We start from the raw sequence: 60,948 nt of genomic DNA, 5'->3' as shown, positions 1-60,948 counted from the left end.
CCACTATCACCACTACCACTACCACTATCACCACTACCACTACCACTACCACTACCACTATCACCACTACCACTACCACTACCACTTCACTACCAGTCCATCTCACTATCCACTAGACTAGACCACCACTACCCCACAGCTCATCGTTCACATTTTTTTTTTTAATTACAAAGGTAATCAATAAACTCAGTAAACTCAGACATACTTTTTCTATGTGTGAATCTCTTCATTTCATGAACATTTTTAACCACAGATGCAGGGTTTCCTTGAAATTTTCGCATGCAAGATGCTGACATTAAAATATAGGGTCCTAACAACGAAACAGCTTGCCAAGTAGGCAGCAATGCTGGTTAGTGTCCAGACTATGATGACTTTTAATATTACCCATTAGGCTACTATTTTTTTTATTTATTTAACCGTTATTCATCCCGTCTCATGAAATGAAATCTCGTCTTCAAAATAGATCCAAAAGCAGCAACAATGTTTTAGACAAAACTCATACATAACAATTGCTTACCTTGCAAACAGTTTTAATGTCCCCACACTTTCAGAATCTCCACAGTCCTTCGGATCTCACGCAGGTGGCTCAAAAACGCGCAGGGAATTCCAACTATATTGTTAAGGAAATGCAATTTGGGTTCATTAAACGATTCTGTCATCTAATGTTGTTGCGCTACAACTGTATCCAACAACTGACCGCTATGCTCGGTTCTAAAGGAGACTCGCTTAGCTCCACCTGCCTTCGCGTCAACACGGTAGCAAAGCCTACAGTCACGGTGCCTTCTGGTGGAGGTTACTAAACGCGCGCTTTTCACACGCGGATAATCTGTTGCTCAACCACACTTGTTGACATTTGTATAGTTATTCTCCGCCCTTGGTAGTTTGATTGAGGCATTTATTTATGAGCCTATACACGTGAGATGGTTTAAATAATGTGGCTGTTTATTTATTTGGCTGTTTCCTAATCTTGGAGAGAACATTCATAAATCACTATTTAAAGATAACAAAGGGCGGTGATTAAATGTGATTAAACGGTGATTAAATGTCATCCATATGAATGGCATGTCTTTAGCAAGCATGTCAGGTCAATGTTATATTTAGTACACATCACATCCTTTCATTTGAGACGTAAATACTTGGACTGTATGGCCATTGCTCTATACTTTAAGTGGTAGCTGGAATCTACCACTTAAGTGTTGCGGTCAACAAGTGTGGAAAACTTTTCTCAAAGCTGGAAACCCTTAAATTATGAAAGGTTCATATCGGGATTTTGTGGCCAGAAGTGCTTGCTTTTTCATTGTCTGATAAACATTACATTGCATTGTTGCAACCTTCTTTTTCCCATCCTCAAGTGATGGGATTTAATCCTTAAATGGCATACCAGTTATGTCAGTCTCCCTGGCACCTACTGTGTTTGAGAAATGAAGGTAATGAATTGAATGAATTAAAGAGAACGTCCCTTTTCCCCAGACCATCAGGTCGTCCTGTAGTTCTCTCTCTCTTTCTCTAGAATGTTGGCACTGAAGCTAAATGCGGAGCATTGATTTACACTAATTACATTTAGCTCAGCGGAGTAATCTGCTTTCAGACAAGGGGCCTTATTGTGTACCACCCAGCAGGGGCCACTGTCAGCATGCTGCCTCCCTGACCAGAAAGAATCAAGCCCAAGTCAGGCGACTCTCCCTGGAGACACTCTTCTGACAGCCTCTCTCTCTTTCTCTCTCTTTCTCTCTCTCTTATTTTTTTCCCCTCATATATAGTTGTAGTGATAGGGGTTACTTGGGGGTTATCATAAGTACATTATGTACAATGCCTATGTCTGTTCTTTTGGTCTGTTGTGTTGTGTTTGAGTTGTTATGGTTACACCGATGACTGATATTGGTAGCGCATGACTGATAAAAGATCAGCTCATCTCACCTCCCCTCCTGTGAATGGAAGTCATGGGGCTGATCCATTCACGATTTGTTTTCTTGAGTGATGTTCATCGCCTCAAAGTTCAATGTTTTTTTTTAAATTGTCACATACTCTGCGAGCAGAGCACTGAGATGCTCGATTTACACAGGGCCTCAACAGTATTATACACAATACAATCATTTCTAAATGCTAAAATAAAATAGACCCTAACTAAATTGCACATTTGTATAATACAAATGATGTGTATAGAATAGATTATGACATTAACCCAATAAAAATAGGTGGTAGTGGGCAGTGCAAAATACATGTGCAATAATATATAATATATCTGTCAGTAGTTCAAATATCCCCTAGAAAGCAGCAGATAAGATGAATCCATTGTGAAAAGTCAATATATCAGCATGTTGGTGAGTTGTTTGTTAATGGGAGAGTCAGTGGTCAACAGGATAGCTGATCTTTCATCAATCTTATGGCCGTTGGGTAGAAGCTGTCACAGAACCTTTTGGTCCCATGCAGGCTGGGCGCTCTGGTAATGTCTACCTGACTGGAGCAGGGTGAACAGACTGTATCTGGGCTGGCTGGAGTCTTTGAGGATTTTGTTGTCCTTCTTCTGACCCCTTTTGGTGTATATGTCTTTGAGGGCAGGGAGTGCAGCTCCACTGATGGACCGAGCAGTCTTCACCACCCTATGTAGAGCCTTATACGGTCCTGAGTGGTGTAACTGCCATATCAGGCAGTGATACAGCCAGACATGATGCTCTCAGTGGTGCACCTGTAGATGTTGGTGAGGATAATAATAATGATAATAAATTTTATTTATGGGCACCTTTCAAGGCTCTCAATGACATAGTTAAAACCACATCAACACATTATAAATCAAAAAGTCTGATAAAAACAGCAAAGTCAGATATAACAACAAACAAAATATAGCAGATTAAACCAAATATGCCATTGTGAAAAGGTGTGTTTTAAGACTGGATTTGAAAGTGGAGAGAGTGTCAATATTACGTATGTTAGGTGGCAGAGCGTTCCAGAAGCGGGGAGCAGAACGGCTAAAGGCTCTAGATCCCATAGTAGTCAGGCGGGCAGAAGGTATGACAAGTTTGTTGGCAGAGGAGGATCTGAGACTATGGGAGGGAGTGTGAGTAAGAAGGAGTTCAGAGAGATATGAAGGTGCTAGATTATGGAGAGCCTTAAAGGTGAGAAGGAGAATCTTAAAATGAATCCGGAATTTAATGGGGAGCCAATGTAGTTGTTGGAGAACTGGAGTGATATGGTCAATGGAAGGAGTTCTGGTAATGATACGGGCAGCTGAGTTCTGGACTAGTTGGAGTTTATGGAGACATTTGTGTGGAAGGCCAAAGAAGATGGCATTGCAGTAGTCTATACAGGATGTGACCAGGGCATGGACAAGAATGTCAGTGCTGGTGGGTGTAAGTGATGGACGGAGACGATTAATATCTCTTATCTCTTAGGATCTTAGGTGCCATGCCAAATTTCCTTAGTCACCTGAGGAAGAAGAGACACTGGTGTGTGGGGTGCCTTCTTGATGACTGAGTCGATGTGTAGGGACCATTTCAGTTGATCAGTGATGTGTACGCCGAGGAACTTGAAGCTACTTACCCTCACCACCTCAACTCCCTCATTGTGAATAGCGGCTTGCCCCATTTGGGACTAAGAACGCAGCCCTGGGGAGCCGCGTGTTGAGAGTCAGTGCAGAGGAGGTGTTGTCGCCTATCGTCACCACCTGGGGTCTGCCCGTTAGGAAGTTCAGGATCCAGTTGCAGAGGGAAGAGTTTCTCCGGGGCTCTGAGTTTGGTGGCAAGCCAGGAGAGCACAATGGTGTTGAATGCTGAGCTGTAGTCTATGAACAGCATTCTGACATAGGTGTTATAGTGCAATGGCGATTACATCTGTGAACCTACTGTATTGCTCTGGTATGCAAACTGGTGTGAGTCTAGGGTCTGGTACATTAGAGTTGATGTGGGTTTTGACTAGCCTCTCAAAGCACTTCATGATGATGGACTGAGTGCTTCGGTACGGGGCAATAGGCCTTTAGGCAGGAATAGAATGAATGCATGAATGGTTTTGAACCATTGTGAACAAATCCATGGCTGAAATTACATATAGATTACTTTGAATGACTCATTGGTGCTTTGAAAACATCCAGCTCTCTAGTGTGTGGGAATGCAAGTGACAGACGAGCTTTTCGGGGATGTACGGTATATTTACAAACATCATGTGTCCCTGCAAGTAGCATGGCAAGTTCATTTCACAATGCTCACCTCTAGTTGTACGATAGATGTCCATTACATCCAACATCCAAGGGATGGCGGAATGGGAAGAGAGTAGGAAGAACTCTGGGAAGGCCAAAGTGCAATCTGGTACTGTAGCATTTCACATTTCACTTGACTATGATTCCAGTGAGCCACCTGAAAAAGTAATTCAAGTCCCTGACCCAAAAGGGAGGCAAATACCCTTTCTCTCCATTGTTCAATAGGGGAATTTAATCCACCTAGGGATTTACAGTGATTACTCAAAATACCCTTCAGCGAGTCGTCAAGGTTACGGTGACAGCTTTGGGTTGAATGATAAACATAGCAGGAAAGCCTCAGTCACACTTTAAGCAGGAAGGCTATAAAAGGTGTAGTTTTGTGCATGTAGTTTTGCGCTTTGCTGCCATTTCTAGCTGCACTGATGTTTTTAAACCATACATATGCTACGTTTTGTAATAGTGTCAATTGTGTGCATGTTCTTAAAACAGAATGTAAACAAACAGAATGTAAAATAGGTAATGGCCAGTGCTCAACCACAACACCAGATTTGGACCAAAACAGAGCTCTTCACTGAACATTCTTTGCTACCAATTCATCAGGGCCATTTCGCAGTATTTTGAAGCTGAAATCTATATAGCCTACTGGACCTTTAAAACCCTCCTGGATCTAAGCTCATTTCTCTCTTTTTCCACCTGCTTCTCTACATGACATTATAATCTGTATGAACTTAGAAATCTCATACAGTATATCCAATTATTCAGGAGACTTGGGACAACCACAATAAAATAGCCCAACATGCTAAAAGTCATTACATGGGAAGTAGGAGTAGAACAATGAAGGGCTTGAAGTGGTTGAAATACTTCATGAAGGTTATTATTATAGGAATTATTATATTTGTCATATTCATTTTGTAGTGATTATCTAACCATTAGTCATCAATCTTGCAACACCAGAATCTACACACTCACTAGACAACTCTGGTAGAGGGAGCAGAAGTGGACCTTGTGACGGGTTCAGTAGTGCTAGCTAGCTGTGTTCTAAAGCCCATTGACAGGTTTTGCAGTGGGCTTGCTGCATGTGTGCCGTGTGTTTACTGTATGTGTGTGTACCTTCACAGATTCACGGTGTGCCCGTCCTGAGACTGCTGTGGTGGCAGAATCCTAGATTTTTTTTTGCACATTTCCCTTATTGGTTTTTGTTTAATGTATGTAATGTCTTGGGTCTTATGATCTCTTCACTGTACAGCACGAAACATGCCTAAGGCCTGGTTGGCCCTTTTACTGGTGTCCACGCAAAATGTGCTTCAAGATGTCTTTAGTTTTAAAGATGAACAAATCCTAATCATTCACTATCATGCTGAAGCTGCTGCTTTTCCATAATCAAGTTAGGATAAGGCTTTGTTATTAACGTTTCCAGGGTTTTCTGAATTATACCAAGAATTAGAACCAATGTCGGGGTCAGAGCATCCTAACACACCTATAATTCTTAACATGGGTTATAGTCAGTGATTTTAAAGGTCTCTGAAGTTCCCATCATGCATCTCTCTTATAGTAGCCTTGAGCGATGTGCTGCTGTATCTGAAGTAATGAGTGAGGATGTCCAGCTGGGTCCCTGGCTGCCTTAAGAGACATACACGGGGTTCTACACCATTAGCGATCATAGCTAAAGTTCATCTGTAAAGTTCATTCTAGAGTGAATGATTTACCAGCCTGATCCCATGACATTAAGCTACAGGAAGCTACCTGACTTTGTGCTGTAGCATGGACTAATAATGATTACTATAGAAGGATGTTTACCAATAGTATGATGCTTGTGCATTTCATGTAGTTGCTCAGCACTCTTATTAATGGCCCTTAGTGTTAGTAGCTCTAGTTATGAAAGGATGTGTTGTATGTAATTAAGGGTTAGGGTTAGGATGCTTGTTATTTCATGCAGTTCAGTGCCATTATTAAAGCCAATAACTCGTATTTACCCTGGTCTTGTGTGTTGGTTATATGGCTAAAATGTTAATGGGAATAAGGTTGACCTTGGGGAGTTTCAGTAGCCTAGAGGCAAGAGGGAGGCAGATGCTTGTGAACTGACAGGTGAGTATTGGCAAGAGCTTGATCAGAATCTCTCCAAGTCAAATACGGTATACACCCAGGAGACTGGATTTGTGACTAGGTCTTGTCCCGTCCTAAGAGTGAGACCGTAGGTGCTCTGCTATCTACTTTTTTTTCAAGTGAGGGCAATTTTCATATTCTAGAGATTTCCTCCATGTACCCCACAATCATAAATATTCAGCAGTATTCAAGGTTAAGTCAAAGCTAGTTTAGAGAACGATTGCATGCTAAATTCCCATATGATTGCACATGATTTGAATTCCCTTGGGTTGAAATGTGACACTTATGAACAAAGCGTTAACTTTTCCAGCTTGTTAAGAGCGGTGTGTGCCAGAGGGGACTTGTACATATACTGTAGCTCAGTAGTGTGGACATCAATGATGACAGCCACGAGACATTCATGTGTGTGTTGGCTGCTTGGTTACTTGAGCGATGTGGTAGAGAGGGATTTACCCAACTGAGACCTATTGTTTACTGTTCACAGTGACTCTAAACAGCTAAGAGGGAGAACACCACCGTTGAGGCGGCAAGCTGATGCTGGGTGCACACAGGACCTGGTTTGTTTGAATTAAATATACTGGTAGAGTATAGTAAGTCCGGTCTCCTATGATCTTTCCTCTTGCACCTCCTGGAGTAGATGTCCTGCACAACTGGGAGCTCATGGCCTGTGAAAAACTGGGCCGTTTTACCACCCCCTGCAGAGTCTGGCGGTCGAGGGCGGGGCAGCTGCCATACATGCAGTGACACAGTGGACAGGATATACCAGGTTACCTTTTTTTTATACCTCTAGGATGTACCTATAGAAGTTAGTGAGGATCTATAGTGGGCCATGTTGAATTTCCTCAGGACAATTGAGGGCGATAGTCATTAAGGCAGGTTACCTTTTTGGGGCACTGGAACGATTGTGGTCACCTTAAAACAGGGGGGGAGTCATGGACATCTTCCAGCTGGTCAGTACATCGCTGCTCTGGTTAAAAGTAGTGCACTGCATGGTGAATAGTGAACAATTTGAGATGCGGCCACTGTGGCCTATGCAATTTTCCATTGCGCAATGGATTGGATTTAATGCCACTATGCCGCTGTGAAGTGCAACCGATTAAATCTGATCCAATTTTCCAGATTATAATAGAAAATCCAGAGAAAGCCTTTTGACTAAATTACATCCCCCAGGAAAGTTGCTTTAGCTGCAATCAAAGGTTCATGATTTTTCATTATGCTTGGCTATTGACATCAGCGCTTTTGACCAATGACTATGCTGCATGCTATCCAGCTTCTTATAGGGCCTACCAACATTAAAAAATGAAGAGAAAGAATGGCAATCATTATCTTGGTTTTGTCAGTCTACTGCCTATATAGTTTTTATGATAGGTCAAGACTGTAGATAAAATGATTAGAAGGGCCGGCCCTAGGACTTTTGTTGCCCTAAGCAAGTTTTCGATTGACGGATGTTTAGTCGACAGGGGGGTTAGATCAATAAATGCACACACGCAATAGAAATAAATAAAATAAGATATATATTAACATTTGAGAAGTTAAATAACAATAAATATCAACATTTTCAACTATAAAAGCAACAAACTTGCACACAACAAGGTCTATAAGTAAAGACAATGACAAATGAACACCAATAAAAAACAAAGATATTTTGACAAATAAATAGCAATGAACAATCAATATAAGAGTGCAAAATATTCAAAATAAATAAAGAGAACACTACAACATTGTTAACTATGTTAACAACAAAACAACAGGCTACTGTAGAAACCATAGCAATCCATCCTTTCACCACCACCCAACATCAGTCCTCAAAATGTGCGTTTCCTTGCTTTCTTGCGTTCTTGCTTGCTTTCATTTCTTCTTCTTTTTTTAAGTGTGGCCCTGTCTAGTGGTTGTGGCCCTAAGCGACCGCATAGACTGCTTACGCCTCTGGCCCTGCCTGTTGACAAATTGCACCATCTGTGGCACCATCGCACCATCTTGTGGGTTTGATTCCCACTGCAGTATATACTACAAATATATGTACTCACTGCAGTGTGACAAAAGTAAAACAACAAAATAGTAAGACTTAAGTAAGAGTTAACATGTACTTTATTTATATATCCCTCTGTCCCAGATGGAGAGTGGAAAACGCTAAATAGTTATGTGAATTCAGTGCGACTGTGGATACGCTTGGCACTAAGATGGCTGCATTTTAAAGGGACTTAACTGGCAAATTAGCATGCCATGTGCAATTGTACATTTTTCCTGATAACTGGAGTGTGAGGGGAGTCATTATTGACCAATGAAAACCAATCAGGTGGCCTATCAGAAGCCTTAATATACAGTAGCAAGCAATAACCAATCATTAGCAAGATGGATGCCTACGTGTTGAAGCTTAATGCTATCTTATTCAGCACTGACTGGAAAACTATAATCTCGTAAGTCACTGTCCATGACACTTCCACCCAAAATGCTCGGATGGTCTGGTGGACCAACGCATCAAACTTGGCCTTCGTTTGCCCAATACAAAGATAGGTAAAAGCTCTTGACGCATAGCCATTAAGTGTACCTGTCATCAATCATCTCCCACAGCACTTCCCCCCATTGCTTGCACACCACATGTTTCTTGATTTGGAGCCACGACTCAGTCAGGTGATTTGCTACAATCAAATAATGACAAATACTTTACTCAGTTACTCAATATATTATGCACTGTACACATTACAATAGCCTAGGGACAAGATTAGGAAAACTATAACAATGAAAATTGTGGATTTTGGGTTGATGGAATGCATCCAAACACATTTCTGTAACGCAGACTAGTATGCCATTTACAGTTTTTCTCTATCGCTTCAACACGTTCCATGTTTTCTGAAAGCATGGCTCATTTTCTCTTAACTTTAAACTCTTAAGTATAAAAACTCACACACAAAACCCTAAACTCCACAAATCACTTGCAAAAGCAAACACTGCATTCATAATAATGTTATGTCTTTTCAAAATAAAATGTTGTCGTCAAATGACACACACACACCATCAAATTAATAGAAACTTCTAAGAACCAATTAAACACTGGTTTGTGCTCAGTGTAAAACACTATGATCAGCGGAAAACATTACTATGATAAGATTATCAGTGGCCCTTTTGCATTTTCAGTGTTACACCACATACGCAGCCTGTTACAGTATAAACTGTTATGTTTTCATACTCAAATACAAAACACACAAATACAAGAATAGAATGTGTTTTTATTCAGAAATACTGTATACATCTCAGCAAACACAGTTGGATTCGTAAAATGTTCTTCATACAGAACAAACAATAGAAAAAATTAAATAAGCCTTCTGCATATACTGTAAAGAAAAATAAAATTAGGTTGCATCCTGCCTTTCGTTTCTGTCTGCCCATAGGACCTCATCCACATCACATTGTTCTCAGCAGCAGGGAAAGTATCACCTGGCATGACGAATCCAGCCCTGATATGCTTCAGCAGCTATATCACCATGCTTCCTCCATTGCATGTAGATGGGGTATACAGTCAGGGGGCCTGTGTTCATATACCTTCCAACGCCAAGCTGGAAAAAAACTCAATAGGGTTGGGAAACTGAGAATATGGTGGCAGATGAAGAACAGAAAAAGGTGGGTGGTCGAAGTACCAGTTGCTCTGGGCTATCCATCTGCTCGGCTGGGGTGAGGATATTGTGTATTGTGTCCAGGAAAGTGATGAGAAGGGCACTATTGTAGGGGCCAAGGGCAGAATGGTGATGGAGGATGCCATGGTGATTTATAGTTGTGCACATGGTGATGTTCCCCCCCCTCGCTGGCCAGGAACCTCAACAATGTCATGCTGGCTGATGTCGTTCCTTCCCCGTTGCCGTCCTTTTTGCTCTCCTAGGTCGTAGTCTTGGTTGTCCTCTTGCTCCTCCTCCTCCTCCTCCTCCTCTCACTCCTCTCGCTCTATCTCTCTCTGTAAAGTTGGCATCCATTGTTCTCCAACAGAGGAGAGCTCACCTTTGGCCCTTTTATTGCTAAAGCTATGATTGCTAATTGAAAAGCAATAGGTGCTTGCTCATATGACGAGTGTGATTGTTTGATTGGTGGTTTGAGTTCAGCATTCTGAATGTTAGTGTTTTCCATATGAAGACAAGAGATTTTATCAATGAAGATTGTGCCAAATGTAGAGAATTGTGAGTGTATTGCAAAACATGTGGTTTAGAACTACAAATGAGCCCCGCGGTGGCGTAGCGGTCTAAGCACTAGCCACTAGTGCAAGCTGCCCACCGGGGACTGGGATCGAATCCCGGTCTCGCCAGACCCGGATATGGCCGAGGCTCACAGGGAGCGGCATATTGAGCGGCCGCTCCCAAGGGGGGTATAGGACTATTTCCGGACAAGGATCCGTCGCGCAACACCGCCCCCTGGGTGCCGGAATAACGGTGTCGGGCTCGAGAAGCCAGACAGCTAGTCTGGCTATCTCCTCTGGGGCTGCCGGCCACGGGGTCGTGCGGCGGATCCTACGCAATAGGCAGGGGATAATTGGATGCTAGGTTGGGTTCAATTGGATACCAAATTGGGTGAAAAAGGGATAAAATCTGAAAAAAAAAAAAAAAAAAAAAAAACTACAAATGAGTGAAAAGCAGGAAATGGGTTTGTATTTGTGTAGAATTGATGTGAGATCAGGTACACGAGTTTCAGGTTTTGGTCAATGTGGATGAGGTTCCAATGTGTGAAAGCGATTGAGTGTGTGTGTGTGTGTGTGTGTGTGTGTGTGTGTGTGTGTGTGTGTGTGTATGTGTGCGTATGTGTGTGTGCGTGTGTGTGTGTGTGTGTGTGTGTGTGTGTGTGTTTGTACATGCATGCCTGTGTGTCTATGCTGCTGTTAATTACAATTCCTTTCAATTGCTCAGGAAGGGGGAGAGAGAAGTGGAAGGAGAGGGACAGGTAATGATTAATTTAAATACAACGTGGTTAAATATAGAATGTGGTTTAATGCTACCAGATCTGGACAGCTACCAGATCTGACAGAATGAGCCCAACTCTCAACATCATGCATTAATGTGTCCACACGCACGCACGCACGCGCACACACACACACACACACACACACACACACACACACACACACACACACACACACATGCAGGAGAAAGACACGCACAAGCACTCTCATCCTGCAGTGACCAACAGTAATGTCAAATTGATGGCTCCCAGCACGTAAGTCCTGTTATAGCAGGCAGTTTTCTACCTATTGTACCAGTAAGGTGACTATCACTGTCGATGTGCCCACGCAGTGCAAGGCAATTCTCCAGGGCTGCTGCGCTTCGGCTGACCCAGTGCTTTGACCTGTTGATGTGTCTGTGTATGGTGTATGGTCTGTGCACAATACTTAGCCTACTTAGTTATAACCATGCTGCCCACCTCTCCTTTTCATCATGCTTATCCTCGCTCCTCATAGGACTGAGACAACGACAGCTTTCAATAAGCGGATTTTGAAGGCTGACATTGGGAACTTGTCACGACAAAGAGCTCTAATGGATGATAGGCATGACATGTCCTCCCCCTTCCTCTGTCCCTCCCCACTCCCCCTCTTCTCTCTCTCTTCTAGCTGCGACAGCAACATAACAAGGATTTTGAATCTCAGGATGACATGTGTGGGTCAGACCTGTTAATGCACCAAACATAGGAGTACATTTTCATCTTATTGTAGCGTACACAATCTGTATATTTCTACATACATGTACATCATTTTCTCCAAAGATTATAGGCTGGGGAAGGGGGAATCTAAGCCGACCCCCCCCCCCGCCCAAATCCCCCCTCCCCCTATGTTATCCAAATGTTTATGCCAATCATCGCTTTTCATTATTTTAAAATGTTTTCCTTATCCTCTTACCTTACAGCCTGCCCCTATCATTATACATACATAAACACTCACTCATTCAAGCACACAGGGGTTAGACGTAATCAGCCTAATTACAGCAACATCAAGGGAAATCCTTAGCGACAGGCCTAAATGAGAGAGAGAGTAAGAGAGATGGGATGGGATGGCCTTTCTGCAGACAGAAGATAAGCCATCCCCAGTATCTACCTGTGTGAAAGCCTGAGTCTCAACAGTGTCAACATGACACAGCCGCAAGCTATAGAAAGCTCTGCAGATCTAACCTTTATGACCAATTATATTACATCAATTATCCCTCTGGTTGTTTGAGATCAGCATGGAAGCAGGATCTTGGCACAGATTGAAGATTGAACTGACGACGTATAGGAGGTCATACTTGAGGCAATTATGTTATGCAGTTCAGTATAGGTTGTTAACAAGACACATTATGTACATTTAAGAAAATTGCATCATTTGAGCATTTTGTCCAAAGACATACTGCAAAATCAAGAAAAGTACTTGTGAGGCTATGAAGGCTACTGTAGTGTCATGAACACTGTTGTATTACTGAGACCACACGTTGTTCAATTTCATTATTTATTTTGTTAGACTTGATCGATTAAATTCCACTTGATCAATCAAATTCTTAAGGACGATTATAATCATTAACAACCCTAACTGTAATATTTGGCTGCTGAATGTACTCCCACCATAATACAATTTAATATTCTTAATTATTTTCGCCATCATCCTATCATCATATTGCAATTCCTATATTAGTCCAAAAGATGGCAGCAATAGACCACAAATTAAACCTATTTTATCTAGCCAGAATGATTTCTCTGGAGATCATGCACCCGTTCGTTAACATTGACTTACAGTAATAAATGTTGACACTCTAATAGATAGATAAATATTAAGCTTTTGTTTCACTTCGAGAAAGCACTGACGTCATATGGAAGTGCCTACACGCCAGCAAGAGGCCAGCCACGTGTAAAGATTTGACTTTTTAATTATTATTATTATAGTTGCCATTGGATGGATGCTACCCTTACGAGACTTCGCACGTCTGGATTTATTGCATATATAAACTGTCCCATTACTTATTGCATATATAAACTGTCCCATTACTGTCCTAGCTCCGTAGGTAGGCTATATGAAATTAAGGACATTTGTGTCTGGGGCATGTATCTTCTAATGTCTTCTAATTTTCTAATATATATATGATGGAATTATATACAGATAAAGATATCCCTTTAGGCCTTGTTAAGCCTCATTATGTAATAACTGCACATTATGTAATAAAATCCCAAAATGTAATAAAAAGTCACTTTCAATATGTAATAACACCGCATTATGTAATAACCTGCACATTATGTAATAAATTGGCTGAACGCAAAATGTAATAACGTTTGCCTTATTATGTAATAAATAAGGTTGATCTTAGTTTCATCTGTCCAAAGAATGCTGTTCCAGAACAGGGCTGGCTTTTTAAAAATGTTTTTTGTCAAAGTCTAATCTGGCCTTTCTATTCTTTAGGCTTATGCACCTTGTGGTGAACCCTCTGTATTTGCTTGTGTGAAGTCTTTCTTTTATGGTACACTTGGATAATGATATGCCTACCTCCTGGAGACTGTTCTTCACTTGGCTGGATGTTGTGAAGGGGTTTTTCTTTACCATATAAAGGATCCTGAGATCATCCACCACTCTTGTCTTCCATGGATGTCCAGATCTTTTTGTGGTGCCGATGACAGGCATACAAAAAACAAGTAATTCAACTTGATTTTAAATTCTGGCAAGATTACAATTTCTTGTTAGTTGCCACGCACCTGTGGTGTCATTTCATTGATAAAGTCATGACAATAATTAGGTTACATTTCTGTGATCAAATGGAGGTCACTTTGGTAAAAATATGATCATTTGCACAAAAACATTTTTACATAGGACTGTCATGAAAGCCACCAGAATCTGGATACCAAACGTTGTATACTAAACTGATGTATGATTGGACAGCAGCTCTACGTTGCCCTCTAGGGGAACATAATCTGACAAGGGAATGCACACAAGTTGACAACACCTGTTATTTAATTCAGTAGAGTTACGCCCCTGGTGCAGGAGATGGGAAAAGAATGTAAGCACATTTCTAGATCAAAGCTGTTGATGCTGGGACAGGATGGCTTTAATATGGGACTCAAAGTCAGTATCTAACCATTTCAGTGTTTTGAGGACTGTTGAATTGAGGGAACTTCTCCAGGATGATGGAAAAATGAACCAAATCATCAAATTCAGTCAGAAGGTGGGCTATGCTATCACTTACAGTATTGGATCTTCCAGTGGTGAACTTCTGTTCGTTTTATGTATTTATCTGATTACAAAAAAACTAATAAATGAGGTAAGCTACATTCACATCAAAGGGGAACCATTTACATTTTCTATGCAACAATTCTTAAATTATATATATTTAAATGTATTAGAAGAGTATAAGTATCCCAATTAATGTAAAATCTACACTTGTCCCATTATTGGGCAGTGAATGATACTGCTGATAAACAGCAGTAACATTATTTCTGAGACTTGAACAGTTGACAAATTTGAAAAACAAAGCCGAGGTAGAATTCTAGAGGTATAATTATCAGATTTGATTTGGGGACATAACTACATGTGATGGCCATTGATTATGTACTCCCATGTGTTGTTATGAGAGAATACTACACAGAACATCAAGGGCTTAGGGCTTTTCAGAATGTCATTATCATGTCCAGTTTCAGGGATTTAAGTGGGCAACAGAGACTCTGTTGGTCTCAAACCGTAGATTGGCAGAGGCCAGCCTTTCTCACCAGCCAGAACTCAGAACTGGCAAGCTGCTTTTAGCCAAGAAGTACCAGCATCTGGAGAAACTGAGAAGCACCATTCAAGCCAAAGAAGGGCAACTTGGTGAGTTTGAAAGTGAACATTCCTGTCATGGTCGGTCATCACAGTTCCAGAACACTGGCTTGTACTGCTATTCCAAATGCGATTTTGATAGACTTGACAACGGTTACAGTCACAATCGTTCTCATGCTTCTTTTCCTGATCCAATCTGTGATAGATGATTGTCATGCTGTATCATAAGTACAATATATCTCTTCTGATTATTTCTCTTATATTAATTTAGCAGAGAAATGTAGTCTTCAGAGGGCTCAATGGTTTCTCCTGAGAAAAATAAGTCATGCTGAAGAACAGTGTGAGGTAAGTTTATTTAAATCTTTTATTTTTTAAATTATTAACCAGATAGGTCAATTGAGAACCAATTCTCATTTATAATGACGACCTGGCCAAGAGGCAAAACAGAAGGCAAGTCTGTACAACACAACATAACAACACAGTACCGGTATATACAATATAGAACATAAGTACAATAAACAACAAGAGTCAACATCCTAACATATACTACATGACAATATATACAGTGTATAAAACAACATTGTCCAGTAAGGCTGGACAATCTGACATGCAACAGTAAAAGAAGACTTTGAGATATAAATATGCATTATGCTAAACAAAGAAATCACTTTAGTATAATGTGCAGTACGGTAGTATAGTGCCCGCTGTTACCTATGTGATTTTCTACCATACAGGTGCTTTTTCAACAGTTAATGGAGAGAAGAATGCCCTTAGCGGACTTCTTGGAGTCCTTTCAAAGCTCCCGCAAGATCTACCACATCCAGCTTGTTCAGGAAGAGAAACTCCAGGATTTTATCCAACTTATCCACAAACCCCCAAAACCCACTGGGACTAGTAAACCTCCTTTCTACATGGACTCCCACCAGGACCCACCTCATACCTGCCATCTCTTCTATGGTCTCACCCCTGCTATCATCCTACCCAACCTCTACCACCCTTTCACCTCCACTCCAGTCCACACTCCATTTATACCTTCCTTAGGTGACCACAGAAACAATGCTTATTTCCTGCAGCCCTTAGACTCCCGTGTTTGTGCAGGCCAGCCAGTTGGCCTTAGTGTGTATGGTCAGGCTTCCAGATGGCCAGCCAAGCCTGCCCGTCTGCAGAGACTCAACCTCCAGCCCAGGCATCACCCACAGGGTCCACGTTGACACTGGACTAGGACGCAATTGTCTACTGTATGATCATGTATGTTTGGGTTGTGTATGTACAATAACAATGTACCGAATAGTCCTATAGTGTAACATGTGTAGTCCGATTTTCTCTTCCTTGCCTTGTTGTCCCTGACAAAGGAAATCAGAAAGCTTTTTGTCTGACACCACTGGGACAACTTTGTTGTTTCGAGGTGATGTCATTAAACATGTCATAATAGTGTGCAAAGCGGAGAGCGAGGAGTGCAGTAGGCATATACTCCATAACAAATTAGGGAATCATATTTTGAGAAATCAATGCAAAGCTGTAAGAAGCAAGATAATAAATGAAATAAGCACTACTGGTTGTCGTAACTTTTCAGTCTGGCTATAGCGTAACGAATTTGGGAATTTGGGAATAATATTTTGTGAGTGAAGTGTGTTATGCAGCTTAATTTAATACCAAAACTTGGCCTATACCAATACCGAAACCAGAGTTGTGTAACCTTGTTTTATAGCCAGTTACATAACCACATAATTTGCCTGTGCAAATATTTTGTTTAAGCTAAATAATTTGGGAATAATATTTTGAGAAATCAATGCAAAGCTGTAAGAAGCAAGACTGATGAAAAATATTGGGTGTCCAAATAATTTGTCTTAGGCTTTTCATGAACGTTGTGTGTTTGAAGTAAAGGCATCTTATATCAATAAGGAGTTAAGGCGAAAAGCCCTCCCTGTGTGCAAAGGGGACGCAGCAGTGTAAAACAGAGACAACCAGAGTAGAACGTTTGTGAATAAACATCTGGCTTCATGTTTCACCATCACTCTCCACTTTGTTGGGGGGCTACATCATTCTCCATCATTCTCCATCATTCGTGGGGAACATGTGTACTGTACACTTGTTCATTTTTATTTTCTATTATTGCATCTCTATGAATCTCACTATTGGCTGGCACTTAATTCCTTTAAATAGTGTATTAGATTGCACATCATGACTTCAAGGCTTTCTTGGATTAGAATGATTTTGAATAGAAGACAGTGTTTTACTGCCAGTCACAGCGTAAACGTGAACTCCTCACCTGCACTTGATAGCTCAGATCGACTCTCTAAAGAGACTCCTGCTAAGGTCAGCCAGGAACCATGACTTGGACTGTCAAATGGTCGGCCCCTTCAAGCCTCAAAATTACACCTCTGTACCGTTTTTGAATCACACCCAGGACTGAAACAATTGATGAGCATAATAAGAGCATTACTGTAGCTTGATCACATTGACATGACAATAACATTATTGCAAGCCCAGCTTAGTGGCTGTCTGTCTTCTCTCCCACTCTTAGGGACTGGATTCGCCTGATGACCCATAGGGTTAGCCAGAGTGCCATCTGGCCCAATCAAGCTCAAACTAATTAGTCCGGAGAGAGAGAGAAGCCAGGACTGTAGCATTACAGGAGGTGATTAGTAAAGCGGTGGATGTGAAGGCCTTTGTCAGACAGCTGACTTCTGTTACAATGATGTCAGCAGCACCTATTGTCCTAAGCAGCCCCAATTGGCCAATTTTCTCATCTGTCAGCCAATCTCTACGGAGCTGTCAGCTCCACATTTCGACATCACAGAGTTCTTGGACAAGGTAAAGGGGCTCTTGTTTGTATTTGAATAGGGGAGCTCTAGATACCATATTCAAATCACAAATGACCTAGAAATGATCACAATTACGTAGGAGGAGTTGATGAGTGAACAAAGCTAACCCCTCACTGAAGAAGCTGCTATAGCATAATGTGAATTAAGTTTGACTTGCTTTGCTCCTTCCTAATTTGTTTACGATTAGTAATAGATGTGGCAACATCAAGTTCTAATGAGAACAGCTTAAAATAGTTATCACTTTCAGTCTTGCATACAGTGAATCTTCATAAACTATTTATATTTCCTTCACAGAACTTCTATGTGTATGGGGATTAAGGGGTATCTATGTCATCATCCAGTGGAAGTAGGTATGGAGTGACACTAAAGGTTGTGTAAGAATTGGGCAACTTTGCTCAACCTACTTCTGAGAACATTCCATAACTAACAAACACATCCCATAACACCAAGCAGGAAAAGGACAAGCATTTTGAAATTCAATAATTGTATTCAGCTACAGAATCCTTTTTTCTCCCTCAAATGGCAGGACTCTTTCAAATTCTCCTATTTAGACAGAATTGTCTTGCACTGTACTTGGTCCAAAACGACAGCTACACTGTCTCTCACCAAATGTCATGTTTCATAGGAATTAAAAAGTACTAGAAAATACTAGAAGATCATTCACCACTTTCAATATTAATATGAATAAATACATATTAAACAGTCACATAGACAAATTCATAATAGCATCTCAATTCCTGGCAGCTCATAGTTATCTGGCAGTGTTCTAACATTAAAAAGACGTTTTGTGTTTTACATTCATAAATAAGTGTTCACATTTCATACACATTCAAACATATTCTTGACTGTCGTAGAAACAGAATATCCTTGGCTATAGCCAAGTATGTGCATACACAGTACTTCTTGTAAACGCAAGCTAGATACATGGTCTAGTTAGTGTATCATCAGCAAGACATACATTCCTAAATATATAGGAAAAAAAGTTGAACCCTTGATCTGTCTAGTAAGACTTCATGGAGACACTTAGAGTAGAGGTAACATCCTTGCAGTGGGAGAACATCCTTCACAGAGGTCATAACTGTATGGTTCTTCAGACGGTGTTGCGTTCTGCCCATAAGGCAGTTATAGCTTTAAACATCCAAGACATCTTTTTGAAGCATTGCTGGCACAATGGAAAGTGCAAACCCTGAAAATCTGGCATTCAACAAAACGCTCTTCGTCACGGGTACATTTGTGACGAGACATCTACACAGTCAGGCTGAGTGAGGCTATATTGGAGACTCCCAGGAGTGCTGAGCTCTCATCACTCCTCGCTTGATCTGCTCATATGACACAAACATCACAATGTTCCACGAGCCCAGGCGAAGGAACGACGGCATGAACCTAAACGAGGGGAAATAAAAGTATTTTTTTATCAAGAAAACGAAAGTAGAACTGAAGTACTGTGTATCCTTGAGCATTCGCAATACGACTCAAGCACAACATTTTACTATTAAAATAATTAAAAGAAAAGTAAAAAGAAAACAAAGTAAAAAGAAAAAAAAAGTCAATAATCTGTTTAACTCTGTCAACTCGTCTGTTGATTTAGAGATGTGGAATGTCACACTATTAAATACCCCTTGTAGAAGGCTTTTGGTCCCTCCTTAGTCAGCATGGTAAGAGCACATTTACTAGCACTGCTGTACTGTCCAGGTGAGGAGTTCATGAAGCGGGTCTTCACCACATCCACTGGAGAGGCCACCACCGTGGTGCAGAAACCAGCTCCGAAGGCGGCAGTGAAATGGCACGGCAGGTTATCTGGAAAACACAAACATCTGCATTACCTTAAAGATACACTTTTAAATGACCTTTGTAATATAACATTGCTGTACTCTGTGATATCATGAATTACACTGAATTCAATACAATCCTATGTATCCCTTCAGGGGTAAAGCATTGACAGATCACCAATATCATCATCACTGCGTCATCATCATCATCAATATTATCATCACTACTTACCGGTCATCAGGTCATACTTCAGGATAAGTTCCTTGATGAGGTCATAGGTGACCAGCTCTGAGCAGTTCACTATGGCATTCCGAGTTATGTTTGGCATGCAACCTGAGAGAGAGAGTTTGTTGAATGCATCTGTGATGAAATAATCCTGTATGCATCATGTTGAAATAAAAGCTCAATCCAATCACAATATCTATTGTCTTTTTTTTTTGTGCACACTACTGTACCTTTCCAGAGCCCCTTGACTCCCTCATTCCTGGCTATGGTTCTGTATGCATCCAGAGTGCCGTTATATCTCCTTACTGCATCCCCATCGACAGGTCTGACCTGGGCTTGGAACCGCACTTTCACCACGTCTGTGGGCTGAGCGAAGACGACTGCCATCGCCCCGGTCGTACTACCTGCCAACAGACGACTCACGAGGCCAGCATCTATGTGAGAGGATACAATCATAATAAAACACAGAGCCACACAAGATGTTCTACTTACACTAATTCACTATTCGAAAAGGGCCATCAACTTGTCCCTGTAGGAGAACCATTAAAGAACCCTTGTTGGTTTCATTGTAGAACCTTTTCCACAGAGAGGATTGTACATGCCACCAAGAAAGGTTCTACAAAATATTCTCCTACAGGGACAAGATTGTGATTTTGAGGCAATGACATGACAGAGTAAAAATGTATACAGTATACTCACTCTCACTCTCACACTCACACTCACACTCACACTCACACTCACACTCTCACAATACAACATTAAGGGGTGTTTCAGGACGTACTCTCTGACCCCCTGGTGTAGAACTGCTTCATGGAGTCATATAGGCCGATGCGGACAGAGGCGAAGCTCATCTGTCTCTGGAGTCCGGCCACCAGGCCGTTGTAGAGGCTCCTCACCCCCTCCGTCTTCACCATGGTGTTGATGGTGCCAAACACACCTTTGTACCTCACCACCTTGCTCCCCTCTAAGGACATTGATTCACCTTGGATCTAAAACAAACAAGTGTTGTTAACTTCTCTTTGTGTTGACAGAAACCCTGCAGTGTATAAATGGTCTTTGTTAGACAATTATATCAAGCCTTTATAGCAATTATTGTTGTGTAAGGCAGCCAAGGGGACACAGTTCCTTTAACATTGTGATTACAAACTCCTACTGAGACAAAACTGCATGTGTGAACCCCTCACCTGAAGCCTGACTTTAGCAGTGTCTAGGGGGAAGGTGATCAGGTCAGCAACACATGCTGCAGTTCCAGCCCCAAAAAACTTGACAGCTGCTGTAGGAGCCAAGTCAGAAGGCTTTACTCCAACCATGATGGTACAGAATGTTTCCCAAAAAAGAGGGCAGGTCTTGGACGTACAGCAGATAAACTGTAGTTCAGCTCTGTCTGTCCCTAAAGAGAATAATAATAGTTTAATCAGAATGAACAAACATAGCATAAAAAAGATGGCTCCAATTAATATTAATTTATTCTCTCATAAATAAATCACACTCACCCAAACAGAAGCAAGTGATTCAAGTTTCAGGTAATGAAAAGTTCTTCCCTTGGAAATAAGATTCTCTTGTTTTGACATGTGCCACAAAAGTGATCCACAACAGCGTACTGCACGTGAAATATAGAACATAAACTAAGCATGCGGTAACAACAATAACATTAGCAGAACGCTACGTCATAACATGATACACTAGTATTAGAGTTTGTATCCAAATGAAATCAGATTTCGTTTCAACACAACCAGCAAATGACACATTATGAATGAAGTGAACGTCATGATACATTGTATAATAATACAATATCTAAAAATAGCAAACGGTCAAAAGTAGAATTTGAAAATAACCTACAATAAGATACGAACACGATTATTATTCTGTTACCTGATTGAAATATGTATTGTAATCCATATAATCAAATGCAAAATTGAATCTTCTAAGGTGCACCGGCTCCTGAGCGTTGAAAGTGGTTACGGTCAGATGACTTTTATAACCAACCTCCTGTTCCGAGTCACACATACTTCCATGCAAGTCGACCTGAGAAGTACGTGGAACTGAAGCGCATGTGACATTATACGCGTCGTACTTTTAGTGTTTACAAGTTTAATGTTGTTCGATCATTTCAGTGCTGTACATAGCACACATGTGAAATGGCCAGATCATTCTTCATTAATATCTTGTTGGATAATATATTCCTCCAGACAAAACGTCCAGATGCAAAAACTAGTCAATTAAGTAGTTTAAATCACAATTTCTCCTCATTGATCGTTGAAAAAAAGAAGCTTTAAACGAGAGGATGCATGCAACCAGTTGAATATACTGTATGTTCGTACAGAGATTATACAAGTTTTTTCATAAAACAAAGGCATATCTAATATAGGAAAATTCCAATCACTTATTATCCTTATTGGCCTACTCTGGCCAACCCTTGGAAAACATGTTACACATGTTGTCCTAAATGCATCTATTGTATTTCGTCAGGGTGCAGCAGGGTGGTGAAATAGCATAGACATTGTACTGTAGATCTTACATTATTTAATGGTAAAATGCTATATCCTCCACTCATCCAGTCAATAGCCTACTTATCTCTGAGGAGGAATGACAGCATTGTGCTACAACCTAAACAAAAAGTTTAGACAGTTTTGGAAAAAGCAGGTCACTGTTTATACAATTTCCTACAGTATTTGACACTGATTTTCACAACATTGGCAGATGTCTTAATAATTACAGACTAATATGGTCATCATTTAAATAACTCATAAAACTTTTATTTATCAAAAAATATTTGAAATGTGCATATTATAAACATAATTACCATTACACATGAGCTATTGCAATATTATACAAGCCTTATGCAATTAACATCTGATCATTCATAAACAGACAAGACAACATTATGTACAGCATGACATACATTAACATCAAATAGCTATCAGAGAAAGTGCTAATGTTCCTCGTTAAAATGAGATGCAAATATCTTTGCTATTCTCTTGGTCGCTTCCTTCTTCATGGACGATGGTGGTATGCTGGGCCTCGGTCGAGCTCGCCGATAAGGAATCTCATGCTTGACAGAACTCTGTTTCGGAAGAGAAAAACATATATCCCTATTTAGCACTGAGAACTAAGAATAGCTCAGTTTTCAGGATTGCACAAATAAAAATCGGAAACTGTAGGCCTATTTAAACTAAGGTGAAAATAATAGAGATTCCTTTTAAAACACTGACCACTGGAAGATCAAACACATGCCAATGGAAATGCACAGATGTCTGCCACATAAAACTATAACACTCATATTTACACTTAAAACAAATAAATTCAACAAAATAAACAAAAATAAGCTGAAATGTTTGTCTACATGACTCATGTCTCTATACCACACTTTGGTCAATATGTGATCAATCACACTGAGCTCTGAAAAGGTGAGTCAGATGTTTGTGTATAGCTAACTAAAGAGATTAGCCTGGAGAATGACCAGGCCTAGCTAGCTGGAACCAGTTTCCTTGACAAGGAGCCCAATGCGTGATAAACAACTGCATCTCCCCACTGTTGGGAATTTGTATTAAAATAACTAGAAGTGATAAATCATGTACTATGTGCTCATTTAAATAATATGTGAATGCGGTCAGTTGAGAACAATAGGAAGGTCACGCAAAGCCAAAAGAGAGGTTCTGTTTTTGAGCGACAAGAAGAAATACAAGCTCCTGACTAAAAGAACGTTTTATGATTCAAACTGCCTGTAAATTACTTATTTGTACCTATGTGCTAACAACCATTTTACACCTGCTGTTATAATATTCTATTTTTCTGTACTTTCATAACTAATGATTAATGATAAGTCTATTCTTCTAACTTGTAAATCGAATCCTAATATTACTGTGTAACTTCAATAAGTTGTGTTTTCACAAGACATTCTGATAACAAGACATTCTGATAAGGACACTGACACAATGCTCTGCTCATACAAAGTACGATATCACCATGGGAACGAGACGCTAGCAGGACACTCAAGCTGATAACATACATACACTCTCGCACCCACACAGGAGAAGAATTGAAGGCCAATGCTAACGAGAAGACTTTCTGCAGCTGCAACGGATTTGTGCTGACACTTGGAAAACTACCAGATAGAGGGGGGGGGGGGCATCACCCAGCCCAAAATGTTTAATGAATTGTATAAAGGACTATGTGCGGAGGTGAGAGGGACTCTTGTTTTAGTGGAGCCACTGCAGTTAACTTGTTGACGGCTAGCTGAGATAGGCCTGCAGAGGTGAAACTAGAAAAGACTCTTTTCCATGGAAATGAACTATTATTGCTTGCTGATGTGCTTGAATAAATATTATCTTAATGAACAGTTCAGTAGTGGTGCCTAATATTTGATTGGATCATATCATCTTAAGAAGTGATATCAAGAACGTCTCGTTGAGATTAAACGAACTCGCTTGTAAGTGACGACTCAATTAAATCGATACTGGAGAAGTTGATCGCCTTACACCACCCCTTATTTGAAACTGGATACAGGTATGCCAGTCGGTCTGACGCAGGAATACCTCCCCATCTCCACACTCTGTACAACTGAATGACGAGGCAGGGGGGTAATCCATCAACGTCGCTAAAGGAAAATCCAGGCTTATTTTGATAAATCCTGCAAGATTTATTTTTTAAAATCCAGCCTCATTTAGATAAATCTCACGAGACCTATCAAAAATAAGACTGGATTTTCCTTTAGCAACGCTGATGGAATACCCCCCAGGTTCCTTGTTGGTTGTTATTATTATTTTTCGAAAAACAACTCCATGACACTTAGCTATCCAGTGGCATATTGGCAAAAGTAAAAAAACGAATTTATTGATAATGTGGCTGTCCCAAATGGAAATGACAAAGACAATAAAATCTGATTAATAGAAAATAATAGGCCTGCATCTACCAGAGATACAAGCTGGGTAAGTCACTCCTTAGTGAGAAGCCAACACATTGAGAAGTACATGTGTTGGTTAGGAAAAGGGTTCTAGTTTCACAGTGGAACATACCTTCAGGTTATTTTCTCCCTTCTCAACAGCAATTCAAACCATGTGAGTCAATCTTAGGACACTAGGTTAAAGGGTTAAAGTTCCTTTCACAGTCAAAACACCTAAGACCTTTAGTTACACAACAGGTAGGTTATGTACTGTAAGGCAGAGCCATATACAGCATGGGTCATTGGGTCACACTCTGATGTAAGTAATTAGAATACTAGAATGAGAATTATAACTCTGTGGGTGATGGACCTAATAGGCCTGCATTGACTCAACAAAACAACAAGCCTCCAGCCAAGCTGTAAGTGAAATGGTACATAGAACATCCTGGCCTACTAATAAGATGTCCTCTTTTAGCATTGCCCTGGACCTGGCTTGGACCACAGCTGAAATTCAACAGCAATGTCACCTTATTAGTCAGCACTCTGCATGCTTAACTTTAGTGCCTGATAAACAGAATGAGTCAATATAATAAACAATATTACTTGCAAAGAGATGGAAAGAGTTTTATTCTCTAATGGTTCAAATTAAGTCTAAGAATTCTGTTATACCCTCTACATTGATGTGTGTTACATTTACAGTTACTTTTCTGGCATTTAGCAGACGCTTTTATCCAAAGCGACTTACAACAAATACATTTGACTAAGTAAGCGAATCATCTATCCACCAGTTATAGCAGGAAAAAAGTCATCTATGGTCAGACCTGGCAGTCGTCGTGCTAGAAGTAGGAAGTTTTATTTTTTTGTGACAGTCTCAGTTCCAACTGTTCATACTTCCATAAACCTTCTAGCCTGTCAAACTACCCCAGAAGCAGGAGCGAGAAGGGAGACTGAGGCGGTGAGAGGAGTGGTACTCACAGGCTGAGAGGAGGCAAGGGAGAAGACAGGTGCTATTCGTATGGCTCTCATGGAGGCCTCCAGGTGGTGAGATGGGAGGAAGAAATTGGGGATCTCCACCGGGTCAGAGCTGGACACAGACAGTTATGGAAGATGGGAGAATCAAGCCTACAAGGTACTACTTATGCATAGATAAATGAAGTATATATATTATACATAAAATGAATATTTGTACCATATGACCACTGGATTGATTTGATCACAAAGTCATACGAGTACTGCATCAATGAGAACTTGTTTTGGCGAACCAGGTGAGAAAAAACTGGGAAAGGCAAAAGAACACCGCCACAGACAATGAAAGGATACAGTTCGCCATGTGACGACCCAGGAGGAGTCTCATCTTCTGAATGAGTAGCTCTGTCCACAGGATCCGTCTCTTCGGTCCACAATGAGGGCTCTTCTTCACACAGTCGAGCAGTGGTGGGCTCCTGTCTTGGTGCCTCCTGGTCGGGATCTTGGAGCGTCCTCTCACAGTCTTCCTCTGAGTCTTCCTCCGAGTCCATCCCTGATCCAGAGTGGTCAGAGTGAGCATGTTCTTCACCCTCTATGGCGCTGCCATGAGGTTCACCAGAGCTCCAATGCTGCAGGGTGTCAGTTGGTGTGCTAGCCCCCTTCTCCCCCTCCCCCTCCCCCTCCCCCAGGGTCAGGCTGGGGTGATGGGAGACACAGTCTCGGGTAGGCTGCTCCTCTGGTGCCTCCAGACTCTCCAGTGAGCCCAGGTCAGGGTCTGACAATAAGCTAGTCCAGGGACTAGTTCTGTCAGTTAAACACGTGACCTCGTTTAGAGGCCTGGGCTCAACCACTGTCTCCTCGTAATCTTCGTCATCATCCTCCTCCTCCTCCTCTTCTTCTTCATCCTCATCAACATCATCCTCTTTGCGACGTCTTCCTACTTCATCCTCAGACACAGGGTCCTCTTCGTTGTCCATCTCTTTTCCCCCCGGGGAATCTGTGTGTACCTCAGACATCCTTGGTATGGGTGAGGGGAGAGGAGACACAGTCACCTGGGGGGAGTTGGATACTTTGTGGGAACATGAAAAACTCTCAGGGGGTATTCCAGAATCCCTGAGAAGACGGTGGTCATCTGCAATGGAGGGAGATGTTGAGCTGCTCTGGGGGTTTGAAGATATTGTCTCCATGTGATGTTGTTGTCGACCTGGGGAGAGGGGATAGGGATGGGTTGGGTTGCATACTGTAAAATAATGTGATAACAATGTGTTCTGTGAAGTTTACTGTATCAGAAGTAAGTAGCCTTGAGAACTGAGGGTTCTCGAGCCTAATGGCCCATAGGGCAGGATCCTATCGCCTGTTTCCGTAGCGTGAGACAGCTTGATGTACAAGTACACCTCCTGGACATGACGCTGGTATGTCGCAGGGTCTTACCCCCAATCCAACCCTTAATGCTGAGTGCCAAGCAGGGAGGCATCAGGTACCATTTTTATAGTCTTTGGTATGACTCAGCAAGGGATTGAACTCACAACCTCCCAATCACAGGGAAGACACTCTAACCGCAAGGCCACTGAGCTGTATCAGAACAAACCTCTACCCCTATTCAGAAAACAAAACAACTCTCCACAATATGAAAGCCTATAAAGTCTGCCAGAAAAGAACATGGCTTAAAGGGGAATAATAGCAAATGGGGGAAATGTGTTCATGTGCCTTAACCCCTCTGACTGAGGGGAGCGTGCACACCTCTCTCAGGGAGGGTTAGGGCTCTCAGGGAGTTACAGCGAAAACAAGAGCAACATCACAGAGTTACACTCCACCCCTTTCACTGCAGCAATAGATAGACCTTTGTATAATACAGCAAATCTCTAAAAAAAAAAAAGGTTTAAAAAAATGGTCGGTCACAGCAAATAGATTATGTTTGGGAAGCCCAATCTATTCTGAGATATGACATGCATTTTATGGGATAATATTGAGTAGTGGGTTCACAATTGTATCTTTTCTGAGCACCCCAGAAATCTCTCTCTCGAAAAGCAGCATACAACCATTGGTTGAAAGGTTAACAGATCAGGGACTAATAATAATAATGACAATGATGAATAAAACTAAGAATAATGATTTTGAAAAAACTACTTGAACTCTTCTGGTCTTAAATGGATCACTATCGCACTTCACAGTGAGTTTGGAATTGAGCAGTGAGAGCAGCTACACCCACCACCGATGAGGTTGTTGACCTCCCCGACCAGCCTGTGTGACTTGAGGAGGAGCTGAGCTGAGGAGTCTGTGTCTGAGTCCTTGTGCTCGTCCAGTCTGGAACGCCGGCCTTGCTCACTCAGAGGCGGGAAAGTGGGAGTGGACAGCTTACGGCTGAAGTACCTCTGGATGTCGTCCAACTCACTAAGGTTTTTCCTGGGAAAAAAAAGACACAAACCATTCACATTCCTGACTGAAAACAAGATTTAATTGTGGCATCAGGTGGTGTGGTGATGAGTGTGCATATGGCTGCGTGTCGATATAGGTTAGAATCGGGCTCACTAGCTTTCTGATACTGATCTCCTTCTCACTATCTCAGTACTAAAGAAATGTGACAAAAATATAACACTCATGACAACACTGATGCAGAGTGTGTGTACAGTATGTTTGGTCTCGATTTTAACATTATAACAACACAATCTTGCCCCTACTGCACTAAGATTGAGTGTCAGTTGTACTGGTGATTTGTTGTACTGATGTCCTGATAGTACCTGAGAGCTGAGAACAGAATTGAGCTGGAGGCGTCACCCCCCGCCACTGCACTGGTGGGTCGGACGGCTCCCCCCTCCTGCAGACTTTGGTGGTACAGCCGGACATTGTCCATGTGTTCATCATGACGGTCACTATCACTGGCCCTGAGAAGGGAAACATGTCACACATTTGATTTCAGTACATCAGGCCACCATTGTACACAATAACTTATTCTCCTACATAACTATAGGTTAAAATTAAAAATTAACAAATACATGAATTAATGAATGAATATATGGCACATTTAATGCAACTGAATGACATTTACGAAAATAAAATAAACAACAAAAAAAACCTTAGAAAACTGATGCCAGAGAGGTGAACTACCTCTCAGCTAGCAGCCCTTCCAGCTGGTCAGGTGAGATGTTGATCTTCTGCTCTGTGTAGCGGCTGATATGAGAGGGGAAGCTACTGTACATGGATGACGTATGATAGCACAGAGGGAGGGCTTGGAATAGAGCCTGCCAATAAAACAAACACTGGTCACAAAACACTGTTCAACACTTTTCAATTCGAAAACAAATTACAACTTTAAAGGAGCTTAATTAGCTTAATTAAGAAGCTTCCATAAAGCCTTTATAAAGCCCATATAGATGCTTTATCATTATATATATATATATATATATATATATATATATATATATATATATATATATCAGTGTTTCCCCTAGGTTTGCTGCCTTGGGGGGGTGGCATGGACCGTGGAATTGGAATTGGCATTGAATTGGAATTGGGGTGGCATGGACCCTGCGACATACCAGCGTCATGTCCAGGGGGTGTACTTGTAAATTAAGCCGCCTCACGCTACGGAAACAGGAGATAGGCTCCTGCCCTATGGGCCATTAGGCTCCAGAACCATCGGTTCTCAAGGCTACTTACTTATGTGGTCTTGACTACCTGTCCACTTTCTCACCTGGTTCTTGCTCTCTCTCTCTCTGGTGTGCTGACTCCATCCTGCTCTCTCTCCTTCTCTCCCTCTCTATCCTCCTCTCTCCCTCTTTTGCTGTCAACCAAAAGGCAAACATAACTACCAGAGTATTTCTAATCTAATAAGAGGCATAAATTGATCCATATCAATTTATAACATAATTATAATTGAATATTGGATTGCTGTGGGCAATCCAGTCAGATAATGTCATTTTGACTTTACTCTCTCACCTGAAAAAAATTCGTATGTCCAACTATAAAAAACTGACATTTCCAATGCTTCAATCCACTGTACATGTACCGTACTGTAAATATGCCATTATGGTATTACCATGAAGCCCAACTCTAGCAGAATAAGAAAGATAGTATATCTACTTTAAGTAAAATAATAAAGTGCCTCCAGTTAGCTCTTTAGCTGGCAAGTGTGCAGCAGACTAGCTCATCTCATCACCTCTGAGCTAGCTAGCTTGCTAGTTCTTTGACACTATTTACACTATGGAACTATAGTCACACACTTTCTAGTCACGATAATAACGACCAATTTTAACCAACTTTCTCTGTCAGAACACTCAGCAATTATATTTGCTAACGTTTCAACTTGCTTACTTGCTTACTTGCAAAAACTCTCGCGTCTCGCGCGCACACTTGCGCAAAATCTTGTATTATTCTCCAGCGCTGGCACAGTGCGAAGTGTGGAGATAGGTCTGGCTATGCGAGACTACTGGGGGACTAATGTTACCAACGAGCCTATGGGCTTGCCACACGCCAGATTCGGGTTGGGTGCGTTTAAAAAACGCAGATATTTTAGCCTGCTTGTTTGGTGTCTCCGTCAGTAATAATTCCTCTTTCTTGGGGGGGCGGGGGGTTCCGTTGGGAGGGCGGCCCGACCCCCCAAGGCAATGGTAGGGGAAACACTGGATATACTATATAATCATTATTATATAATACATATATAATCATTATTATGCAAAAGTCATGCTGCATAAACATAAGTGCCACAAGTCAGGATCTGTAATAACACCCTTCATGTATTATAGTATGAATGATTTATGAAGCATCTACTGTATAGGCTTTACGAAGGGTTTATGAATACATCACTGAACATTGTTACCCCTGACCGGTCTTGCCTCAAGGCGGACAACATAAATGCTTGTGTTCCTGGCACAGAATTATAGGAAGAGGCCTAACAATAGACTGAACAAAGTTCTTATAGTTCACCTATTTTGCTATTAAATAGCATGAGTATAACAGTAGTAAGTATAAAAGTATAATTTCCACTGACTATGGTAGGCTTAGTGTGTCTTTTGTGTTTGTAATTTTCCTTTTTATCAAGCAGCAGCTGCCTGTTGTTACTTTATTTGCGTAGACTACTTATTAAGAAGCTATATTTCTATTCTATGCGCATATGGCTGGCTCTCTTGTTAAATATATGTGCACTTCATGTCATGCCTGATGTTCTTGCATTCTGTGGAATCAATAAATATATTTTCTTAAAAACATTGGATGTGTTCATTAGTTAGTTAAAAGTCCATGACGGTCACAGCCCTACCAACTAAGTGAAATGGGACGGTCTACTCACAGAAGAGTCTTTGGAGACGTCTTTATTCACAGCCTGCCGCTGCCCCCGGAGCTCCTGGACCCCCTTCAGAGGACAGATGGACACTTTGAGCTGGCCCTGGCACTGCCCACTGAAGTCAGTGATGTTGTACCAGCCACACACGGACTGAAACCCTGACAGTAGGGGACACAGGTCCACAGAGGCAAAGCCAATCACACGCTCCATATCTGCAAAGACAAAACACAGGACCCAATCTCACACTCCATATCTACAAAAACAAAGATAACAGGAGATATTCATTTCAATACTTTCAAAGGGAAATTCAGTCACCACCTCGGCTACCATGACACAAAAACACTCATACAATAGCAGACAATAACACAAGCTAGTCTGGACAGTGTCATTGAGTGTGAAATTAAGCACATTACTGTACCTCCTTTATGCCAGACTTTGAACACCAGGGACTGTTGAGGATCCACCAGAAGCTGATTTGACAGCCTGTGATGTTTAAAACAATTATCTTTTTTTAAAATCATATCTAACAACAATCTATGACATTTTCAACACTCTATGAATGGAACTTCACATAGCTACGGTCCGCAATTCAAAATATGACACGGTCAATCTCTCCTTTCTAAACAGATTTTTTGGAGCTGAGCTTTGGGTGGTCTACCTGCACTCCTGCTGGTGGTCCCACACAGGACAGTTACTGTCTGGTATGAGAGCTGTGATGACTGGCTCAGTAGAGTCTGCCGTGACGTAGGACACACAGCAACAGGGCGTCCCACCACTGCGCTCAACCAGGGGACAGCCTGGCACGTGCGCATGCACACACACACACACACACACACACACACACACACACACACACACACACACACAGGTTGGGGTCAATTCAATTTCAATATTCACTCAATTACCCAAAAAAATTAAAACAAAAAGATTGACCACCACCAGCTTACCTTTCAGACTAAGGTGCATGGCTCGATCTACAGCGATGGTCACAGAGAATGTGTTCTCCAGGTTGAACTCAGAGTGCTGCAAATCCCAAAGCTCTGCTGCGCCACTCACAGAGGATTTGGTCTGGTGTCTGCTTTGTGTGTGTGACTGTCTGGACACAGCTGTGGATGAAGGATCTCCCTCCACTTCCTTCTCCTCCTCCTCCTCCTCCTCCTCTCCTGGTGACCGTGCCCCCTGGCTGTCACAGTCGTCTTGGCTCTGGCCGTCTCCCCCAGGTGTGGGCTCTTCACGGAGTGACCTGGGGTCGGAGGTCATGGTGATGTGAACCCTCAGGGCAGCTCCACTCAGGTTGGCGGCGGAGCGTCGGAATAGAGGGTACACTCCTATAGAAACAAAAGACAAGTGATGACCATCCCACAATGCACCGCTGAAAGGGCTGTAATTGGTAGATCAAATACGCCATTGAGCGGACACTTTTATCCATAGCGACTAACAGTACACTGAGCGCATACACTTTCGATCTCGGCAGTGAATCAAACCTACAACCTCATGTCGCCCATGTTTTGCTCGACCAACTGAGCCACAATTACTAGAGTCCAATTACTAGAGTGAGTCATCTTCTGATATTAACGATTCTCATTCCCACTGCGTACCACTGAGAGACAGCTTGTGCCTTGTCTTCCTAGCGAGGGATGACAGGTCCACAAAGGCGGAGCCCACCAGGCGGTCCGTGTCGCGGGGCCGGGGTCTCCTGTCCTTCCCGAAGGCCACCCACACCTGCACCTCTAGTCTTTCCTCCCTCAGGTACCACCTCAGGGGCTGACTGCTCCTCAGCTCCATGGTCCTAGTGCACTGGAAGGCCACGGTGGCCAGGCCCTCCTCCACCTCCTCTACAGAGGGATGTCTGAGCTGGGAGCAGGCGGCCTCTCTGTCGTACAGCTTGTACCTGACGTAGCAGTAGGTGGAGCGCTGGAGCTCATCGTGGCCGGGCAGGAGGAGGCTGTGGACAGGCAGCCACGCTCTGGGCATGGATATGCTCAGTGACAGGGTCCTCGCTGTACTCTCTGCCCACGCCTCTCCCTCCTCCGGTTCCTTATCTTCCACCTCCCCCTGGCCCGCCTCCCAGCCCAGGCCCCGGGCAGCCGTGATGACCCTCTCCCTGTCCGTATGGTGGGCAAAGTTGATGGAGATCTCCAGGCCACCCACTAAGACGTGAGGGCCATGGGAGGATTCCAGGTCCTGAGGTACAGATAGTCCGAACCAGCCACCGATCCCTGGGAATAAGTAGAGGTTGGGGTAAAGACAAAAAAAAACCTTCCCAGCATATTCAATCCTGCATGTATAGGTTTATTTGGGGTATAGTACACAGGCATAAGAGCTGTCAATGTCTAGTATTGATTCTAGGCTTTGCAGTTGAGTCTGCTATTTGTGTCTGAACTTGTGGAGTTAATGAAAGTACATATATTAACAACCAATAATATCAGCACTGGAAGACAATTATGTAGCATACCTGTTCTTTTATGGATGAGATCAGCGAGCGGAATTCTCACAGTGCCCATCAGAGTGTCCTTTGACCTTGGGCTGTCCATCACTACGGTAATAAAAACATACAGGCTTTGAACCGCTTCTCTCAAACAGATAGGAGCCATGCATGACCTGGGACTAAAATATGTATTATAGTGTCCATCTATGTCCATCTATTAGTGTCCATCTATTAGTCCTTTTTAAGTTAAGGGCTTCACACACTACAGGGCCATTGCAAACCACATTGTGCTGGCTCTGATATTTCCTTTTCACATCGTCCTTTCCAGCAGCAAATATGGTGGATGCGTAACCAGGCAAGCACCGTACAGCTCAGCTCAGCTCAGTTCAGTTGGGCTCTGTAGTGTTATGATGGTAGTAGATCCCTCACCTCTACGACTGTCTCTGTTCCAGACAGTGAAGACGGCAGCAGCCTCCTGCAGGGTCTCAGCCAGGCTGTGGCTCTCTCCCCCACCCCCTCCCCTCTGGACCTGCAGCTCACAGGGGAACTCTGTGTGGTGGTCGAACTCTGGGCAGAAGGTCCTGGCTGCCACGCGGGTGCTCCGTCTCTCTCTCTCGGGGAAGAAGGAGAGTTGAGCGGTCACGTACGTGTTCAGCCCCACGTCGGCGTAGTACTGGAACGTCCCATCGTGTTCTGACAGAGCCCTGTGTGTGAGAGGGAGAGAGAAACCACGGAGAGAAATGACAGAGTGAGTGTAAAGGCTGTCAAGGGCATTCACGGCCCGACCTGGATCGACAAGTACAGTAGTATTTGAAATACTTTCAATTAGGAAGGAGGGACTTACCTGGCTGCTGCCTGTAGCCCTGCCGCTCTGTGTACCTGAACTACCAGTGTCACCACCCGGGAGGCAACAGCTCCGCCTCTCACACCCTCAGATCTCAGTGGTCGGTGTTTGTACTCCACATACACATCAAGCAATCCTGAAAGAGAGGATGCATACTATATATAGATCATCTCATATCTGTCACAATGACTGAAAGGTGTCTAGACTTAGTAACACAGGCTTTTTGTTTGTCTTCTGTGAGCCTGGGTTGAAGAGTAGTTGGAAATTATTTCCAGGCTGCCTGCAGTGCCAGATGGGCGGGCTATGAACTTTTAAGACCATCTATTGGTTTCATGACGGCACGCTAACTCGATCAAGCACGGATGATTTCAAAATACTATTTGAACTCAAGTCTGGTCTGAGTGTGTTACCTGAGGGTTGAGGTTGGTGTCCAGCAGGGCTGTCAGCCCTGGGAACCAGAGGGAGGGAGAAGACCTGAGCCTCTGTTGGCTGCTGTCTCTGCATGGTCACCATGGCACACAGCTTGGACAAAGGCAGCACCCCTTTGGCCACCAGCTGATCTCGAACATTTGGGTAATAATACCTGCAAATGTACAACATATTATATATTACACATATTACGTCTGATTTAATGTGTATTTTTCAAGTGTCTGAGAAGAGCCTTAAATATGATGAAAAGTATTTCTATATTGCTGAGTAAAACCTAGAGTTTTTTTTTAAATGGAATGAATGTTTCATATTTCCTGCCCCCTAGTGGTCAGGGGGAGACTCTGCATGCTCACCTGCACCACACTTCAAACTGGATGCCTCCTCCGTTGGCTAGGCCCTGGCTGGAGAAGGAGTTTAGGAGCAGTCTCTGAACTGGAACCCCCAAAGGAGCTAGGAGCACGTGGGTCTCACTGTGCCCCAACACAGGGTCAGGGACACACAGAGTGGTTGCAGTACGGAACTGTTTCAGATTCACGTCTATGGAGAAAGGGGAATTAACACACAACAAAGGGGTCAACCTTGTGTACCTAAGTGTACCAAACGGGTGTACACTTATAGACTGCCACCAAATGAAATAATAACCATCTACATTTTAAATGTATTTTAATTTGACATTTTCAAGTGATTTGCTTACTGCTCTCTATGAAGCTGTGGTCTGGAGTCGGGTCAGGATCCTCTCCCTGAGTTGGGAAGCTGTATTGGACATAACAGTCAGCCTCTCCCCAAACAGTGGACTGCAGTGGTGTCAGCCCCTTCACTCTTTCCACCCTCACCACAAACATGTGCTCTCTCATAGCCTCCTCAGGAGCAGTCTTCACCTGGGGAGGTGGGGAGTAGCAGGAATAAGCTCAGATAAGAACCTCTGGAACTGCATGTTGGATATTGAGCAGTTAAACAATATCTTACAGAAATAAAAAGCCCAATGGTTTTACAGCAAAATTATAATGATATCGCTACCTAAAGGGATATGTCAATCTAAAATGGAGACAGGAAATTGGACCCCATCCACTTCCATTGAAATTATAAATTGCTTGCTGGTGGAAGCCGCAAGTTGCTAAGTAAGCAGGACATAAAAGCGACTTGGTGGATCAGCTGGAGTCAAGGTACGTGGAAACTTACACAAATATGACTTGAGAGTGAACGATCCCTTAAATAAATGTTCTTGAAACCCATTTAAATTGAAACAGATGAATAACAATGACCGTTGTTTCTGCATGTGGTCTGTGATCCAGCAGATGGACTGGTCTTGGAGGATGAGACAGAGAGCCAAGTTCTTCATCCCTCATACGCTGAAGAGCTACGATCTGCCCTGATAGGCCCATGGCTAAAAGGACCCGAAGGTTGCCCTTGCAACTGCCTGAAAACACATCCATGACGGGCATGAAGCTGTCCACCCCTAAAACAGGGTACTGGGCCTGGAGAAGAAGGTGGGCAATCTTGGGGTCTCTGAAAAAAACAAAGACAAACATTTATTTTGGAATAACCACTGTCGTGGAAAGTTGTCTTCTAGGGGTTAATCAGAGCCCCTGTGTGATTGGGGAAAAACTTGTTATGAACAACAGAATGTACAATCGGTTTGTGCCAGAACTGTTAAATTCTTGGAAAACTGGGTGTGAGGGAATGTTTATGTGTTTTCCCAGATTTCCCCTGACGCAGTTGCCTAATCCCTGTTCCAGTCACATCACTTTGTGCCAAGGTCAGTGTGACCTAGGGGGAGGGGGTCTATGTTTAAAAAAACACTGTTTCATCTGAGATGTTCAGATCACCACCATTTTGATATATCTCTAGCACTTGCAACTGCTATTGACTTGATCTCATTGTAATCATATTAATAAAAAGCTTAAAGCTATTGATCCTTTCTCCTGTGCTTCAATATTCAATATCAACTAAGAAGAAACCAAAAACCTCTACACTACTACCATTACCATAAACGATGCATCTATACTTACTAGCGCTGTGCAATGTCTTCCCTGAGTTATAGCAATCTATAATGTACGGTGTACATACTGTACAGACTACCAAGGCGGAGTAGGTTACATTTTCAGTACCATATACCATGGTATACCATATGTTTTGTACCGCAATAAGATACATAGTATCGTGGGTTCTTGCCAATACAAAGCCCTAATACACTACAGAGTTGACAGAGTGTACCACAGTTGTTGAAAGAGGACAAAAACAAAGGACAACATGAACTAAGAATATCAGCGCCAGTGTTCCTCTAGCACTGTGCTGTAGAGTATAGCACCTAAAAAGCAGAGCTCATAGATTTGAAATAATCCTCACCTGAAGGACATGTAGAACTGGTGGAGGGGTAGTTTAACCAGGCCAAGGAGGCGGTCCTGCGCTGACCTCCCTGCCCTCTGCCAAACCTCAATCACCATCACATTGTTCCTCAGCCTCTCCAGCAGTCTGGAGGTGAGGGCCACCGGAGCCACCTGAGGGACAGGCAATAACAATGAAAACGACAATAACAATAACAATGGTGCATTCCTATCAAGGTAGACAACCTACAGCACTTCACTTGACTTTATTCATCCCATGTGGTAGTCAAATACATCACTAAAGTGTATAGGTATTTAACAAAGATAGAAAGCATATGTAGCCCCGCGGTGGTGTAGCGGTCTAAGCACTGGCCACTAGTGCAAGCTGCCCACCGGGGACTGGGATTGAATCCCAGCTCGCCAGATCCGGATATGGCCGGGGCACACACGGGGAGCGGCATATTGGGCGGCCGCTCCCGAGGGCGGTATTCATAGCTTTCATGTGACGTCACAGCATAGTGGAAACGCCCACCTGACGGGCAAAAGGCACTTTTTGCGGGCAAAACCCACGGGCAAAACCCACTTTTTGCGGGTTAATAACTTTGATTTCCCGTGGGTTAGGATAATAATTCCAACGTGTCCGGATAGAGTAGAAGACAGGGAATCCAACACTATTTGAATGGAGTCGATCCTCCACTCCTATCACCGTGGACACAGCAAGGAGCGAATTCCCGGATATAAATATTCCCTCGCCTCGCTGACAGCGGGAGTTGGGAGTTTCGTCCAGCAGCCGGTGAACGCCCGGTTGATCGAGTTTCATATTAAAAGTATATCTTCTCGGGGTGTCAGCGCGGTGGTTAAGGGCTCAAAATGACCGTATACTGATGGTGAATTTAGCAATAATAGTCTTATGTTTGTACCACCTCCATAACCGGTGTTATTCACGGGAAAAGCCGGTCAAGGAGGCACCCTTTGCAGGTCAATAACTTTGATTCTCCGGGGGTTAGGAAAATAATTCCAACGTGTCCGGATAGAGTAGAAGACAGGGAATCCAACACTATTTGAATGGAGTCGATCCTCCACTCCTATCACCGTGGACACAGCAAGGAGCGAATTCCCGGATATAAATATTCCCTCGCCTCGCTGACAGCGGGAGTTGGGAGTTTCGTCCAGCAGCCGGTGAACGCCCGGTTGATCGAGTTTCATATTAAAAGTATATCTTCTCGGGGTGTCAGCTCGGTGGTTAAGGGCTCAAAATGACCGTATACTGATGGTGAATTTAGCAATAATAGACTTATGTTTGTACCACCTCCATAACCGGTGTTATTCACGGGAAAAGCCGGTCAAGGAGGCACCCTTTGCAGGTCAATAACTTTGATTCTCCGGGGGTTAGGAAAATAATTCCAACGTGTCCGGATAGAGTAGAAGACAGGGAATCCAACACTATTTGAATGGTGTCAATCCTCCACTCCTATCACCGTCGTGTATCTTGATAGTTCTTCATGAGTGAGGTGGTCTAAATAGTAGGCAGCCATGTTGAGCGATGTTGCTATGATACTTTTTGCCCGTCAGGTTGGTGGTTGCTAGGGAAGAAACCACGTGACTGAAAGCTATGAATAGGAGTATTTCCAGACAAGGATCCGTCGCACAACACCGCCCCCTGGGTGCCGGAATAACGGTGCTGGGCTCGAGGAGCCAGTCAGCTAGTCTGCCTCCTCTGGGGCTGCCGGCCACGGGGTCGTGCGGCGGATCCTATGCAATAGGCAGGGGATAATTGGATGCTAGGTTGGGTTCAATTGGCTACCAAATTGGGTGAAAAAGGGATAAAATCTGGAAAAAAAAGAAAAAAAGAAAAAGAAAAAAAGAAAAAGAAAAAGAAAAAAAAGAAAGCATATGTAAAAAAAGAAATACAGAAAGATAGTAAACATGGTAAAAACACAGGACACATAACATTATAGCTAACATCCAACAAGCAGATAGAATAGTTGAACACATGAATTCCCCCAAGCTACAACACAATAAGTGCTACACTCCTAGCTACCTGGACAAAGTTGAACGAGGGGTTTGCCTGGCCCCAGCTCATCACCGACCTCGCAGTCTCATCCGACCCAAACAGCTTACAGTTCAGGTACATATTCGGAGACTGCATGGGTTCGCAGTTAAAGTCCTTCCCATCTGGCACTATGAGCAGGGCATGCAGCAGAACCTCATAGTCCTCCTCCATCTGACGCTGCTGAGGTCTGTGTGGGGATGTCTGGACACTGGTGAGAGGTGAGGGACCTGGCAGGGCCACTTGGACAGTCCTAACCCTGTCTCCATCCCTCCTGGAATCTCCACCAGGAACGCTCGAGGTGTCCTCCCTGCCTGCGTCCGTTGGCTTAGCTCTAGCAGTAGTGTGGTCCACCCTGGAGGGACTGGCTGCTCCTTGAGGACCAGCCATGGGTCGAGAGGGTGTTCTGGAACACACAGCGGACCTGGCTGATTTGGTTGAGGAGAAGTCTTTGTTGTCTGCAGCTAATTCAAGGGACACCTGGGAAACAGAGAAAAAGGTTTATCATCGCTGCATTCAGTTTAATAAGAGTATAATATCACTCTTGAATATTGATTATTTTCCTTTCCTTTCTTCCTCTTATTAGGGATGGAACAGCTTCACAGTACACTTGTATATTTCTTTAAAAAAATATATAAAATAAAAAGACAATAAATATATACAATGTATACATAACAAATAAAAATGTAGTGAGTGCTGGGTCTGGGCCGGCCAGTGGCTCACCTTTAGGGGGCCCATGTCCTGGCTCTCTCCGGTCCCCTCCAGACTCTGTACAGGCAGGGTGATGGTCTGACTCAGCTGCTCCCTCCTCAGCAGAGAGCACAGGGGATAGACTGCCTTGCCCATCGGTACAGGCTATAGCACAAAACAGGCCATAATGATGAGTGTTTCCTGGAGTATAATCAATGGATGCATACATTACTCTATATTTGTAGATAGAAAAAAAAATCATTTTTTAAAGTGGTGCAACTGCACCACTTAATAATATCAGCTACTGTACACATACATATTTTGGGCGCATGGTAAAGTAGAAAAAAAGCAGAATACAGCACATTTTTGCGGTGAAATAGAATGGTCTACATACTTTCTTCTGGGAGCTTTTTCTAGAGTAGATGTTAAAAGTGAGGTCTGTCCCCCACCACTGCTCAATAGTTGCCTTGTTGAACTGTACAGGAAACACAGAGCGGTGCTGGAACTTCACCACTGAAGAGCACAGCAGAGATAGACATCTTTAGCATGTAATTCACATTCAGAACCTGTTGGAATAAAACAACTTGTCATCACTCTGACAATGCTCACGTGAAATAGCTTACCTCCTCCTGTGACTTTACTGGAGACCACTCTCATCACCTCGGCTGCCTTGTTGTGATCATGTCTACTGAGAGCTACAGGGAAGAGATACTCCACAAAGTAGGAGCTGAGGAAACATACAAGACATGCAAGTGGATATTAGGGTTCTGTATTATAATAGTACACTCTCAGAATATATAGTTATGCATAGATAATAGTATAAATATAGTTATTTGGCTTGCCCTGTAGAAAGACCCTTCCCACAGAGGGGTTCTACAGTACATGGCACAAAAAGGGTTCTTCTCCTGCAGGGACAACCACAAAATAATCCTTTATCTCTAGGTAAAACCTTTTTCGAAAACAAAAGGTGTGGTGAAAATAGGTTATGATGACTTGAGGAGGTGTCATTATGTTGCCTACCATTTCTTGGTGGAGAGGGGCCGAGGTGGTTTCCCTCTACCAGAGATCTTTCTGGGCGTAGTGGTGGTGCTGTCTGTTGGGACCATCAGAGAGTGAATGACCACTCTGGCCAATCGGATACCCCCCAGGACGGTCAGCTGATCCATACTCAGCCCAAGCGACGGTTGCTTATCTTCTGAATCCAGGCTGAATAATAAGAGTACATTATTGAATCAGATCTGTCTATGTTTTACTGTACTTAGTGTACAGTAAGAAGACAGAGATACAGTAGGCCTACCAGTTGATGGTTCAAAGCCTTAGTAGTTTTGTAGGTAATGCATCTGTGTGGTTACTACCAAATTCATAGTGTCTCGAATTACAGAACAGGGGATAACTGACCCTGCACTTTCCTTGGGACCAGAATCCCTCAGCTGTTCTTCATCCCCAGTATTTTTTTTGTTATGAGCCTTCTTTGGAGACACACCCCCCTCATCCACCATGAGGTCACTTGGACCGCTGTCAGACATCTGAAAGCCAGATCACATCAGGGTTGGGGTCAATTTCAATTTCAATTCAGTCAATTCAGAAAGTGAATTATCCCTTGATAAATGTACTGGTGGAATAGCTTAGGTGCAGACATCACTCACAGGAGCTCTGTAGAACAGGTTCTCCAGGAGGCTCTGGTCGTACTGCGGATCATTGAGGTCGCTGTCTCCACACACACTGTTGTGTCCCGACAGAGACTCTGGAGGAGAGCCCTCTCCGTCCCAGAGAGGGAGTGCAGAGCAGTTCAAACTAAGAAGAAGGAAAATAACACCTTCAAACACAAATACAGGGACTTACATCTTAATGGACCTTATGGTCGGTCAGTCAGTCAGACCTACATAAAAACAGTACACCTACACATTACGTGAGCGCAATACAAAAAACACACAATAAGTATAAACCAATATACTGTATAATAATGGTCACGGTTCTTTTGTTACCCTACATTAAAACGTGGATGAGGTTACCTGCCCAGTAGCAGATCCACAGTCCTATTCTCAATGTCAGCAGCAGCAAAGTCTGGGCTCAGGTAGTCAGGGGCATGATGGGAAGACTGCAGGAGAGCCGAGTCAGCATGCAAAATGTTCTGCAGCAACTTCCCACAGGGAAGCATGGGTAACCTTGAGAAAGAAACAAATAATTATTCACACATGGAGTTCTTATTATACTTATGCATAAACAGACATATGCATTAAGTGGGAGAGGAATTTATCTTAGTTTGATGCTAACATTGATAGTGCTCCAATATTGTCCTTGGGGAGAGGGAGGGGAGTGTCTTTCAGAGCCACTTCAGAGTCCAGGTCAGACTTCATGGCCGAGACCACCATGGCATTTCTAAGCTTACTTCCACGCTCTAAAAGAACTGAGAATGGAGAAGAAGATAGAGCAATTATTTACTAATTATACAATACAGATATTTACATGGAAACTCTACAGTAAACATAAGACCATTACAATATAACCATGTCATAACTGTTTAATCGCCTTCTTAATTGCCCCTGGGGGGATAGATAAAGTTATGATGACTGAAATTAACATTAATGCTGTAGAACAACCTGAGAGGAGGTTGTTGGAGGTCTGGCTGTGATGTGCTTCCTGCCCATGCTGAGATCTACTGGACATTGGCATCTGGTTCTCAACTTCCACTGCACCTCTTCTTTCCGTCTGGGCATTTTGGAAGTACAAATGGTCTTTCCCTCTGAAAAGTATTATCACTTTGATTTATTGTATGACACTCGATCATACTGAATAGATCAGTCATTGAAATTATAATTAAACAGAACACAAACAAACAGCATGCTTTACAGACTGCAAAAAAACAACAAACTCCAAAAGATAAAGTTGGTCTGTGTTGAACTTGTGTCCTACCTGGGCGTATTGGCGGAACTATTCCCTACCGACTCCTTGCCACTGTTGACAGAGAGCGGTCTGGACAGAGACGGCACCACCAGAACGTTCTGTTGGGATGTCTTGGCAGTAGAACCAAGCGCAGACACAGCTGCGTCGATGCTCATATCTGTGGTGGGAACTGAGCTGCTGCTGTCGTAGGTTTCAGTCAGGGCCTCCAGAGCGAGCGACACCTAGAGGTGTAAAAGGTTCATCTATGAATGAATGTGCCAAGTAAGAACACCTGGAATGAATTTCATTCATCAGTTAGTCGTCTCATAATAAAAGAGCGAATACCACCTCAGGGAGTACAATAGTCTGTGTTACCTGAATGAACCACTAATCATCTAGAAGAGTTTAAAGCATAACCCATGGTATACTTCAGATTAACAGCAAATGTGATCGTTTCCTACCTGTAACTCTCCTAGCTTTTCAGATGTTGGAGACACCAGAGTGAAGAATCCACTGATTGAGTGTGACAGAGATAGTCGAGAAATCCCAGCAACCTGAGCACGTGCGATTGGTAAATGGCCTGGCTTGGTCAGAACCTCCAGCACCAGTGAACTCATGTCTGTAGGTCAATGAAAGAAAAATACTTAGGGCTTTACACACTACATGGTGAAACCAAACCGTACTGTGCTGACTCTGATCTTTTCTTTTCATATTGTCCATGCCAGCACTGTTAGACTACAGTACCATCAACTATGGATGCGTAAACACTAGGTCAGCCCAGTAAAGCTTAGCTCAGCTCGGTTCTGCTCAGTAGTGTGTATATAAGGAAATCCAGTACTGTACAATCAGTAAACTGATCCAAGCACTGAAATCATACATATGGAGCTAGCTTACATGATGGTACACTACGCCCTGCCTAACCCAATAATATGAATCTCAATCTCTGTTGAATAGAAAAGTTACCCGTTAGGTAGGATGTGAACTGCTTGGGTCCACAGCGAATGGGAAAGCGAGTTGTAGATTGGACAGTTTTCTGTGCTGTTTGTGATCCGTCTCGTGGTCGAAAATGGGTCCCATCTGATGATTCTCCCCACCAGCGTAGTCTGACCAAAGTCGCCGGGGGAGGCTTAGGGATGGTCCATAAAACTCGACTTACTGTCACTCGTAGGAAGCATCGCAGCTGACCCTCCACAAGAGGAGGGAGGCTTGTGGAGGGGGACACATCACTCGGGACTGCAAAACAACAAAGCCTTATCAGTTGCACATCACAATGGCTGCATTGCATATATAGCCTAAATAAAGTACTATGCATATTAACAGAAGAGACACACTTGGCATACATCATCAGAACGCAGACACAAGGGGATTGGGCACTGACTAACGACCCCAGTGCCACTGGCATACATCAGAATACAGAGACATGGCATGGGCACTCACAGTGCCATCAAATATCTCTATTTGGCTGGCTGAGTATCTAAACAGGAAATTGGTGCTGTTGCACACATCACGAAATAAGCACTCAGACTTTAGCTAAACAAGCAACACGCAAAAGCCATTGACAAGATAAGCTCGTTAGCAAGTAGTCATCTCCATGTCAACACACACTGACACTGCAGCGGCAGGCAGCTTAGCAAGCTAATGCAATGAGATTGACTATAGCTTTGCTTTTACCTTTCCTCCTTTTGCTTCCAACTTGGCTTTTCTGTTTTCTATTCTTCATTTCTTACCGAAAAATATGACATTGAATTAAAATGTAGTGGGAGCAATAGCTAGATAGCTATAACACATTCTGAGATCAAGCTGTCACATCCATGCAAAGTACAGCGCGCAAACTGTCTCTGAGCAACAACGACTGCTAACTTTCGTGTCCCGCCTCCAATCAAAAGACTGCCGCTTGTTGTGCCGTGATGCGTTGTGGGAAAATGAGTTTTTGTTGCTTGCTTGATTGCAATATTAAATAAACCACAGAGATGTGAGAAACCTCTTACTATATGATGACTTAAATAAAATTATATGTATTATATCTATTATTAAATTCATCATAATAGAACAGTATAGTATGCAGAAATCGAACACAATAGGATGTATCTATTGTGAAAATAAAATTGGTTCAAGGAGGAGGTTGCTAATGAGGAGATTAATGTAATGTTTTTTTGTAAAATGATTGTTTTATTGTATCTTGAGCATCTTCATACATAGTGGCTAATAACTGCCACAGTAAATTGAACTCAACACAAATGCCTAATGCATGCCTGATCCGACCTCATCACCAGCAGAGCGCAGCACTGATCTTCACAACAGTGGCAGGGAGCAATGCATAAGCCTTGAACCACTCATACATTATTCATTTAAAAGTAGGCTAATGTCAACGAACCCTAATCTTTCAATTATGTCTGACGTATTTCAGACCATTCTTCCATTCAAGAGTTCTAGTTTAGAACTTGACGAAACTCACAAACACTAGGCCTATTGGCTGTGGACTCAAAATGTGGTATCTCATTTGCCACAACTCAATTGTCATATCACCTTACACCAGTGGAGGATGGTGGAGGTAGAAATTAAAGGGTGGGTTCATTGTAATGCATGGAATGGAATGAGTAATGGTATCAAATATTCCTAATTTCATTCCATGTATTACAATGAGCCATCCTCCGATTTCTACGTCCACTAGCCTCCCCTGCCTTACACTCTTGTTTATGTGGCCTACGTAGTTAGTTGTTTTCTTTTATTTATGAAGTGGTTTCACTAACTAATCTCTAATTAGTATTTTACTAATCTTTTACTAGCTAATACCTTTAATTAGATGTTTTCTCATCCTTTACGTGTCTTCTTTTACTTCACTACAATACAGTGTGTTCTTTTTACTTGTGTAGGCCTTTTCTTGAAATATGATGATAGAGTTTCCTGATATGGAAGTCTTATGCTCCAAAAAGAGACTGTTTTGACACAAGAAAAACTCTTGGTGCTTAGCAACACATTCAGCAACCACGTTGTGAGTGTGTGTGTGTGTGTGTGTGTGTGTGTGTGTGTGTGTGTGTGTGTGTGTGTGTGTGTGTGTGTGTGTGTGTTATGGAGATCAGAGCAACAGTGAGTGCCAAGGGCGGGTAGGAATTCCCACAGTGCAAAGTAAAGGCCTGTACCCTGTGAACTCTGAGGAAATGGCTACAGTCCAGTCTACAGTCCAGTCTAAAAAACGACTCTACTATCAGATGATCAGTAAGTATGATCAGTACGTTCGAATAACAAAATATAGCTCTTGATGTTAATGAGAATGACTTACTGTAATGAGAGTGGAACTGTATCTCATCTTAACCACAGCAACATTGTATACGCTTTTGTGGTCTTAGGAGACATTGCAAACAAATGATGTGTAACCTCAAAAAATGTAATGTTATTTCCTAAGCACAACATATACATTATGCCATTGAAATCAAGTGATATTTGGATGTTATGTATTTGCTCCATACCTTTTGTTAGTGGCCATACATACAGAAATTACTGTTACTACTGTTGAATGCACCATATGTACAGTATACTTTGCTCACATGATAGTCTGTTGCCTAAAATCAGACTGTACACTGATATCCATATGACAAAATATCATTAATATAAATGCAAAATATTATAAAGATAGTTATTTTTGAATATTCTGAAAATACGATATGCTTAATATGTAATGATCAGCTGAGTATATGCCCATGTAAAAACAAGTCTTTGGTGAAGGAGGTGCTGCATACAAACATACACAATAGCATTTCAATTGTTTTAATTTATTGATTAATTTAGCAAATTACAGAGAATGTCATTGAACCCATTTCTATTGGGAATTGCAGAGGCAAAACTTCTATCCACCATTGCATTCTGTCAAGCAGGGGCCTCCTGTCCTGTCCATCGACTGCAGAGGGAACAATCAGGTCCTACTAGTTAGGAATGCAGCTGGGAGCATGCAGCATTCCTGCAGTATATGGCCTGTGTGTGTCTGTCTGTGTGTGTGTGTGTGTGTGTGTGTGTGTATACACTTGGAGGCGGGGGGTGTAGGGGGGCGGGGGAGTGGTGGGATATTACCCCTCTCTCCCATTTCTCCACACTCCCAGTCACTCAAGGAGCAGCCCGCCCCAAAGAATCACACTCACACAGAGAAGCCCCTTGGAGCCTCCAGCCCCTACAGTACGTTTCAGTGTATTTCACTCCTCACTCTCTTGTCATGGACAAAGTGTGAATGCTGGCACACACTCACTCTTTGCCGATGAGTTTTGACCTACATAGACACAAATCCTTGAATGGTATGCAGACAGACACAAACACGAAACCAACATTTAAGCAGATATTTTGCCAATCATCGGGGTTACAGAGCATTACTAATGATGCCGGTAAAGTTGAAGAAGAAGGCTAGGCAGGTTTGACTCATAATAACTATCCCATTAGTTACAAGGCGATGAGCAACACAGAGTGTTCTGAACACTGTGCGTCTCTCAGTGGGAGACATGACTACCTCATCTCCTTTGGTTTCCTGAGGATTAATGAACGAATGACAACTATTCCTCACCAGCCGCACAGACTAAATAAAGTTTCCCTCTGAATCATTCACAACACTAGCCTCAAGTACATTCTTAAACTGTGAGCCCTAATATCATAGAGTTGTGGGATACACGGTTGTTACAGAAGTAGAGGAAAGTTTCGGATTAAAATGAATTGTGTGGTTGCTTATCATATCAGCTCATGTGTTAAGGAGAGTATCTTGCTGATTCAGTGCATCAATTTTCAAGGGGCTGCATTATAAGTCCCCAAAAAATTTCTCTCTCTCAAACAAACTGACACCGGAGGCAAACAGCCTCGCAGAGTTAACTGAAACCAGCCCAGTGTGTGAGGGTAACGAGTGGAGGCCTCTCTCCCTCTGCAGGGACTGCACTGGGAAGCACACAGGAGCAAGAGGCCGCTCTGCCTTTGGGGGCAGATTGCCAAAATGCCCCCCCCCCCCCCCCCCCACCCCACCCCCCCACCCCCTGCTCCAAGGCAGGAGGGGGCCTTCCCAAAACCAACTCAGCCAGCCTCCTGCCATTCCAGCCACCTCCAGGCAGAAGTGTCCATGCTCCATATTCCCCAGGGCCTGGAGCTCCTCCAATCAAAGACGCAGCAGACTTGTCCCTGGCTGCTGGCTGCCTTCCTTCCCCTCCCCCAGCCGTTCTCTCTCTCTCTCTCTCTCTCTCTCTCTCTCTCTCTCTCTCTCTCTCTCTCTCTCTCTCTCTCACTCTCTCTCTCTCTCACTCTCTCTCTCTCCTTCCCTCCCTCCCTCCCTCCCTCGCTCTCTGCCTGCGCATTGCGGCTCCATTGTGGAGGCTGGCTCTTGTACTCCAAGCGGTCCCAGACGCTGGTCTCTCCCTCTCCCCTCTCACTCCTCAGGATTGGGGCTGCAACGCCGCTGGAACTCCTGGCCGTACTCATGGATCCATTTGTTGGCCACTAGAAGCAGAGCCAACAGTGAGTGTGTGTTACTGTATGTTCAACCAGTTGTCAAAGATATACAGTAGGTTTAAGCAGATAAACAGTAGAAAAAAAGATCAACACAACAGAGGGATGCATTTTAGAAACATGACAAATGAAAACTGTTGATGACTTCTAAAGTCGTAGATATAAATTAAATGTATTCTTATCTTAATAATGCTGTATGAATAAAACTGCACAGTTGATAACTAACCCGGGCCTCATGTTCCAAAACCTTCATTAACCTATGAAGATGCATATTATGAAGGCAATCATTGTCAGAACCCTTGTCAGGCCAATAACTGATGAATAAATATTTAGAAAAAATGGGACTGACACTTTCAACAGTAACTAAATTTCTCTCGCATACAGACCCTTACTGTAATTACTAATAACACCTCTCTGTGTGAGTTTCCTTGAGCATTATCCATGACAGTAATATCCAGGATTGAGTTAAACGATGTGGAATGGAGGTCGCACATGTTTAACATCCCAGAGCAGTGCTCAGTGTCTGACCTGCACTCTGCGACGTCCCTCACTGTATCTCTCTAACGTACCACAGATGTTGCCCAGCAGTCGTGCAGTAACTCCAATATAACAGACAGCGATTAGCTACTGGTCCCTCAGACTGTTAACCACTCACTGACCACTTACTGTAGATGAGGCAACAACAACGCTGTATAGTGACTATTGGAAAAGATCATTCAGATTAAAATTCAGAATTAATGTAGTCTTTAAGAATAAGGTTACATTGCAGTAAACTGGGTGCTTCACCATCTGTCGCTGCCTATACACTCTTAGAACCAAAATGGGGTTGTCGGCTTGGAGAACCTTTTGAATAACCCTTTTTGAATGCTGTGTCGAGCTCTCTCTGTTAAAGAAGTTAAAGAGTTTCTGAAGTGTTTCTCAGGAATTGTGTTCATCTGGAACTGAGAGTTCAAAGTTGCCTTAGTAAAGCCTCTCACGCCTCACCCCATTTGTCCCCAACTAGAACAGGGCAGCCAGCGTGCAGAGTGTCTCCGTCCCCTCGTCCATTTCTATGGAGATTCCACCAGAAGAGGGCAGCATTCTGGAACACAAAAGACATTGGAAACACACAAAAAATCTTAAAAACGTGTCCAGAATTTGTGTGGTCTATCTACCAATCCTAACCCCAAAGGCCTATGCATAACTCTGCACGGCTGTGTTCCAAATACAACAGCTCTACATAGATATTGAAGACAGGGGACCCAGTGAGTGATTTTTCCAATACTTGCCAGGCAGGAATTGAAACCCCAATAAAACCAAGGTTGAAAGGTGAAACCCCGGTGAGGTCCTCCTGTGCCGTTTCAACAGCAGCTCATTTATTAGACCAAACACACTCTCTACCTCCTCTTGACACAACAGCCCTACTGTCATTAGACACCTCGTGGCAGACACCACTCAAAACATCACCATGTTAATGCATGATTTGACCTGTCAGAGGGAGGACTCTCTTCTTATTCTTGATGCCATTTTGACAGCTGCACTGAGTGACGGCTATAACAGCGTGTTCTGGCTTGAAGCAAATTGGATGTGAAAACTAAATAGGATAAAAGTACATGACATGTGCAGACGGTGCACTTACCTCCACAACAGGAACGCTGAAGTTAGCATGGATGAAGGCTGTGGACCCACCTGCCTCAACAGAGCTGAGCTGCAGATGATGACAACATTCTCCATGAGTTGTGTCTAGCCCCTTTGTGCACGTGTCATTAAAAGTCATCCGGGATACTCTGGAGTTTGTCCAAAGCTCACAAGACGCTATTGTATTCTATTGCCTACCGCCTTGACAGGAATGTTAACCTTAGGCTGAAGAATAACTAACAATTTCTAGAGGAAAATACTGTATTCAATTGCAGGCATTAAGGCAATCTAGCATAGGACTACTGCAAATATTAAGTATTTCTACAAATGAGAGTACAGTAACACAGAGGATAACCAAAGACACCGAATACTTATAGTGTATGCAGTGTTTCCTCTATATGCATTTATTCGTGGCGGGCCGCCACGAATGAATTTCCTCCGCCACTAATTGATTCAGACAGTCCACTTTGATTCAGGCTGCGCAGAAAGGCAGCGAGTTATTATGACCGGAGAACAGAAAAAAAGCAGATTGAAGCTAGATTTAGGCCGCTTCCAGACCAACATTTCGTTACGATTTAGGGCGTAGTTATTTACAATATGTTACAATGTTGCAATTAACCTCGTCATTTGTGTTCGCACTGCAATCGAGACTGAATCGCTCTCAACAGGCGCGCGGCGCGAGGTGACGCGCTTTCAAAACAGTTTTGTGATTGGTCCGAATTTAGCGGGACATTTGGATTTCTCTTTTAGCCCGTCGCCGGTGCCTTTAATCCCGTATCCTAATCGAAAATGCAACATCATCAGCGACGACTGTGGGTTATTGCATTTACTGCTGTTCTCTGGTTCATGTTCTTATACCAGTGCTCAGTATAGAGTATTTTAAATGAACATTCGTAATGTATGTCTCTGATGTTCATGGTCAATTAAATCAGCCTATTTTGTGAAACAAATAATGTTCCCACTAATGGGTTAACCGAGCATTCTCGCACCTAACGTGCAAGCACCTAGCTTCGAACTATTCATAGCAATATGCGCGGGGCAAAAATAATCTAATGCCTCTAAAATCACCACGAACAGAACGGCGGAGGTACGGGTAAGCAGGGCTCATGTTGGTGTCCTCAAAGGTAAGAGTTGGTTTTCTTTAACTCAACTGATAGCATTACCTTGCTGTTGTTGTTTACCGAATGCTCCATCTGACTGTCACACTGTGATTTTACTTGTGTAAACAGTTGAGTAACGTTAGCCGGTTTTGTGCGTGTACTCTCATGTAGGCCTACTTCGTATTGATCTTTCTGTGTGTGTGTGTGTGTGTGTAATGCGCGTTCCGCATGTTCCGCTGCAGCTGTAGGATATATTGGTATTTGATCACCTTCTATATAAAATCACCTGCTCGGCTTTAATGACTTAACCGCTATTTAAGAAATTATAATTGTTGCCACCCTCTAGTTTTTGGTGAAACTACGTCTTTGTTTTGAGCGCCAGTGCGCGTTTTATGCGCGTGCACGCGAAAGACAACCGCTCCGCCACTAATGTGAAAAATCCTGGAGGAAACACTGTTATGTACTGTATATGATATAACAGGATGTAGTATAATATGAAATATTCTTCTTATACCTGTACATATTCTTATATACTTACGTATATCATAAAGGTTGCCACTCGATTCCCAGTGTTAAGCTTAAACAGGGGGCTCGATGCTGACTGGTTACATGAAGGAAAAGTAATCATGACACAGGAGATAACATATCATTAATCCGTTTTAGATTTGAGGGACATTCCAACAATCATCATCATGTCACATCAACACAACATTAATCACTCAAGATGAATACAGTAAATGAAGGTACTGTAGGCCCATTGGTGGGTGGACAATTACATATGTACAAAAACATAATGTTCAAAAGACGTTTTGATAAAGACAAACTCACACACCGTTGCATGATCAAAATGGGGTTCGTAATGGCCTCCAATCCCATAATTCACCACTTGGAGGTACTCGGCATATGGAGGTTGGACATTTAGACCAGTGACCATGGTGATGCGCTGGTCCAGACACCCAACTACGCGGTGTGCTGTCTCCTTCAGCCATGCACTGAAAAGCAAGCCACAACACATTCTTAGACAGAAGTTTCTTCCTAATAATGTGTAATAAGGGTTCTTTGGCAAGTCACTGTAGGAGAACCCTTTCCACAGAGGGTTCTAAATGGAACACCAAAAGGGTTCTTCAAAGGGTTTTTCCACAGGAACAGCTGAAGAACCCTCTTGGAAACCTTTATTCTGAGATTGTAACCAGAATCCCCCTCATAATATCGATAAACGTACCATCATGCCCATTCTCCTTTTATTAAAAAGCCATGTCAAAGTGCATTACACAGTAAACCACAGTATTCTATAGGTTACATGCTATAGCTAATGGGCGTGAAATCATGTGAAGCCTATAAAATTAGCCCAAGCATTTTACTATATTCAGTGTTAGCTTTTATCACCACTTTAAGTGTTACAAGAGGAAACTATAAAACACCAGCATAAACCTTGAAATAAAATGACATTGTTACATGTACAATGCACTAGATAGCTTGTGACCTGGGTTCAAACAGTATTTAGACATTTAGAAATCAACTACACAATCTTCTCTGGAGTCATTAACTACGTCAAATAGACGAGTGATGTACACTAATCCACAAAGTACAGCACCTACTGTAATAATCCTTATGGTATGCAAAAATAATAGACAATCTAGACAAAGATATGATATTGTTATTCAGTTGGGCTAAATCATCGGGCAATGTTAGGGGGAAGGAATTTAACTATGGGATCTGAGAGACCCCTCTGAGTGAAGGGGATGACACCATGCAGAGCTGGGTTCAAGCTGTGCTTGATTGAGTTTGGTGCAATGGAACCAATGTAGTCTCAACAGTACAAATTATTTCCATATGGCACTCCAAGGAAGCTAAAGCAAGCGCTCAGAGTGTTTTGAAAATATTCTAATACTATTTCAACCCATGTCTGGAAGAGGGTAGCCTACATTGTAACAAATAGGAGATGTATCCCATCGTACCTCTTGCTGATGCGATACTCTGCAGTGGCCTGTTTCTCCCCAGATGCCACTACCGATCTCCTTAACTGATGCCATGAAAAGAAAGAAAACATTTGTCAATATTTAAATTAATTTGTTCTGCAGTAAAGTACCAAGTACCAATCTGGGGGATTTCACCATATGACAGCAAAACATGAGTGATGGAAAGAGAACATCCAAAATTAGGAAAACAAATACAAGTGTGTGAAATAACTCAACAATTAGCTAGAAACAGAATGCAATTTCAGAGGAGCCATGACAGAAATACTTGACTGCAACTTCCAAACAACTTGAGACCAGACAGCTAATACTAAGCCAAGCATCCAAGTAAGAACAGCATGAATACCATGCACAGGGCAAGGAGTGTTGCTCCACGGTCCAAATGACTAATACACACACACACACACACACACACACACACACACACACACACACACACACACACACCAAGTAGCCCAAGCCTGGTTTTAATCAAACCACCAGAGCGCAGTCAAATGTTGACATAATATCGGAATAAGTGGGGGGGATTTCCATCCGAAGAAGGGGCTGGAAAACCAATTGAACAGTGCCAAAACCTCACACAAACTATAGGAGATCATTTAAAGGGTTGCCGCATCTTGACAGAATAACTGAGTCAGTACAAATGCTTACTATATAAGTATAATAGATCTTTCAATATTGGCAACTATGACCAGATCATATTTTCCATTGGCTGTTGAGGTGAGAAGACTGATCCCAGAAGGGTTTTTACCCATGCAGCCCAGGGTATTTGGACAGTCTGGAGCAATGTCAAGGATTAGATATAATGGATCCCGTATTTCTCACTAAATGGCTGGAACCATATCAACTATTCATTCAAAGGGTTTTCTGCGAGTTGCCTTATCCTCTCAATTTTGTTCCATTCCCAGATTGAAATCACTGCAAAGCAAAGTCGATGCAGATGCAAGCAAAAAAAAAAAGTCTTGATGGACATACAGTCTTTTTGGCATGTTTAATCAGATTATTTGCTTTGGCTTCCGGCCAAGTCACACAACAGAGACAGAGCTATGCTAAACACTTTGCTACATAAAGTATGAGATCACAACATTCTCACAACAGTGAGGATAGAAAGATGCCTTCAATAACCTGTCATTAAGTGCCAATGTAATTCATTGAAGATGGGAAAAACATCCTAAAATAACTCTAATCACAGCAGGGCCAATGTGTTCAATGTGTCACTCTCCTGCACAATCTCCAATGAAGTCATAAAATACAGTATATAGAATAGACTGATGATAGATTTTTGCTTATCCACAAAGTGCAACACTTCCTGTAATAATCCTTGTGGTGTGCAAAAATAACAATAATCTAGACACAGATCTGTTCAAATAAGGCAATGCTATTCGGTGGGGTGAGGTGGATCATTTGCATCAATGGATTTTCAGTGGGCTACATGGGCTGACAATAAATTAGGGGGCAAGTGTATACAGTAAGAAACTAGTGAATAGTGTGATAGCATGCAGACTTGGATTCGAGACATGATAGAGTTTGCCTGGCAGAATGGACCCAATGGAATAGTCTTAAAAAGTGTGAACCCCATCCACCTGACACTCCAGACACAATCAAGCAAACGCAAAATAATGTATTTTGATCCAGGTGTGTTACCACGGCACCAGACACTACGACTACGACTCACCCCAGTCTGGGCGAGATCCTTGATGCTCTCTGCCTCTGTGTCTGTGATGAAACTGTGGTAGAGGACTACGAATGGCTGCAGGCTCAGCACCTCTCGTCTGATTGGCTGCAGCAGCAGGCCAGGGCTGCCGTTGGTGAAGTAGTCACAGAACAGCCAGGGTTTCTCATAATGCTTTGGCTGTGAGGAGCAGAGAAGAAGTAGTCCATCTGAAGTCCTTTACTGGCATCAAAACGAGAGGCGTGTGGCTTTTTATCCTCAAAACCTTTTATTTTTATTTCGCTATACTCTCTCAAGACTGGCCAAGTCTCTGCACGTTATTGAAAACCACAACTGTTTTGAACATTAAATGGTGGTGAATCATAATGTTTGACTCAAATGTAATCATTGTCATTGAAGAGACAGTCACAACAATGAATGGTTTATGTAGCTCTCTGGTGCATTCCTCTAAAAGGTTCCAGGTTTCTAGTCATAACTAATTCATATATGTATGTTGCATGGCTGTGAATTCTGTACTGCTCAGTTGAGTGTAAGTCTGTCATATGTATGTCATATGTGTAACTGCATGCTAATTAATCATCATCATCGTCATCATCATCATCATCATCATCATCATCATCATTATACCTGAGTGCCCTGAGTCCGACAGAGTCTCTCGTAGGTGTTCCTAGTCCTTAGATAGGTGGTGTTGGGCCTCTTCAACTCACTCTTGCTAGGTAAGGATGGGCTCTCCACAAGCAGCCTCTCATACTTCTCTACATTCTGCAAAACTCTTCCGTTTAGGGGATCTTAAAGGGAGGAAACCATGCACAGAAAAAAGTAAGTACAGTATAGTACTTTAGGAGCGGCAATGTGACAATATCAGTATTTTTTAGGGGGCTTATATGCCTGCAGATGTTGACCAGTTTGCCTCTGTCTGGTTGCTTTCTCCTGCTATAGGACAGTTGTGGGATGTTTTAACTGGGAAAGGCTCACCATGGTTCAGTAACTCCTGAGACAGACTCAGTGCATAGGAGACATTTCCTGTCTGAAACAACAATGTGGAAAATGTAAGTCAAATAGGATCAAATTCTTTTCAAGCAGTATTTACTTTGAATAGTAGGGTCTAACAGCTAACATTGTGGTTCATGGTTTACAAACAATTAAGTACAACATTCTGAAAAGGTGAAAACGTGGTACTAAGCTCATAAGGCATTCACAAGTCATATTTCTCAATGGGTATACAGCATCTAATGAATTTAAATGACCATAGAAGAAAAAAATCCATATTGCGCCTTTAAGATCAATCTTCAAATACACCTTGAAGTGAGAGAAGGCAAGGTGGTCCAGAGCATCCTCCAGAGTGCCTTCATTCTCTGGGCTCCATTCTCCCCCTGACCCTCGGAACAGTCTCACTGACTCCTCCAGCCACTGCACTGAGTGGTAGTAGTCCTCCAGCTCATAGGCTACCTGAAACACCACCAGGGGATAGAAGAATCTTCAGTTGGCATCACTGTGTGTACAGTAGTGAGCTCTGTCATAAGGCAATGGGACACAGGCTTGAGTCATACATTCAACACAGGTTTCAAATTACACATTGACTGTTAGGGGTTCCCCCGAGGACCCCTGTAATTTGAAACCTGCCCACACAGCATGAGAATGACTCATGCTTAACTGGAACATGAGTAATTCTTGAAAATGTGTACTTTTTAAAGCATTGCCATATTATTCCCCCAAATCTAATGCTGAGAATAGAAAATCATATAAAGTACATTGTGACGCAGGAAATGTGAGCAGGAAACGTAAGCAATAAACAAACTAACCCTGTTAACTTTAACCACTGGGTTATACCCAGCATTAAAAAGCCGTTGGACCAAGCTATTACTGCATGGCATGCTGACAACACCCTAAACTAAGCATCTGTTTACATGGCTGCACAAGATCTTAGTCTCAGCTCAAATGAAGGCGAACTCTCTGCTCTACTCCACATTCTCCTGACTTTTTTTAAGGGAGAGATGATGTCTTTTCCACACATGATGTCTCTCCCACACAGCGCCCTTGTGCACTGCCACTGTACTTCAACAGTAGAACTCATTGTAGAGACTATCATATGTGTCAGCTAGTGAGGGAACACTCTGGTCTTCTCAGTATGAATCCCTAGACCATACACTATGTGATGAATTCAGTATCTTTCCAATCTCTCACCACAGGGTATGACAAGCTTGGAACAAAAGTGTTTTATAGTCCTCTGGTATGTGAGGCTAATACAAACCCTTCTACAACCAGATGCACACACTTCTCCAATCAGCTACTCTATGGTCTAGTCTTGTCCATTTTTTATCGCTGCTGATAAGGGTCTAGGACAGCCAAAACGTCATGTTTTTACCTAAAAATCTTTGTTTGCTTACCTTGTCAGTTTGGAAGGAAGGAAGGGAGGGAAGAAGTTAAAGGGATAGTTCACCCAAATTGATGATTCTAACCCTGAAAGAACTCTATGGTCAAGGAAAGACTTTGGTTCTGTTTATCTAGCACCGATTGAGATATCATTCCTGAACATCTTAAAGTAATTCAAATCAAGTCATTGAGTCTTTTCTGAGAATGTGAATTGGTCACCCCCTCCCCCACACCCCCCACTATGAAGGAAATTCAATAGTGAGGAGGTAAGAGGTAAAAACAACAGCATAAGTTAATAAACACAAATTAATCAAATGCCTTGACTTGGTCGTGGTGAGTTACTGGTAGTTAGTTGACTGTACCTTTCCAACCAGAAAACAGTCGTCACCAGACAGAGGGGTGGATACTGTAGGACTGTAGATGTTGATGGAGTTGCCATTAGTGACCCTCTGGAAGTGACCTCTCACAAGCCCCCCCACTTGAAGAGCGTATACATCCTGCAGCCTCATCAGTCCCTTCGCCGCCCCCTGGAGGTCCTCCAGTTTGGGTAAGTTGCCTTCCTCCTCTTTGTAACCAGACCTGAGGGCTGAAACACAACCATACACCCTTAGAAAAAAGGTCTTCGTCTGTCCCTGTAGGAGACCCATTTGGGAACCTTTTAGGTTCCATTCAGAACCCTTTCCACAGAGAAGGTTTTCCATGGCACCAAAGGGTTCCACATGGCACTAAAAAGGGTTCTTCAAAGGCACAGCTGAAGAACGTTTTTTTCCAAGAGTGTAGTGGGGGGAGGGGGTGGGAGGGTGAGGGTGGGGGTGGAGGAGGTGACAAGAGGAGGGGGATGAACCTTCGTAAAAACATTTGTCCCAGGTGGTAATGTTAGTTATCAGGACCAGATGTGGTTTTTAAGAGGGTAAAAAAGCAACAAACCTTGGGTGTTCTCTTTGGCTTCATCACTATAGACCACATTCACCCACTCAGATTGCAACCGTTTGATCAAAGTGAACGCAACCAAAGGGTTTGCCATTGCGGCTGCCGGTCCATTGTACACTTCACTGTGCATGTCAGAAACCTTTGCATAGAACCTGTGTGAAGAGACAGGCTAGTCAGTGTACATCTTAGCTGACATCAGAAGTCTTAACTTGAAAATTAGAGGTCAGATGCCATCACTCTGTATTTGGACAGTGGAAGCTGCAGAGACAATGATGCAATGGTGTTTTGCATGAGATTTTCCATAGTGCTCAATCTACTAAATCAATACAGTATTCAAAACATGTTATGACAAAGACTAGTATACTTTAAGCTATAGCCTAGGCTGTATGCAAATTGTACAAGAGAGTAAATGCAAAAGCCCTTGGGTGAAGAGAGAAACTGTTATAAATACAAATATAACAAATAATGGTTATGATGCAGCAATTTATCCTCTTTAGGATACTTTTGTACGCGTGCAACATTGGAATCCTACCTAACATACCTGTCACTGACTCACCTTTTGATGTCTTTAAGCCTCTCCGATTCGTGCTCAATGTAAGCTTGTAAATGATCGATAAGTTTTCTTTCGACATTTATGGCTTCTTTAACGTTCAATACCGACGTATACATTTCACCAAAAGATAAATGAATCGCAATCAAATAAATTCCACCCAAAACTAAGTAAATAGATTTGAAATAACTCATTTTGCGATAATGTCCTCTGGTTTAAATGGTTACCTACTATTAGACTAGATTTTGTGTCAACTATAATCTCCACCAATGCCTCTCACTGGGATGAAATTCAAGGTAGATCTTTGTCTGGTTAAAAATCCACTCAAAATCATAACCCTCCCGAGTCCCGATACTGCTTGCCGCGTTCGTGAATCTTCGTAATGTTCTATCTCAACAGACGGCACCGCTTTTACATCTAAGAGATCAGCTTTCACCCCACGGTCACCGGGTGGGAGAGACATGCGTTCATAAGAGTGTTAAAACGTATCACTAATTAATATTTGGCAAAATATATGGCAAATGTTGCATGAGCCTTTATATGATATAAGTTCTGTGATAGTGAGCTATTTGCAACCGTTTAAACATTTACATTTTACATTGCATTGCAACACAATGAATGAACATTGGGCTACATATGACTGCTGACATTACCATCTCAAAAACGGATTAGTTCCTTTTACTAAATCAACCGTAATTCCCCTTTACATACATCCGATTATTTTACAAAACAAAAGTTCCTGTGAGCGCACATTCTTACTTTGAGCGCAGTCGTGCGTCAGTCACAAGTTTGGAAGTACAGTGACACCTACTGCATTGGTTTACTATTTCTCCTCCAAGTTTTAACTTAGTTGATTTCATATGTATGGTTGACAGTGGACACCTTTCTACCAATTAAAAAAAGATGTGGTTGTGGAACAATGTAAACGTACAGTTTGGTAAAATACAAGATTATTTTACTTTATTCATGAGATTATCCCTGTTCATTGTTAGCCATCCTATACACAGATTCATAGACTATTATGATTATGATTGCTACATAAAATCTACAATGAGAACGTATTTATTGATCACTCATGATGAATAATTATCTATTGTATATTATTCATGATAAATCTTATTCATGATCACATGCCTATTTGCAGGGTTCAAGTTATGTGGGAGCCAATGGGAGCTGAGCTCCCATAAAGAAGGTCTGAGCTCCCATGAAAGCAGTAAAATCATACATCTGTGGGGGTCGCTCAGAACCCCTACCATCACTCCAGACCAGGAGGGAGGAGGCTGCAGTGAAGCTGGTCAGGAACATGCATGACGAGCAACACCCTCTGCACGACCTGCTACCTCCAACACGAGGCAGCTGCACTGCCAGGACACTAAGGAACCAGCACAAGCTGGCTGAACCAAAGGCCAAGACCAGCAGGCTGAAAAACTCAACCCTTCATACTGCAGTTAGGCTGTACAATGACAGTATCTAGACCCACAAAAAACACAGCATGGCTACCATGACTGCTACCTGCCCTTGCTTTGCCGCCTTTAAATATTTTTAACCTTAAAATTGTTGTGTACGCTGCTAATATTTTTAGTCATGTATAAATTATCTCTTGTCATGTAAGTTCTGCAGTTTTTCAGTGGGGCCTTGGCTCCACTGCAAGCATGAATTAATAAAATAAAATACCAAAAAATAAAAATAAAAGCATACAGTGATGTGTTTTTGGGGCTCTGTCATGCCAAAACCTGGCAGCTGCCAAATCCTGGCAGGGCCATCAACGATTCAGGAGCGAATTACGTGTGAAATTAGCATGCTAGCAGGTGTTTTCATATAAAATGTTATATATTATAGCTGGCTAGTAAGCCTGCATCAACCTTAATGCTATTCAAGTGCAAGAAGATTACAATTGTCTTCGCAGTTTAAGATACACACATTAATCTGCTGCGGTAGTAAACACAGCACAGTAGAATGACGTCACACCGTCATATTAATGTGTGTATCTTAAACTGCGAAGACAATTGTAATCTTCTTGCACTTGAATAGCATTAAGGTTGATGCAGGCTCACTAGTCAGCTATAATATATAAAATGTTATATGAAAACACCTGCTAGCATGCTAATTTCACACGTAATTCGCTCCTGAATCGGCCAACGACGAGGCCAACGACGAGGTCCAGCTGAAGAAGTCGGAGAACGCCTGGAAGCCCGGACAGAAGGTCCAGACCCCCTCGGACGACCCAGAAGTGGTGAAAACACAGGAGCTGTTCCGGAAGGTCCGCAGCATCATCAACAAGCTGACGCCCCAGATGTTCAACCAGCTGATGAAGCAGGTGACGGACCTGACCATCGACACGGAGGAGCGGCTGAAGGGCGTCATCGACCTGGTGTTCGAGAAGGCCATCGACGAGCCAGCTTCTCCGTGGCCTACGGGAACATGTGTCGCTGCCTAGCAACGGTTTCCCTGCACTGTGAACTCCCCATCTGGGCAATGATGGATGCTTCTGCTTGTTCTGGTCATGACGACATGCGCCAGTGATACGTCTAGTGTGGGAAGAAACTAAACATGGAGGATATTGTGAAAATACGGCAGCGAATTAGAAAAGGAGGACAACACCATTGTGAGACAGAGAGAGAGACAGAGGCAGAGATGG

General features: G+C 42.7%; 3 protein-coding genes across 3 annotated transcripts; all 3 read right to left on the bottom strand.

The window, feature by feature from the left end:
* Positions 1-19,122: 19,122 nt before the first annotated feature.
* Positions 19,123-21,159, bottom strand: LOC308153523 (dicarboxylate carrier UCP2-like; the record flags this gene model as incomplete). Its single annotated transcript, XM_080526691.1, has 6 exons — positions 19,123-19,237; positions 19,471-19,651; positions 19,856-19,957; positions 20,080-20,283; positions 20,631-20,838; positions 21,034-21,159. 6 exons carry the CDS (start codon positions 21,157-21,159, stop codon positions 19,123-19,125), a joined length of 936 nt encoding a protein of 311 aa, XP_080382817.1.
* Positions 21,160-22,532: 1,373 nt separating this feature from the next.
* c2cd3 (C2 domain containing 3 centriole elongation regulator) lies at positions 22,533-44,343 on the bottom strand (the record flags this gene model as incomplete). The annotated part of the gene is made up of 33 exons (XM_080527300.1): positions 22,533-22,913; positions 25,707-25,815; positions 26,052-26,901; positions 27,907-28,100; positions 28,436-28,579; positions 28,803-28,936; positions 30,982-31,187; positions 31,394-31,458; positions 31,634-31,772; positions 31,923-32,303; positions 32,574-33,194; positions 33,431-33,511; positions 33,833-34,107; positions 34,248-34,383; positions 34,658-34,830; positions 35,030-35,213; positions 35,371-35,554; positions 35,939-36,182; positions 37,023-37,174; positions 39,042-39,530; positions 39,774-39,905; positions 40,135-40,253; positions 40,364-40,467; positions 40,761-40,946; positions 41,139-41,266; positions 41,387-41,534; positions 41,753-41,905; positions 42,015-42,147; positions 42,341-42,483; positions 42,654-42,865; positions 43,085-43,242; positions 43,587-43,856; positions 44,295-44,343. 33 exons carry the CDS (start codon positions 44,341-44,343, stop codon positions 22,782-22,784), a joined length of 6,828 nt encoding a protein of 2,275 aa, XP_080383426.1. The 3' UTR covers positions 22,533-22,781.
* Positions 44,344-48,012: 3,669 nt separating this feature from the next.
* On the bottom strand, positions 48,013-58,504 carry p4ha3 (prolyl 4-hydroxylase, alpha polypeptide III; the record flags this gene model as incomplete). The annotated part of the gene is made up of 13 exons (XM_080527299.1): positions 48,013-48,083; positions 49,077-49,173; positions 49,711-49,779; positions 51,348-51,410; positions 51,642-51,801; positions 52,768-52,832; positions 54,461-54,637; positions 55,085-55,245; positions 55,433-55,484; positions 55,757-55,906; positions 57,193-57,416; positions 57,758-57,912; positions 58,317-58,504. The coding sequence occupies 13 exons, from the start codon at positions 58,502-58,504 to the stop codon at positions 48,013-48,015; spliced, it is 1,632 nt and encodes a 543-aa protein (XP_080383425.1).
* Between the last annotated feature and the right edge of the window lie 2,444 nt (positions 58,505-60,948).

The sequence above is a fragment of the Nansenia antarctica genome, assembly GCF_963989245.1.
Source record: "Nansenia antarctica genome assembly, chromosome: 3".
NCBI lineage: Eukaryota > Metazoa > Chordata > Actinopteri > Argentiniformes > Microstomatidae > Nansenia > Nansenia antarctica.
Note: the sequence above shows the minus strand (reverse complement) of the source record. Positions and strands in the feature narration are given on the sequence as shown.